The 58,148-nt window shown below is 45.1% G+C and overlaps 3 protein-coding genes across 4 annotated transcripts; 2 read left to right on the top strand and 1 right to left on the bottom strand.

The window, feature by feature from the left end:
* Positions 1-7,036: 7,036 nt before the first annotated feature.
* On the bottom strand, positions 7,037-30,571 carry NUDC (nuclear distribution C, dynein complex regulator). Of its 2 annotated transcripts, XM_033957470.1 has the most exons (9): positions 30,366-30,567; positions 26,363-26,440; positions 23,947-24,147; positions 23,630-23,713; positions 22,883-22,999; positions 21,927-22,121; positions 19,028-19,111; positions 18,313-18,431; positions 7,037-7,881 (listed from the first exon to the last, which is right to left on the bottom strand). In XM_033957470.1, the coding sequence occupies exons 1-9, from the start codon at positions 30,438-30,440 to the stop codon at positions 7,830-7,832; spliced, it is 1,005 nt and encodes a 334-aa protein (XP_033813361.1). In that variant the 5' UTR covers positions 30,441-30,567; the 3' UTR covers positions 7,037-7,829. The 2 variants fall into 2 exon arrangements, with proteins under 2 accessions (XP_033813361.1, XP_033813362.1); XM_033957471.1 differs by lacking the exon at positions 7,037-7,881 and having other exon boundaries at positions 18,309-18,431; positions 30,366-30,571.
* A 4,220-nt stretch (positions 30,572-34,791) lies between these two features.
* Positions 34,792-40,561, top strand: NR0B2 (nuclear receptor subfamily 0 group B member 2). The gene is made up of 2 exons (XM_033956437.1): positions 34,792-35,501; positions 39,680-40,561. Exons 1-2 carry the CDS (start codon positions 34,955-34,957, stop codon positions 39,919-39,921), a joined length of 789 nt encoding a protein of 262 aa, XP_033812328.1. The 5' UTR covers positions 34,792-34,954; the 3' UTR covers positions 39,922-40,561.
* Positions 40,562-44,888: 4,327 nt separating this feature from the next.
* GPATCH3 (G-patch domain containing 3) lies at positions 44,889-56,682 on the top strand. The gene is made up of 7 exons (XM_033953758.1): positions 44,889-45,263; positions 48,241-48,668; positions 51,781-51,955; positions 52,636-52,695; positions 52,937-53,058; positions 55,387-55,514; positions 56,316-56,682. Exons 1-7 carry the CDS (start codon positions 44,897-44,899, stop codon positions 56,533-56,535), a joined length of 1,500 nt encoding a protein of 499 aa, XP_033809649.1. The 5' UTR covers positions 44,889-44,896; the 3' UTR covers positions 56,536-56,682.
* Positions 56,683-58,148: the final 1,466 nt, after the last annotated feature.

Here is a 58,148-nt window from a genome sequence, read left to right as displayed (position 1 = left end):
TTTTATAGGGAAGATGTGGCATATAAGAACAATGCTTAGATTAGATCTAGCGCAACACAATGAAAATAAGCCCTAGTGTGTTTTTTGGACCCAAAATTAATATAAGACAATGGGCTCCTTTTACAAAGGTGTGCTAGGGCCTTAGCGCACGATAATTTTGTGCATGCGCTAAAAACCCTAGCGCACCTTCGTAAAAGGAGCCCAGTGTCTTATTTTCAGGGAAACACAGTATTTAATTCAAAATCAGACTTTTTGTAATAACAAAAGTTTTGTGACTTCCTGTATCAGTTATCACTGCCTCTTTGAGTGAGACCAGTTCTCAAAAGCTGAGCGCTAAAGCCCACAATGTAATAAATGCTGCCCAAAAAATAGCTCAGGAATGAAGGAATCTGTATGCAAATATATGCATGCTTAATTTGTGCTAGAAAACTGAAAATAGAAACATGACGGCAGATAAAGGTCAAATGGCCCATCTAGTCTGAGGAATGTGCCTGGCACATGTGCACAGAAGTTTTGTGGGGCCTGAGATGTACAAATGTTTTTCTCATGTGAGCAACAAGTTCTAAAAAAACCAATAATTTTCCAGATTTGCAAGTACTTTTGTGAGCGACACTCCTAGAATGTCTAAACAATTGCTCACATGCTTATCCTAGAAGGAACGTAGCCTTTGTGTACATGCCCAGACAAAACCAGACATGCAAGCACACATTGGCACTCTTCTGCACCTTTTAAATAAGTCTTTCCAAAATTTTGAAAGGCTCATATTGACTAGGTACTAGAGAATGACACGGTGGCGGTTTACCCGCGGCCACCGCATTTTAGCCGCGGGTCACCCGCCGAAAACGGGGAAGAAAACTAGCAGTCGCTGCGGCGACGGGGACAAGGCCATTCACCGCCCGTGGGGCGGTGAATGGTCTTGTCCCCCGCAGTGAGGCATGAAGGATCGCGCGGTCCCCGCAGCTCACACCCGCCCGCCCAATCGATTCCAGTGTCCAGCCAGCTCTCTCCCCTCTCCTCACCCCAGTCCGCAGATCCTCCTCCTCGGCGACCCGCACGCTACCAGAGAGCCGCGCACACCCGCCGCTGCTCAGCCTCGATCTTCTGCTCTGACGCAACCGGAAACAGGAAGTTGCAGCAGAGCAGAAGATCGAACACTGAGCAGCCGCGCGTGTGCGGCTCCCTGGGAAAGCGCGCAGGTTGCCGAAAAAGAAAACCCACAAACCAAGGTGAGGAGAAGGGAGAGAGCCGGCCAAACACCAGGATTGACCGGGCAGGCAGGTAGTGGCCGCGGGGACCGTGCGATCGCTAGTGTTCCCGGCTCAAATTGGAAGGAGGGAGTGAAAGGAAAAAGGCTTATATGGATGCAGCGGGGACGGTGACGGGGCGGTGAATGGGATGGCAGTGGCGGTGATGGGGCGGTGAAAGGGGTGACGGTGACGGGGCGGTGAAGGGATCGGCGGTGACGGGGCGGTGCAGAGGATGGTGGGCCGGTGACGGGGACAGATTTTTTCCCCGTGTCATTCTCTACTAGGTACCATTCTTTCACTTTCCGTTCTGCTTGGACTTGAACACATACTTGTTTTTTCATTTTACATTACATTAGTGATTTCTATTCCGCCAATACCTTGCAGTTCAAGGCGGATTAGAAAAGAAGTTATCTGGCCATTTCCAGAGGAATTGAATAGTTGCCCGCTTTATGAAGGGTCTCTTCAATGTTCATACTCCACTCAAGCCCCCTCCGGTGGTTTGGGATCTTAATGTGGTTCTAGCTCAATTGATGAAACCTCCGTTTGAACCCATTGATAAGGCTCTAAGTTCCTCACCTGGAAGATGGATTTTCCTGGTTGCTCTCATGTCTGCTCGCAGAGTCAGCGAGTTGCAGGCTCTGGTTGCGGACCCGCCTCCATTGTTCTTCCGGTGTTTTTTCTGAAGCCCCACTCTCATCCTGGGAAGGTGGCACTTCACACTCTTGATTGTAAAAGGGCGTTGGCCTTTTACCTGCGATGCACAGAATCTCATCGGACGGCTCCTCAACTGTTCATCTCTTTTGATCCTAATCGGTTGGGCCATCCGGTTCCAAGCGCACCTTATCCAACTGGTTGGCCGCTTGTATTTCTTTCTGCTACGCTCAGGCTGGTCTCTTGCTGCAAGGTCAAGTCATGGGACATAAGGTCCGAGCGATAGCAGCTTCTGTCGCTTTCCTCCGAGCCACGCCTATAGAGGAGATCTGCAAGGCTGCCACTTGGTCTTCGGTTCATACCTTCACCTCTCACTACTGTCTGGACGCCTTTTCCAGGTGCGACGGCCAGTTTGGCCAATAGGTTTTATGTAATCTGTTTTCATAAATTGCCAACTTTCCCTCTGTCCCTTCTTGGTTAGCTTGGAGGTCACCCACATGTAGAGAATATGCTGCCTGCTTGTCCTGGGATAAAACACAGTTACTTACCGTAACAGGTGTTATCCAGGGACAGCAGGCAGATATTCTCACAACCCTCCCGCCTCCCCGAGGTTGGCTTCTTTGCTAGCTATCTGAACTGAAGACCACGAGGAGGGGATGCACACTTTATTGAAGTAGGAAGGCACGCATGCGTAGGCAGTGCTAGCAAACTTGAGATCTTCAATCAAGTTTGCTTGAAACGCTGTCTGCGACAGGGCTCTGTGGATGACGTCACCCACATGTAGAGAATATCTGCCTGCTGTCCCTTGATAACACCTGTTACAGTAAGTAACTGTGCTTTCATGCACACTGTTCCAACCATGTCCACCCCTGAAACAATATCACTGGCTTCCAATGCTTTTCTGAATCCAGTATAAGAAACTGTGATACATAAGATGCTGCACTCTGCAATCCCACCTTATCTTTCAAATTTCTTTGTCCCATACCAACCTTTGTATACTCGCCATTCTTCCACTAGTAGCCAATTATCCATTCCTTCCATTCACTATCCTCACTTTGAATCAACCAGATGCAGCACCCAGCCCTCCATACCTTTTTATTTAAATGCCGGTGGTCCAGCGCGGTCTTGCCAGGAGCTTTCCATGAGAATTAACAGCAGCCATTCACAGAGTGGAACGGGACCAGGCAGGAAGCAAAAAGCTTGCGCTCCTGCCTTATTCGCCACTGCAGCAACAAAGGAGGCAACCATCCAGCAGGAGCGCAGAAAGCTCATGGCGAGACCAAGCTGCACCAAAAAAAGGTGCAGAAAAAGTGCATCTTATGGAGCGAAAAATACGGTACTTAAATATAAACTGGAGGTGGGTTATTCAATTGCCCTGCCTTCCACCCAGCCCTCCTTGCCTCCTATGCCCACTGCAAGCATCCCTTAAACCCTGGTGATCTGGCTGTGAGCCGGGACAGGAATGATCCTTCCCACATCCTGTCCCGGCCAACTGTTAACCACTCCACTTCCTTCTACAATATACCTTTGAACCCTGGTGGTCTAGCGGTTGAAGCAGGGCAGGAGCTATCTTTGTTCGCTCCTGCCCCATGCATTGCCACAATCAGAAATTGCTGCTGGGAGTTCCTGCAGCAGTCTTTTGAGAATGCCCTGAGAACTTACGGCAGCCTTTTCAGATCGCAGCTCTGCACAGGCCAGGACCAAACAAAGATAGCTCCTGCCCCACTTCACCGCTAGACCACCAGGGTTCAAAGGTATGTTATAAAGGGGAGAGGGAGGGTGGTTAACAGTTGGCCAGGACACAGGAAGGATCGCGCCTGTCTCAGCTCAGCACTGGTCCACCAGGGCTTAAGGCAGGCCCACAGGAGGCCTGCAATGGGTCCATGTGGGGGAGGGGCAGGGGAACATGCAGACCCCATTTTTTTTGCCCCCAAATCTCAGTTTATATTCAAGTACTTCACTCTCATGGTAAGAGTCAATCTAGGGCTGGCTGTAATCAATGAGCTGAATCTAATTATCAATTAAATTTGGACAATTGTTTATTAATTAAGAGGGCGGTTACTTTGTCAAATAAGTGAATAATTTTGTTCCTTAATTGTGTTTACTCAGGTTCCCTTTGTTTAATATTACATTTTGTTTAAAGATCAGAAACCATTCAGTGTGATATATAGGCAATTGAAGAAATCCAGGGGGAGGGGGGAATTTTTCATATCACGACAGGAGTGGTATGCACAGGTAAATTTTTTTATTTGCACCCCCCCCCCCCCAGCTTTTTGTTTTGGTTTATTTTATACATGTATTAAATTCATAGGCTAGTGCATATTAACCAAACCAAATGTGTGCTCGTTGATACACTCCTTGAAAATCTCTTTTGGAGTTTCAGATATGAGGTAAGGAACAGGTTCCAAGTAATCTAAATTCCACCCAATGAGAGGAGTTTAGAAATAAAGTAGCAGAGGATAAGGACTTTTCAGGAAAGAAAAAGTGGTAAAAAAAAAAAAAAAAGCACTGTTCTCCAAGTAAGAAACTGGGAGCAGTACGTTTTATTTTTCTATTTAGAGAGCTTCTAGTCTTTGTTATCGTAAAAATTTGTACTATTTTTCAACTCCTCTCCACCACGAGCTATAGTAAAAACAGCCAGTATGATATTCAGTGTTTGTTTGAATCTCTATGCTATCCTTTTTATTTTGGGTTTATGGCAGTTGGTATTTGCCCCTTTACTGTTAATAATTCTTTTGTAATCCGCCTTGAACTGCAAGGTAATGGCGGAATAGAAATCCCTAATGTAATGCAATATGCATTGAAAAAGCATGTGGAAATACCAGCCTATAAAATTATTTAAAGGTACAATGCTAGGTCAGTGTTGGATTTAGTAAGGAAAAAAAAAAAAATAGGGTTACTGACAGAGAGGTAACGGAACAGGACGAGGCCAAAGAGGAAAAACAATTTCCAGGCCCTGCAAGGGCTGAAGTTCAGGTTAGCGGCCCTGCAGGAAGAGAGAGCTCTGTCACTTTGCCCAGGAACTCTGTTCCAAACACCGTTGGTACCAAGTCAGGGCCATGTTCATGGGAATGAAAAGAAACTTGTTCAAAGTTAAAAGCCTTTTAAGATATTTATGAATAAACAAACAAACATCTGGATCCTGCCATTCACCGTAAAAAGGGAGAAGCAGGTTAAGAGCTACTACTACTACCTTTATAGTACTGTACATTTTGATATAGATCCCTGCTCAGAAGAGCTTACCCTCTAACTTGGACAGAAAGACATGACATATGGGGTTGTGGATGCAGAACCCAAGGTGCAAGGAGTTAGGTGTCAACAGTACTCTCAAAGAGGTGGGCCTTGAACACTGCCAGAGACTGAGCCCATCGTAAAGATTTCAGTAGCTTGTTCCAAGCATATAGCGCAGCAAGACAGAAGGGATGGAGTCTGGAGTTGGCAGCCGAAGAGAAGTGACGGAAATTTTTTTTTTTTTTGGGGGGGGGAAAGAAAGAACCATTTAACCAAAAGCACACTAAAGTGATCAGTTGTTTAAAATAGTTCTAGTTCACTCCAGTTGAGAGATTTGATATTAAGCCCTAGCTAGCCTAGGGGGGGGGGGCAGGAAAAACTGCTTAAGTGATGCCTTAAAGCAATTAAAATGTCACACTTAAAAAATTTTAAGCACTCTTTTCTGTGTCAAGGACAGGGAGAACAGCCTGTTCTTGGCATGTTTAAACCCCCCCCCCCCACACACACAAATACAGCTGGCTCTAGAAAAACAAACAGAAAAGGGCTAAGCAGCAGCCTTACTGCCAGCCTAGATCTATGCTATTCAGCAAGATATTCCCAAGGCTACAGTAAGATGAGCTCTTTATTCCACCACACTTATACGCATGCTAGAAATGTTTAAATCTCTTCCTGGCATAAATGCACAGAAGGCAGTCCCTTTCATGTGAAAGACGGCAGACTCAAAACTACTTCTTCATGGAAAGGGTAGAGGAATGGCCTCCCAATGGAGCAAAAACTGTAACCAAATTCAAGAAAGCTTGGGACAGGTCCATAGGATCTCTCGGAGAGACAAAGGGCGGACTGGTTGGGCCATGGTGTTTTAATCTGCCTTCACTTTCCTCTGTTTCTATGTCTTTCTTACTTCAGTACTTAATGCTCTGCAATAGTGGCATGTACGCTGGATGCAATGGATAACATAAGGAGGGATCTAAAATTTGGCACTTAAGATTTACTGAGTCCCGGTATATAAGGTTTAGTTTAGTGTAGTGTAAGGAGTGAAGTTCTAATAGTGGCCAAACAAAGTACATAATAGCCTCACTGGGTCAGACCAATGGTCTATCAAGCCCAGTAGCCCGTTCTCACGGTGGCCAATCCAGCTCCCTAGTACCTGGCCAAAACCCAAAGAGTAGCAACATTCCATGCTACCAAAAACCAGCTACGCTATCCGCTCTTACCACTTGTACCGTTCTATACCACTCAGGATTTTGTAGACTTCAATCATATCTCCCCCTCAACCGTCTCTTTTCCAAACAGAAGAGCCCTAATTGTTTTAGTCTTTCCTTATACGAGAGGAGTTCCATCCCCTTTATCATCCTGGTTATTCTTCTTTGAACCTTTTCTAGTGCTGCTGTATCTTTCTTGAGATAAGGAGACCAGAATTGAACGCAGTACTCCAGCTGAGGTCACACCATGGAGCGATACAGGTAAGGCAACAGGAAAACTAGAGTGATGCTTGTTAGTGCATTAGGAGAGGAAATGACCTGTAGGATGAGGTGATGGGGTGTCTGGTGAAACCTCACATGTAGTGCTATATCCATTGCTGAGAACTTACCTTCAAAAAGTATATACACTGGTAGCGTCAGTTCCAGAAGGTGGCTACAACGGTCAACAGTCACAAAGCAAAGAGACGGACTTAAAAACATCCAAACAAGTTTACACTCAAGGAGAAAAGGAAAAGCTGGACTTAGAACTTGGTCAATAAATGTAGACTGGGTGAAAGAGGGGGATAGATGCAGGAGTAATTTAAGACTATTTCTTTACCGAAAGAGAGTGATGGAGGCAGTAGAAACAAGAACAGTGCTAGAAATTCATGGGACAAACACCAAGAAACTCAGAGGGAGAAGGGGAAGCAGAGACTGGGCTGCTGGTTAGATGGACAAGTTACCAATGTTTAATTTTCTTAACATACAGTACACACAAAGTTTCTTTTGTAACAATATTCTCAGCATGCAGAATACAGCATATGAATAAAGGGGTATGATGGGGTCCCAATATAAAGGGAGCTAGGCTCTGTTGCCAGCTCAGAGGTAGCCATTAACCAACACTGACTCCTACTGGCTGGACTTCTTAAGGTGCTCTAGTACATGGTCCCCAGCTAAAGACTGTCTAGAGCAAAGTTGGGAAAGATGATAGAACAGAGGAAAAAAATCCTGCTCATGTGCCTTGTTCTGATTTAGCTGCAGCCAAATATAGGAAGAAACTATTGGGTGAGGAAGAAACTATTGGGTGGGGGGCAATAAAAATAAAAGGGTTGGGAGACACAGCTTTAAGCAAACAGGCATGAAGAAAGAGCAGGCGGCTAGCAACTCTTGTCTTGTGGCACTAGAAGAAGGTTCATACCACACTTTGGTTGAGAATTTGCATTAAACAAGCCACTTTCTAGAGATGGCCTGAGGAAAGCAGCAGAATTCCAAACTGTGTTGACATGACAAACACTGCCGTGGCTTGATAAATCTTGCTTCTGTTAAAACAGTGGTAAGCTCACTGCTCTCAACAGGAAAGCAGTAGAGGTCAGGCTGAGAAAAGTACAGGCAACTTTCATTCACTGGGTTTCCCACGTCCTTCCAAAAGGCAGAAGTCCTTCCCCAAGTCTTTGTTCCTGGTGGGATGGCAGGGGATTTTCCTGGGTTTTTGTTTGCATGGTTAAAGCAGCATGGATTTTTAGTTAAATTTGGCTTTGGAAAAGTCCATTTCTGGGTGCTGTTCCATAAACCTAAATGAGAGAAGAAAAGAACCATAGATAAAGGCAAGTTAATCAGTCTCAATAATTAATCTTGCAGGTAAAAGCACTAAAGAGAGAGAATCTGGACTAGCACTAGAACTTTTACTTATTGTTTCAAGTGAAAACTACAATTCTTTCTATTTAAAGATGCCTTTGAAATCTAAAACTTTTCTCTAATGGACTATTCTAGATAAGACCCCCCACTTCCTATTGTTCTATCCTTAACCGTCTTACTGTCCTATTGATTTAATGGAGTTTGCCCTCTACCCTCTTGTTTGTCAGTTAGTCTTTTGTACGTCCACGGTTTTTAATTGTATGTATTACCTCATTTTTATGAAGCCTGTACACCACTTAGAATTATGATAAGCGGTATAGCATTTTTAAATAAACTTGAAACACATCAACAGAAAAATGGAGACTAATGTTTAGGAATATGATTAAAAATTTAACTTTGTTTTTCTCATCAATTCTTATACAAGAGAGATCTTGCTTAGGACACTGGAATGGATTCCTGGGGGGGGGGGGAGGTAGGGTTCCCGATAACAGCTGCAATCCATCCCCTAGTCAGACAGTAGTAAGGAGAAATTAGGTTCTTACCTGCTAATTTACTTTCTTTTAGCTTCTCCAGACCAGTAGAGGTTAACTTTACGAATGGGTATATATCTAATCATGACCAGCAGGTGGAGACTGAAAACAAAACTTTGGGACAGTATATACTATCCTCCCTTCTCTATTTCCCTCAGTCTGCCGAATAGCCAAGCAGAACCAAGAACTGGAAAACAGGAAGAAAACAATACTCCGAACAGGAGTAACAAATAACATACCCAAATGCTGTTGGAAAATGCAGAGGAGAAATACCCGAAGGAAAATGTCCCCACAGCTCGCCAGCTAAGCCAGCCGAGCCACAGCCGCTGTTCTTTAATTCTCCCCGGCCCTAGAAAAATACTAGAACCCGCAGCAAAAAACAAAAACTGCCCGCGAAAACAGCCCCAACAACAACAACAACAACAGACAGGGTGGGGACCTCTACTGGTCTGGAGAAGCTAAAAGAAAGTAAATTAGCAGGTAAGAACCTAATTTCTCCTTCTTTAGCACTCTCCAGACCAGTAGAGGTTAACTTTACGAATGGGACGTACCAAAGCAGTCCCTCTCACGGGCGGGACCCCCGAAGGGCCGATACCAGAACACGCTCACCGAACACCGCGTCCCGACGCGCCTGAACATCTACCCGATAATGTCTAACAAAAGAATACAAGGAGGACCAAACCGCAGCCTTACAAATATCCACCGGAAGCACGAGCGACGACTCAGCCCAAGAAGCCGCCTGACCCCGAGTGGAATGAGCCTTGAGAAACTCCGGAACAGGCTGCTGTTTCAGAAGATAAGCGGAAGCAATCGTCTCCTTGATCCAGCGCGCAATAGTAGCCTTAGAAGCGCCAGCTCCCCGACGAGGACCAGCCAGGAGGACAAAGAGATGATCGGACTTCCGGAATTCCTGGGTCCGCTGCACATCAGAGCGAAGGACCCGACCGACATCCAACTTGCGCAGCTGCCGTTGCTCAGAAGAGCCCTCCCGACCACCCAAGACCGGGAGAACCACCGATTGATTGACATGAAAAGGAGAAACAACCTTCGGCAGAAAGGAAGGAACAGGCCGCAAGACGACCCGCTCCCTAGACAACTCCAAGAAGGGAGCCCTACAAGAGAAAGCCTGCAGCTCAGAAATACGCCTAGCAGAAGTAATGGCCACCAAAAAGACCGCCTTCAAAGTAAGGTCCTTCAAAGAACAGTCGTCCAAGGGCTCGAAAGGCGGGCGCACCAAAACAGAGAGAACCAGATTAAGATCCCAAGAGGGAACCGAGGGCCGTAGGGGAGGCCTAAGCAACTTGGCCGCCCGCAGAAACCGAATCACATCAGGAAGAGCCGATAAACGCTGACCTGACACCAACCCTCGAAAGGTCGACAGGGCCGCAAGATGAACCCGGAGAGAAGACCAAGCCAGGCCTCTATCCAGGCCATCCTGCAAGAACTCTAGAATGTTAGGCAGAGAAGCGCGAAAAGAGGTCACTTCCCGCGCCCGACACCATTCCTCAAAGAGACGCCAAACCCGCACATAAGCCCGAGAGGTAGAAAGCCTCCGGGACCCCAACAGTGTAGCGATCACCTTGTCTGAATATCCCTTCTTGCTAAGGCGACCCCTTTCAAGAGCCACGCCGTAAGACAGAAGAGAGACGGGTCGAACAAGGGAATGGGACCCTGCATCAGAAGGTCGTCCGAGAGAGGCAGAGGAAGAGGAACCGCCACCAGGTGCCTCACCAGATCCGCATACCACGGACGTCGAGGCCAATCCGGAGCCACCAGCACCACCAAACCCGGATGGTGAACAATGCGAAGAAGCACTCTGCCCACCAGCGGCCAAGGAGGGAACACATACAACAGCCCCTCCGTTGGCCACGGCTGGACCAGAGTATCCAGACCCTCGGCCAGCCCTTCCCTGCGACGACTGAAGAAGCGGGGCACTTTGGCGTTGCCACTCGTGGCCATCAGGTCCATCAGGGGCTGCCCCCAATCTTGCACTATCAACCGAAACGCTCCGGCGCCGAGAAACCACTCTCCTGGATCCAGGAAGTGACGACTGAGGAAGTCTGCCTGAACATTTTCTACCCCGGCTATATGAGAAGCCGAGAGGTCTAGAAGATGGGACTCCGCCCAAACCATGAGCCGAGCCGCCTCCTGCGCCACAGGAGTGCTCTTGGTGCCCCCCTGACGAATGACATAAGCCACCGCCGTGGCATTGTCCGACAGGACTCTGACCGACTTGCCCAGCAAAAGGGAGTGGAAAGCTAACAGCGCCAGCCTGACCGCTCTGGTCTCCAACTCGTTGATCGACCAGGAGGCCTCCTCCGCGGACCAGGTGCCCCGAGCTGAGTGGCCCATAAACTGAGCCCCCCAACCGAGGAGACTCGCATCCGTAAGGAGCACCGTCCACTGCGGGAGATCCAGACCCACCCCCTGAACCAGGTGAGGGGTCCGGAGCCACCAGCGCAGACTGCAGCGCGCCAAGCCTCGCAGGGGAACCGGAACATCCAAATCTTGCCTCCGGGGAGACCACCTCCGGAGCAGAGCATACTGAAGAGGACGCATGTGGGCCCGCGCCCACCTCACCACGTCCAGGGACGCCGCCATTGACCCCAGGACTTGGAGGAAATCTCGCGCCCGAGGACCCCGGGACGCCAAAAGCAGGCGAATCTGAGATTGCAATTTGCTCACCCGGGCCTCTGGAAGGAAGACCTTCCCCAAGGAGATGTCGAACATAACCCCAAGGCACTCCAGACGCTGAGCCGGGACCAACCGACTCTTGGAAAGGTTGACCACCCAGCCCAGCGACCGGAGAAACTCCACCACCCGAGCCGTAACCCGGGAGCTCTCCTGCAACGACTTTGCCCGAATCAACCAGTCGTCCAGGTAGGGGTGAACCAGGATGCCCACCGACCGCAAGGCTGCCGCGACGACCACCATTACCGTGGTGAACGTCCGAGGAGCCGTGGCCAGACCAAAGGGAAGCGCACAGAACTGAAAGTGCCGCCCCAAGATCGCAAAGCGAAGGAAGTGCTGATGAGAGGCCCGAATTGGAACCTGCAAGTAGGCCTCCGTCAGATCGAGAGACGTAAGAAACTCCCCCGGCTGAACCTCCAGAATGACCGACCGCAGCGTTTCCATGCGGAAAGACGGAATCTTGAGAGCTCTGTTGACCCCTTTCAAATCCAGGATGGGCCGAAAGGTCCCCTCCTTTATGGCCACCACAAAGTAAATGGAGTACCTGCCGGTGCCCCACTCCGTAGGGGACACCGGCACCACTGCCTCGAGATCTAGCAAACGCTGAAGGGTCTGACGAAAAGCCTGCGTCTTCCATGGAGTCTGACATGGAGAAGCGAGGAAAAGGTCCGGCAGAGAGCGGGTGAACTCCAGAGCGTAACCGTCCCGCACCACCTCAAGGACCCACTGATCGGACGCGATCTCGGCCCATTTGGGGAAAAATTTGCGCAGCCGGGCCCCCACCGGAACCAAAGGGGGCGCCGGCAAGGAGTCATTGCGCAGGACGGGAAGCGGGGGAACCGGCGGAGGGATTCCCTGCCCCCCGACGGGCCCCCCGAAAGGGCTGCATGCGCTGGAAGAACCGACCCCGGGAAAAAACCCTGAGCCGGGAAAGAAGCAGCCCCACGCCCCGGGCGATACTTGCGAAATTCCCGCAAACGCCCCCGGGCAGCCCCACACCTAGACGCAGGGCGGGCACGGTCCTCAGGCAGACGGGGCACCTTCGAGTCCGTCAGAGTCTGAATCAACTCATCTAATTCCTCTCCAAACAAAAAGACCCCCTAAAGGGAACTTTAGTAAACTTAGCTTTGGACGCAGAATCCGCCGCCCAAGCGCGCAGCCACAAAATACGCCGCGCGGCCATGCCATAGACTTAGCCGAAATCCGCACCAAGTCATAAAGAGCATCTGAGAGGAACGAGGCAGCCATCGCAATCTTCGCTACCTCCTGATCCACTAGAGACCAGTCATCAGACTCCCGATCCAGGACACGCTCAGCCCACCGAAACACGGCGCGAGCGACTAGCTCCCCACAAACAGCCGCCTGGACCCCAAAGGCAGAGACATCAAAATCATACTTAAGAAGAGTCTCTAACGCACGCGCCTCCGAGACCCTAAGAGCAGAACTGTCCATAACAGGCACGGTATGCCGCTTAGGAAGTGCCGAGACCACCGCGTTCCCCATTGGCGAAATTAAGGTAGCCCTACCTCCCTCCGGGACGGGATACCCAAGAGCCAAGGCGCACACCAAACGAAACTGCGCCCATAGGCCACTGCGCCAACACAAAATCCCGCAAATCCTGACGCACAGGAAAAGAGCGGGAACCAGGACAGACCCCCTGAAGCAGAGGGGCCCCCATACGCGGGGTCTCCGGCGGCGCCACTGCAAAAATGCAGCACCAAGGAGACCTGCTACACAGGTCTAAAAGCTCATCCCTCTGAATAAAAAAGCGCACCACGGACGCATCTGCTCTGGAAGACGGGAAACCCGCCGCCCCGCTGCCAACAGGCGTCCCCTCTAGAGGATCCTGGAAGCCCGCCAAAGCAGCCAGGTCCTCAACCAGGCCAACACGCTCCTCCGCCCACCAATTCGCAATCCAAGCCCCCCCGCGGGCGCTTGGATGAGGGAGGAGGAAGAGGGGACGCCAAACGAAAAGAGGGAGGCAAAGCCATAGGGGGCGCGGAGGGAAACCCCCCCCGAAACCCCCCAGGCGCACGTGGGACCCCCAAAAGTCCGCACAAAGAAAGAAAATAAATTGGGGGCAAAAAACCCCTGGGGGTCCCCAGGGACTCCCTGCCCCAGCAGGGGTCCATGCTGAAACCTGCCCCTGTGTTCGCCATACAGGGGGAAGGTCACCTGAGGTTGCAGACAAAATGGAGGGGCCAGACAAAGAAAATGGCGAAGTTCCCGCCAAAAATGCTCCCTCCATGGCCTGTAGCGGCTGAGAAGACTGAACAGTCCCAGCCGCTTAAAACAGTGGCAAGTCGGCATCAGCTGTCAAAAAATCAGCTGAGAGGGAATCCTTCGGGGAATCCCTCCGTGGGGCGGTTTGTGGAAGACCGGGCTTCCCCACTGCTCCCAAGCCGACTCGCGAGGCACCATCGGCGGGGAGCTCTGGGCGCCTATGCAGCCGCTGCCGACGGAGCTCCACCACCTCACCGACCCAAACCGCCGAGTGTCAGGCCGGCCGCGAGTGCCTCGCGGCTGGACTAAAATTGTGGCCTACTCCCCCGGAGAAGGGCACAATTGCTCCAGACGCGACCTAGCTATAAAAAAGTGCTGGTTACATGAAAAATATACAGTAAATACAGTTTTTCTTAAAGGGAAACAACCCTTCAGACCAGCACTACCTCAGGATTTTTTTTTTTTTTTTTTTTTTTACAGAACAGACTCCACAGGCTCCTCGAAGCATTATGCCTTGCTTGACTTAGGGGCAATTTACCTTATCATTTAGGAGGGAGGGACTCAGTGGCTGCATTGTACTGCTGTCTATGTAAGCCGTGCCACTTTCTCTGTTGCCAAGAACATGCACTGGTAGGGCTAGTCTCAGTTAGGGCGCTGATCATGATGGACCACTGGTCTGACCCAGCAGTGGCAATTCTTATGTTCTTATACATGCCATTGCAATGGAGGGTTGCAAGCAACCTAGAGAAGTGGAAGCACTGGGATAAAAAACACCAAGCAGAGATGGTTTGGAGTACTATTTGTCCAAAAGATGGTCCTGCTTTGGCTTTGCATAGATTCACCACATTGATCATCCTAGGCTGGAAATGGCTGTAGACTTTGAGCAGAGATGCAAAAAGGATAACAGGCTGTGGCTGCCATGTGTCCCAGGACTTATGTGCGCTATGTTCAAACACTTGCTGTTACCGTTGGAGTGGTGGAACCCCTCCCCCCAGTAAACTGACAAGTGTTCACAGTTCGGTTGGGGGGGGCGGCAAACACCCCCCCCACACACTACATTGAAAACTGTTGAATACCCAAAAAACTAAGGAAAACGTCTGTTTTCAGTGTAGGGGGGGTTTCCGCCCAACGGAAGCGCAAACACTCAGAGCGGTAACAGCAAGTGGTTGAATACGGCACGCATAAGTCCTGTGCGGTTTTGACACGTCACCATCCCATGCGAACAGCAGGATGCCTGAGAGGTCATGGTGTTTTCAAGTTAAACATACGTGATTTTCTTATTCTTTTCCTATATCAAGATTTTTAGTTTTATGCTTTTAGTATTGTACCCGCCTTGGCATGTATTGATTTAACAATATATCATGTCTCAATAAATGATAAACAAATACAAGGCTGCGGTGTGCCAAGATGGAGTAAGTACTAGACATCAAAACATAGAAGAGGCAGTCCCTGCTCAAAAGACTAAGGGCTTCTTTTGCTAAGGTGCGCTAGGGCCAACGCACGGAATAGCGCGCGCTAGACCTTAACGCCAGCACTAAGCTGACTTTAGTTCTAGAAGTGTAGCACGCGGTAATTTCCTGTATGCGCTAAAAACGCTAGCGCATCTTCGTAAAAGGATCCATAAGTGGCTGTTGGTTTGTGTGACATGAGGCAAGACTATTCTCCACTGAGAATCAGGGCTGTGGAGTCGGAGTCGAGGAGTCTGAGTCGGAGGAAATTTCGGGTACCTGGAGTCGGAGTCAGAAGTTCAAAAAACTGAGGAGTCGGAACATTTATCTACCGTCTCCATTTTTGAACTTGGCATACCAATCACGAGCGATTCTTTCAGCTATAGCACCCACTATATACACAGCACAAATGTTGCGAGCAGCTTCTGCGGCCTTAGAACCTTGATTAAAAGCAAAAAGAAGGTGGTGTCGAAAATGCTCATTTCTCTCAACTTGACATTCCATTTTAACGATCTGAAAATTAACCAGTGCTGTGGAGTCGGGGGAAATTTTGGGTACCTGGAGTCGGAGTCACCCAAGGTTTGGGTGGGGACAAAGGTCAACTTTTCCAGGTTGATGAGAAACTGAAGAAGCTATTGGTGGTTTTCTTCTGATCCTTCTGTTATCCATGAATTGGAAGGTCTTTTCTTTTTCCTTACCTAGATTAACACAGGTGGGCCACTTCAATAATACTGACGAGACCAAAATGAAGAAGCCTGCTGCTCCAGGAAAGTGTAGCAGATCAATTTCCAAGGCAGGGGAAAGATGAGAATATAGGTAGAGGCATTATTCAAATGGACGAAGGGCCATTGAGTTGCTACCAAGCTGATACTCAAACGAGGCCCTGAAAGGGTTTAACAAAAAGCCGCATTCCTTCTTGTTCTGCTCTAAGCCGTAGCACACCAAAGCTAGTTCCTTGCAGAAATTAGTTCCCAGCAGAAATTAGGTGCCTCCTTTCATAAGGATTCTGCAATATTATGGCTGAAGGCGCAGAGCAACTGACAATACTTGTAACGCTGTTGTACTTACCATTATACATCAAAAGAAAAGGAAGACCCAATTTCTCCACAGTAAGATAAAGTCCAAGAGAACGAAAACAAAAGACACTGCGGAAGATGATGTTCTTGATGCTTATTTATTGGTTTATTTCCACAGTAAATGATTTGCAAATGATAGTCCACATATGCTTAGTACAGGTCTCTGTGTTACCTGGCTATATATTTACTTTTGAAAGAGGGGAAGGGTTTAATGGGAGGGTTTATGATCTTATAATGAATAATGGGCTTACAGGGAGGGTTGCATTTATATTTATAAGATACAATGATAAGATGTTCAAGTGATCTAATTAATAGTGTTTATTATGATTTCTGTACACTTGAAAGTTTGAAAACAAATAAAGAATTAAAAAAAAAAAAGAATCCATATTTGTCTTCTGACATTTTAACACCAAATTAGAACCCCCCCCCCCTCCAGGAAGACGTGTCCGCCGAAATTCAGACCGTGTTGAATCCTGTCTCACCTAAGCATATGTGGATTATCATTTGCAAATCATTTATTGTGGAAATAAATAAGCATCAAAGACATCTTCCTCCAGTCTCTTTTGTTTTCATACCTACAATTACAGTCAGCAGAGGGACAAATGGGGATGGGACTTCATATAAAGTTTTGCTGTGGTTACAATCAAAACAGTTTACATATTATATACAGGTACCTATTTTGTACTTGGGGCACTGGAGGATTGAGTGACTTGCCCAGAGTCAAATCTAGGGCCACAGGTTCTTAGGCCACTGCATTAACCACTAGGCTACTCCTCCACGAGCACTGCCGCATTACAAGCAGTTAATAAAGCAAAAAAGTGTCCAGAATCATATCAATTCATGAAGCTGCAGCACCTCAAGGTTTTGTTACCGTATGGATCTTCTTATCTTTGAGAACTTGGATTCTGAGCTCTGACAGAAATTAAATCGAAAGAAAGAAAATGAATGCAGATGGTGGAGGATAAAATGCGTGTTTGCTTGTCGATTATTGAGTTACATTTTGAGTTAATTTGCACATCCATCACGCTGATTAGCAATTCTATTCTCTCTACTTTAGTTTCACTATTGTTACAATTACCCATACACAACTTAAAGAACTTTAAATAAATAACTCCCAAATTTAATTTTGTTGTTCTTTTTTTTTAATTTCTATTACAATGTGCCGTGAAAAACATTAGCTCCATTTGAGACACGTACACATCGCTTGAAACTAGCACTGCCCCTTAGCTGTACAGACAAAGCTCAAATCCAGCAGCTGTTCCAGGCTCTAATCCTTCTTCCTTCCTAGCAATGAGATAACAAATAGCTCCAGATATAAAACAGTTATTCTACTGCCTCTACACTAGCAACACTTATCAGTGCCTTAAGATTAACTGCATTGAACACAAACAAGAGGTTAGTACATAATAAACCTGTAACTACTGTTGAGAGATCTTGATGGGGCAAGGTCGGCTTATCTCCATTTACAGGTAAAAAGAGTTTATTGAACTTTTATACTTAGGTCAGATTTTAACAGGCGCTACCTGTACTCATATTGCTCATCCTTCGGAAGTGAGAGGCATGACCTCACAATTCAGAATAAAGACAGAGATTTGGTATAGAACAAGACTGCCAAGAAGAGTTTTTGACATCCTTTATCTCAGAGCTTATCAATCTGCAGGTCAGCACCTCAAACTGGGGTCACAATTTGGGTGAGCTCTCCACAGATGCATCACTATTTTGCACCTCAGGTAGGGTCACAGCCACAAAAAGCTTCACAAGAACTGCTCTGTCTGAATGCTGAGATTTAGTGAATAGTACTGAAAAAGGGGAGAACACCCTCCAGGGATTCAAGACAAAGTTAGACAAGTTCCTGCTGAACCAGAACATACGCAGGTGGGGCTAGTCTCGGTTAGGGCGCTAGTCTTTGACCAGAGGACCGCCGTGTGAGCGGACTGCTGGGCACGATGGACCACCGGTCTGACCCAGCAGCGACAATTCTTATGTTAAATGGACTGAAGGGTTGATTTAAGTATTAATCCTGTAAGAAGCAAAGCCTGTGGGCATCGTTGTATCACACAAGACAGACAGTAGTAGGAAGATAATTTTTAGATTGGGTAAATGACATGGGGGTTGGGGGATCTGTTCTCTAGGTACCTAGGAAAACATATATACTCATATTTACCCAAAGTGATACAATCGCAAATTGGGAAGACTAGATGGACCTTCTATCTTTTATTATGCTGTTATATTTTGGCTTGCCAGTCAAGTAGATCTGCTGCATTTTTTTTCTTGAGAGGGAGGAATTGGAGAATTCTTTTTGAGAAGAAACCGTGCCCCAGAGCTAGAATGGTTTTTAAAATGTTCTGCAGAGAATATCCCAAGACAAGCCACATGAGCAGAGCTTGGTCAATACTCACTTTTTTAAGATGTCCTGCTTCTTCTGTTCCTCCGAGGTGGGGAGGCCCATGGATTTCTGCCGCTGATCGTACATCATCTTCTCTACCATGCTGCGCGTCTCGCTATCCAGATCTGATAACTACAGAAAACCATCACTGTGTACACACAATACAAATTCCCATCCCAGCAAGATCCCTTCTATCAATTTCTTTCTTGTTCATTTTTCCATGTAATTCCCTCTCCCCTTTATTCCTTCAGTTAAGAACATAAGTCAGGGATTTTTTTTTTCTTCAATATTTTTTCCTTTTGGATTGTAATAAATGTTACAATTGTTACTCCTATCACTGATACGATTTATGCTCTGGTTGATTTTGGGGGGTTTTGACAGCTAATAAGCAGCATTTAAAAAATTTAAGACTAATTGTATATTCCATACAGGTATTCCTAATGAAAAGATTTAGAGAATAACACAGGAACTCATTTTCCCGTACCTGTGAGTTCTTCTCCTGTCCCTTTCCTGCAAGCTCCATCCTCATCTGCACAAGCCTCAAACACTTTAAAATCGTAAGTGTTCAAGGCTTGTGCAGTTAAGGCAGAGCTTAAAGGAATGGGGCAGGGACAGCGACAAACCTTGCAGGGACGGGATGGGGAAATTGAGTTCCTTCAGGAACGGGGACAAATTTGTCCCTGTGTCATTCTCTAAAAAGATTATTAAAATAAGGAAAGCGTGCATACCTTTGAGTTTTCTGGGTTAATTTTTCTGGTGTTGATTTCTGGGTCTGTGGAAACAATCTTGCTCCACCATTCCATCTTATTAATCTGAGGAAAGGAGAAAATTAAAAGTTAAAATATTTAATAATAATAACTTTATTTTTATATACCGCAATATCACAAGCAGTTCAAAGCGGTTTACAGAGGAAGAGACTGTATACAGACAGCGATATTACAAAAAAAAAAAAAAAAAAAGGTGTGCATGCCTCAAACCAAATATCTGTCCCAATGAGAAAAATATTCTGCACACAACAAACCGAGACCGATAAGGAGATCAGTGCAGAAAGCCTTAAGACTCAGGTCAGTTGTACAACCGTTCTTTTGATTTCTCCACATAATTTGGTATTTAGAAAAGCAGTATTTCTCCACTAGCCTTTTCATCCACAGAGACAAAAGACTTTCCACTTCATGCTTTCATTTGCCTTTTACAGCTTCCCCTTTTCTTTTATGGCTGTAAATTGAAGGCCATCAAACTACGAAGTACAAACACATTGTGCAAACAGTTCCTACAGATTAATCCCATCATGCCAAGGACACCAGCCTCCCCCCACCCACTATGAACCTGGTGGACTGATGAAATCAAGGTTCACGAAGAGGTGTTTGTAATTCAGGTTTTCAGCATTCCCACATGAACAGAGGGATTTTTTTTGTTTCCGAGAAAGGAGATTATGACAAGTGTAGTCTTTAGCAGAAGGAAGCAGGTGATGCACAGGAAATCTGGACTATGAAATTAAACTAAGCGGCTAACAAAAAGAAAACTGTGGAGATGATGTACAAGATACCAAGTCTTTAATCAATAAACAGTACTTTGATCAATAAACAGTATGTATCCAAAATATGGTCCAATTGGGTTATAAACCGGGACCAGACACAGCCTATATTTTATGCCAAGGTATGTATTGGGTCCTCCCTGATCTCATTGAAAACACCCCAGATTGGTTATATTTGGAATGGCGGCTCATGTTTCCTTTACAACTTTGTCATGTCCTTAGTATCAAGATGCCTAGACTGTATAAAAATAGAACTTTAATGGACACATAGAAAACCTTACGATTTGTCAGCAATTTAAAAACTATTCCTATTAGTAAATCAACAAATCAAACCATATGGCTAAACCCCAAGATTCAAATTGGCGGATTTAAGATCATCTGCAAGCATTGGATGATTGCAGGAATTCGGACTTTAAATGATGTTATTTTAAATGGTAAACTGCTTGATTTTTCACAGTTGCAACATAAATATGGTTTTAATAAATCACAAAGTTTTAGGTGGTTGCAACTGAAGCAGGCCATTCAGGTAGGGTTCCCTGAATGGAAAAATCTTAGTACGCAATATAGTCTGGAATTTTTATGCTTTCAGGCGGACTTTCTGGGACACCAGGCCGCACAGTGGTATAAAATTATAAGGGAATCTGTTAAAAAAAAGCCAAAAAATGGTCTTAGGGATATTTGGAGCATTGAGATTAAGCATCAAATTTCAGCATCTCAATGGCCACAAATTTGGTCTTGGAGGATGAGATGTACAATGTCTGCATCTATGAGGCAAACTTGGTTTTTTCTTCTACATAGAGCGTTTTGGACCCCAGTTAGATTACAAAAGTTAAATAGCTCAAAGTCTAATAGATGCTGGCATTGTAATCTTGAAGTAGGGACTTTAGATCATCTTTTATTTTATTGTCCCTTTATCTTAACCTTTTGGAACTCAATTTGGGATCAAGTAAATTGTTTATTGGAAAAGCATGTGGCATTATCTTACGATACAGTAATATTTGGTATGTCAATGAGGAAAAAGAGCCAAATATCAGCAAATAACAATAAACGTTTATTGATAATAACAGGAGTCGCCATTCAGCATAACACAAGTAATTGGAAAAATTACAGTAGACTCAATTATAATTTTTGGTGGAACTCATGTCACATCTATAAAATGGAAAGAACAATAGCTATACAGCAAGGGAATTATAATAATTTTATTAAAATTTGGGAGCCATTAACTTCTTATTGTAATGAGTAGATACCACTTTCTAATGAAATACACACCGTCTAATGTTAGGAAGGGGCAGGGTTATATATTAGTATTCATATTGGGAAAATAATAGAGGGAATGATGGGAGGGGAGGGTGGTAATTTTATGTATTCTAAGATAAAATAGAAAGATTGTCAAGTGATATGTTTAATTTTATTGTTTTGATGTTTGTACACTTGATGTAAGATTGAAAATGAATAAAGATTTACAAAAAAACAAAACCCTCCTTCCTCAGGAGTCCTAAGGGTATAAAAGCCACATTCTGGGGAACGATTTACATAAGAACATAAGTATTGCCGCTGCTGGGTCAGACCAGTGGTCCATCCTGCCCAGCAGTCCGCTCACACGGCGGCCCCTAGGTAAAGACCAGTGCTCCAAATGAGTCAAGTCTCACCAGTTTAGCATGAACTTGTCCAACTTTGTCTTGAAACTCTGGAAGGTGTTTTCTCCTATAAGTCTCTGCACCACTTTGCACTGCAAAGGAGCTAACCTGACTCATTTTTCAGTCTACCAAATCGCTTTTTTTATCGAGTTGTATACCATATGGTTCCCCAGAATGTGGCTTTTATACCCTTACGATCCCTGAGGAAGGAGTGTTTTTTGAAACATGGACCATTTCGGGTCCCCTTCTATAACCCAACTGGACCATATTTTGGGTACAAACTGTTTATTGATCAAAGACTTGGTATCTTGTACATTATCTCCGCAGTTTTCTTTTTGTTTGCTGTTTGACTCATCACTGCGGTTCTGTTGGATTTTTTTTTTTGCTTGTGTTTGCATATCAAACTAAGCGGCATCAAGTAACCAGATCTAGCCTCATTGCACCTGCCCCTCCTACCTTCTCCAGATGGATAGTGACAACTTTGCCATCCTCAATTAACCAGGAGCTTTCCTCCACTTTCACTTCATTGTAGAACTCGCTATCGATCACGGGGGCATGGCCTTTCAGCCCCACCTTCAGGTGCCTTCTCTGGATATCCACTACCACATCTTTGCCTTTTAAGCGGAAGTTAACCTGAAAAGGGATAGCCAGCTATCCAAGAGAAAGAGAGCATAAGGGGAGGAGGGGGGTCTATATACAGGAAAAGGCCAATATATGGAATTACCATATTTTTGTAGGCATAAGCCAAGGCGTATACTCATTTTTACATTTTGACCAGTGGAGTGCTGCTAATATATCTTCCTGTTTACATACGTGTGCAGTACTATGCAACGTGAAGTTTATCAAATTTCATACGCAGTTAATATGCGTGAAAATATGGTGTTGCTCACTGCATAATGGCGACATCTAGGGATCCAGATTTAAGAGCCTATGATTGCAGGCTCCCAGAAGGCACCTAGATGCATGGTGCCCAGGACAGCTGCTGCAATAACAGAAGCATTTATTTACATTTTCTCCCAGCTTTTCAGTAGTAGTTCAAGGCAAAATACACTCAAGTGTTTCCCTATCCCTAGAGGTCTTACACTCTAAGTTTGTACCTGTGGCCAAGATCACAAGGAGCTACAGTGGGCTTGGATACAAATGGAGAGAAGAGGTCGACAAAAGAGCATAGCACAGTAGTAGCAGATCCTGGAAATTAAGACCCAAAAGGGAAGAAGACTGCCTGGTCAAAAAGATCCAGTTTGACAAATGTAGACAAGGTATGTGCCACGGACAAGAGCTCACACTAACACAGCTGTTTTCAGTGCTCTGCTATATACCACACCCAAGCATGGAAAACAGATGCGGCCTCTGACACCCTGACCAGGACCCACCTAATAGCAGTAGCAGCAGCAATGAAATGCAAAACTTACATCCACTTCAGAGAGGGTTTGTGTCCACCTGTAGTTTGGCAGGTCCCCACCATTACCAGAGTTTGGTTTCAACTTCCCTTTATCTTTTTCGTCCTCTTCTTCATCAGAGTTTTCTTCCTATTAGATGTACAAAGTACCACAGAAGTGAATGCTTCCACAGAACCTCAACCTCCATCTCCCATTCCTACATGACTAGATGTTAATGGCACGGATGCATCTGCACAAGTGTGTGGTGACATTTCGGATCTCTACTACACCTAGTCCAAAACATAGCTCCAGCATTCTACATCAATACAGAGTGCTCCCATAAATTTAAGAGTGGAACAACTGAATTTTGCAGCGTGTATGCTGTTTCACCGGGCGTTGATAACAGCGAAGGCTGACCCACTTTACAATTCATCTTTTTCAAGAAGAGATGCTAAGGTTAGGATCAGAAGCCACAAAACAAAGGGAGGGGGTGAGAGGTTCCTTATAAACGTTAAACAAAACAAAATACAAGGAGATAACATGGGAGGAATAAGGACAGAGAGACAATATTCGTTTTTGCTGCATTACAGTCCATCCAATCTGTATCAGCTACAATAATTGGACTGATAATGTGTGAAAGGTGTTTCTTAGTTATAGTATTTGTATTGTACAAGGCTGACAAGATTTGTCTGAAATCTAATTTAAAAGAATGGTCCCATAAACTGAGTCAAGAGAGATCAAAAGCAATGGAGACAAAATGCCAAAAAAAGCACATGCTACCTTTTTGTTTTCTGTTGGAGGGGAAGTGGTGCTGTTGGGGCTAGTGTTCTTAGATTCTTCATTCTTTCCTTCCTGCTCTTTCTTCTGCTCACAAAAAAAAAGTTTAAACAATGTATGGCTCACACTTACAGATCCGTTCTCTGTAATATAAGACTGCAGCATTAACTACTTTGCTTTGGCAATGATGGTTTGCTGGGATGACTTGGAACATAAAGGGCCTACAGTCTCCACAAACTCTTAAAGTGTTAAAACCAAATTAGAGAATTGGTTATCATAGGATCAGAAAGGCAGCAGCCATCTTGCAGTTAACAACTTACCTGGTTGATTTCTTGTTGAAGCCTCTCTGCTTCCTCGTCTGTTAGCTCTTTGATTTGGGGCTCGCTCTCAGCATCCTTTTCTTTAGCAAGTTTAGCAGAGCGTTCAGCTTGTTCAAAGTGCTTTGCTTTTTGCTGAGCTTCTGCCTCCTTCCGGGCCTTCTGAGCTAGCTGATTGTGGTGGTTAAATGTTTCCATAATTAACTGGAAAGAGAAACAGTAGCTAATATTTAATACTGCAGATGAGTTTTCCTGATAGTTCCATTAGGAACAAGAAACCACATCCCCCCTCCATCATTCACTATGAAAGAGTTCTTGCCTGTCTGATCTGTCCACTTTCATCCTATCTCACAAGCCTTCAGGGCAGATGACTTCATGCAGCATTGTGGAACCCTCCAAGAAGCTACTCCAGCCTTACGTGGAAAACAATGACTAGCTAATCTAACCAGGTGACAGACATTTTATAGTTTGGGAATGATAGATGGATTTATAACATCACTAGACTACCAAGCAGCTGTGGATACTGTACAAAGCATACACTTGTACTGCAGTACACCAGTTAAAACTATTTTATACCCCATTTCTAGGAAACAAGAGTGCTTGCCCGATAGGTACATGTTAGCCACATTTAGCAAGTTTGACAAGTCCTAAAATACCTTTAAGGAAAAGAGTGGAATTGTTTCCTAATTAGCCCAACTGAAAAGGCTAATAAAAAGTTTTAGGTGGAAGTTGCAACCTTGCATGTATCCAAAGACAGATGTGCTGTCTCAGTAGGTGTTCTTGATAAAGACCAAACATAGAAACATGACAGCAGATAGTGGATGCTGTGGATGGGCCATGACTTAATCCTCGAGGCGCACCTGACTTGTTATCAGGGAGAGACTTAGGACACCTGTCCATTACACTGGTCATAAGTTCATCTAGCCCTATGCCAAAAGGCATCTGTCCCTTAAAAGGGCAGCTTGCTCAATGTGACTTTAGAAGTTGAATCTCAAGGAAGCCCAGAAACTCCTCAAAACTCACAATTCAACTCCACCCTGATGCCTTACATAGCAGTATAGCCCATTATTGTCTATGTGCTGTGCCTGAATCAGCTTACATTGTAGCTGGATAGACGAAAAGATTTTTCTGCCTCAGACAAGCAAACAGGATATCCAGGGGCTTGTCTCATCAGGCTACCTTTTACACAGGCTGAACCAGCCTGAAAGCTTCTGCCACTGTAGTCTTTTCATGGTTCTTTAGAGGGGGGGCACATAGCTGGCACCCGCAAGGTCTTTCAACCAGCGTGGGGCCTGAAAACAGCCTACACTCATGCGCTTCAAATTAAACCAGGTGAATAGACTCCCAGGGACCAAACCCCAAGCCAATCCAAGTGTTAGGGCAAGCTAGCCAGACAGGTTCCCTGCAGCAAGGATGGCCAGCCCAGATAAGAGACTTCAGAACCCTGAGTCTGCACCTTTTCCCAGGCAGAGCTGACTCAGAAATACTGGGGAGTTCTAAAGCACCCAAAGCCTTGAAAAAACTTTGATTAATATTGAAAATAATAAATATTAAGCAGAGCAGATGAAAAAGACCTTCTCCTCACTTGTAGAAGGAGAAAACTGATGAGAGCAGGCAGTGCTCAGTGATGCAGGGAGGCAGAATTGAAAACATAAGATGATACATTCTGCATCCCTTGCAGGTGAAGATGCACTACCCACAGGTGCTTTTTGCACTGTAACTGTACAATATATAATGACAATAGCTGAAGTGTTCAATAAATTACTGCCTCACTGTATTCCCAATTGTCAAGAGTGTACTATCTGAATAAATTAATTTGACTGTATTTTCATATTGCCAGGGAAGAATGGTGTGCTAAAAACAGTCAAGCACTGCTGCTCTTCAATCTATTCAATGTCTCCTTACCATAATTCTAATATTTCAAAACAAATTTCTGAAAATAAAGGCCACTATAAGGCTCTCACAGCATGCAAGTCATTCTGTGAGCTTAAGCTGGAATGACTCAAGTGTTGACCTAGTAAACAATTGGAGTCAAAATATTCCTACACCCCACAAACATAGCTTCCAGTCGAAACATGTAGTATTCATACCCCAAGAATGCCAGCTCCATAGGTGCTTGAGTACCCCCAAATAATGGGCAAACTGTGACCAAGGGGTAATTTGTAACAGCATCCCAATTCATTTAGAAAAATTTACTTTGTCGGCCTAAAGGAATGAGCATTAAATACACATTCCTTTAGGCCAGGGATCAACAACCTGAGGCTCTTCTTGAATGTGGCTGCGGCTCTCCAAGCCCTTACCCTTTAATGTCCTTCACATTTTGGATAAATTAGCTCTTTTCTGTAAAAAAAAAAGGTTGCTGACCCCTGCTTTAGGCTGAGAAACATGAAAACAACATTCGAACAGCTTTTTTCCTTACCTTTTCTGCCACTCCTGTTTCTCCTCCCACAAAAAAGTCAGTTTTACGTCTAAGAAAGCTGAAGAAAGTATTCACAAGCTAGAAAGGGGAAGAAATTGATCCTTTTGAATATTCTTTACATCAAAAGTATTTTGCAGTAATAAAATAAATGCAGGAGCTGTGAACACTGACTGCCAGAAGCAGTTGAGTGTGGTTGTATACCACCTTTCTGTACGAAGTACCTGCCTATAATAATAGTCTGCACACTCCCCTTGTGATCTTGAGAAATCATTTATGGTCCATTGCCGCAAATACTCAGAGATTATAAGCTCTTTGGCATGAACATTTACCAATGTACAGCTCTGCATCCATTCAGTAGTGCTAGAAATCTGCATCAAAAATTGAATCTGTTTACAATAGACCTAAAGAAACTTTTTTTTCATAAACTGTATCTAATGTGTTTGACCCTCGTCTTATAGTTTGGCAGAAATAAGATGACCAATCTAAGACAAAAAGGCAAATTTGCTCACTAGTTTTCACCAACAGAACTATTTAACACACCAAGGGCTCCTTTTACAAAGGCGCACTAAACCGCCGGACGAACTAGCCGCTACCGCCTCCTCTTGAGCAGGCAGTAGTTTTTGGCCAGCTCGGGGGTTACATAGAAACATAGAAAATGATGGCAGAAAAGAGCCATAGCCCATCAAGTCTGCCCACCCTAATGACCCACCCCCTCGACTTTACACCCCTAGAGATCCCACATGCGTATCCCATTTACTTTTAAAATCTGGCACGCTACTGGCCACAATCACCTGCAGTGGAAGTTCGTTCCAATGATCAACCACCCTTTCGGTGAAGAAATACTTCCTGGCGTCGCCATGAAATTTCCCTCCTCTGATTTTTAGCGGATGCCCTCTTGTGGCTGAGGGTCCTTTAAGAAAGAAGATATCATCTTCCACCTCGATACGGCCTGTGATACATTTAAATGTCTCAATCATGTCTCCTCTCTCTCTACGTTCCTTGAGTGAGTACAGCTGCAATTTATTCAGCCTTTCCTCATATGGGAGATCCCTAAGCCCCGAGACCATCCTGGTGGCCATTCTTTGAACCAACTCGACTCTCAGCACATCTTTTTGGTAATGTGGCCTCCAGAATTGTACACAATCTTCCATGTGAGGTCTCACCATGGATCTGTACAACGGCATGATGACTTCGGGCTTCCAACTGGCAAAGCTTCTGCGGATACAACCCATCATTTGTCTAGCCTTGGATGAAGCCTTCTCCACCTGATTGGCAGTTTTCATGTCTTCACTGATTATCTCTCCTAAATCCCGTTCTGCTAGTCTTGGCTAAGGTCTCACCATTTAGGTGTGTAAGTTCTGCACGCCTTTGTAAAAGGAGCCCCAAGCTTCTGAAATACTGTACTAAAAATTCAGTCATCAATAATGACCAATAAAACCAATCTAGTCAGCATTTTTATTAGTGGATATAGGGCTAGGTGACTATGAAGATTCTTCATAGGAAAAGGAAGCAATTCCTCCAGCTAAAGACTAAGGTTTTGGCAGTTGGAGCTACTTTCTAAAATTTCCATGTAAGTGCCTTATCTCATATGGAAGTGATAAATATGTGTTTTTTGACCCAGCCCAGTTAGAAGATTTTATTAAAGAAAAACCTTTGCTGAAAGTTTAATTTTCAACACTGATATTGGGAGGATGATGTACGATATATAAAGTAAGCCACATCTAAGCCTGTCCATTATGGTAGATTATAGGTAGATAAAGTTGATTTTCTATTTAAAATGCTGGCGACCATTATAATGTGGACTAGATCATAGTTGATTAATTACCTTATATATGTTTCAATGTATTTAATATACAGATTTATTGTGGATATTCATGAATATTTGCTATTATTGTAATGAATAATCAAAATAAAGAATAAAATTAAAAAAAGGATTATTCATAGGATTTCTCCTCTCCTTCCCACACCAGTCCCCACAGTAATGAAATAATTTAAAGGTAGTTCAGTGCCTTTCAATAGAATCCTTGCGGGACACTCAGCCAATTGGATTTCAGGATGTCATGCATGAGAGAGACATGCTTGCATTGCCTCCTTTGTGTATACCTCTCTCAAGCATATTCTTTGTGGATATCCTGAAAATTCAGTTGGCTGGATGTCTCTGGAGAACAAGGTTGAGAACCACAGATGTAGGGAATACACACAACAACTCTAATATGAAAATTCAGCACAAGGCCTGCAACAACCTAACCCTTCCTCTCAAGTGGGCTCCTCATTACAAAGAGAAACGGTATGAAGGAACAGGGCCCATCACTGAAGTGCTCTCAAGACTCCTTCTCTCCCCCTACAGAATTTTGGGTACGAGTTGCTGCTGCTTATCTACCAAACAATGGCTCCATGGTTTGGATTTAGACAGGTCAGTAGCTCTCAAAATATGCTATCAGAGAGTTGTCTATGCCTAAATTAAGAGCCAAGATGGACAACTCTGGTCTTTACCTCTTAGTTTAATGGTTTTCTCGAGTAAATGTATCCCTTTGAGAGATGCCCTGCTGTTTTCTCAAGTAGAGTCCTTGGGCTTATCTAGCAGGCTTCTTTATTAGCTAGGAAATGTATTCTTTTGCACTGGAGCCAACCTGAAACTCCTCCTCTCACATTATGGAGAAATATATGAAATGTTTACATCGTTAAAACTGGAATAGTTGGATGCTAAATGAGGTGCCCCCCCCCCCCCAGATTATAGACAGTATAAGGAAATTTGGCCCCCGTTGGGGATGGATTGTCTCAGAGCCCGTAGTGTTTTTGAATTCTTTAAGCAGGAGCTCTCAGGGGAGGGGGGGGGGATGTTTGAATTTTCTGGGGAGTGTGTGGCGCAGTGGTTAAAGCCACAGCCTCGGCACCCTGGGGTTGTGGGTTCAAACCCCCGCTACTCCTTGTGACCCTGGGCAAATCACTTAATCCCTCCATTGCCCCAGGTACATTAGATAGATTGTGAGCCCACCAGGACAGAGAGGGAAAATTGCTTGAGTAGCTGAATAAATTCATGTAAACCTTTCTGAGCTCCCCTGGAATAGAAAATTGAAGAAATAAATAGTGTGAAGAGTTTCAGCCTCTGATAACCAGAGTTTGTATTGTGACGTCATAATTCCTCATGCCTCCAATAAGAGCCAACCTCATCAGTGATGTCACAATGGCTTGATTGTCCTCTACTTGGCTCACTTTTACTATATTTTGATTTCTAGAGTGGTGCAGTGGTTAAAGCTACAGCCTCAGCACCCTGCGGTTGTGGGTTCAAGCCCCACACTGCTCCCTGTGACCCTGGGCAAGTCACTTAATCCCCCCCCCCATTGTCCCAGGTTCATTAGATAGGTTGTGAGAGGGAAAAATGCTAGAGTACCTGAATAAATTCATGTAAACCGTTCTGAGCTCCCCAAATTGAAGAAATAGTGTGAAGAGTTTCAGCCTCTGATAACCAGAGCTGGCTATCAGAGGCTGAAACATCATGTTGTGACATCATAATGCCTCATTCCACCAGTAAGAGCCAACCTCATCAATGATGTCACAATGGCTTGATTGTCCTAGACTTGGTTCACTTTTACTATATTTTGATTTCTAGAGTGGTGCAGTGGTTAAAGCTACAGCCTCAGCACCCTGGGGTTGTGGGTTCAAACCCACGCTGCTCCTTGTGACTGGGAGAACAGTATAGAAAATTAAATCAATAAATTGTAAGCCTTCGTGAAGAACCAACGCGAATGGCTTTCTATTGCCTGGTTATCGATGTATTTATTCTAGTTGTATTATCGATACAAACGTAATAAAAATTTATTTTTGCAAAAAATGTCTTGAGAATGGGGGTAGTAGGACAGTGTTCTCTAGAATGGGAAACGAGTGAAAATTGCCTCCCTCCAAAGACCCGCTCCAGGCTGCTGGGCTAGTGGCATGGCTGAGCTACACGTGGGGGCCCATCTCCGGAGGAGACACGCGAGGTCCTTCTCCCCGCTGCTTTTACCTCTTGCACGCCCCCCTCGTGCTGCTGCGCCATGGCCAGCAACATCCCGTCAAAACGCTCGCCCTCGTCGCCCATGACTCCTCGTCGCTACACAAACAAAAGCCACCAACCGCGTCCTCGGCGATGCTGAAGCCACACAGGCCGGAAGCCGCCGGACTAATCGCTTCCGGGACGCAGGAGGAGAGGAACCAATCGGATGGAAAAGACGGGTCGTCGCGTGGCCCCACCACCCTCGACGCTCTGTGGTAACAGCCAATCGGCTGCCGGTCTAGGAGCGGCGCGAGACGCGGCTGCTTTGGCGGTGGTTGCTATGGTTACCGACTCTTCCCGGCTCCCGTAGTCTCACGTCTGCCATGCGGGGAAGGCGTGATTGAAGTTGTTTTGTTTCTCATGGCTTTTTTCAATGCAAGGCTTAGGGACCAATGTCAGCCCCCTGGAGACCATCGTTCAGAATTTTTTTCTGCTACAATGTGCTTTTCTATCTAAGCTCCCCACAAAAGAGAAAATTAGATGGGGAGACTCCCTCTTATCCAGAACATCTCACCAAAATTAATACATGCATGCTCACATTTGGTAGATGGTCACTTAACTCTCCATTCCCTCAGCTGCAAAAACATATAATAAAACTATCTATTATATCTATTCCTAACGAAAAGTTGAGCTAAATCTCAGTCCTACCTAGTCTGTACATCATGCTCTCACAGACCAAAGACCAACCTAGAAACATACTTCCAGAATTTGTGTTAGTTCAATGGCAATCATCAATTTTTTAGTTTAATGCAAGGAAATTTTAACTTCTAATCCGTCATCCTTTAAGTGTTAGGATGTCGGAGCAAGCTTCAAACAGCCTGTATAGGTGCAAAGTCAGTACCAGTGCACTTTCTGTTTGAACATTGCCAGTAGTACAAAGGACCCTACACACTGGTGTGTGGGTGAGTGTTTGGGGGGGTTTTTTCCCCTGTAAGTAGATTTTTGATGCACTTGGACCTAATATGGCACAGCTTATTATGTTCTTTTGGAACTCTACAAAACAAACTCAATGAAGAGGCGAAAAAATCAAAATAAAAATCAATTTTTATTCTTTTTCAATATGACATGACATAGTCTGTGTTTCAGCTATCAAGCCTGCATCAGGAGTCTTGAAATGCTGGAAAAACAAGAAAAGACCTTACAAAGTCCAAAGTTCTATGCGCTACAACTTCATAGTATACCAAATTTCTTCAAAGATATACAAGGGTAAATCAAAAAGTAAAGGCAAAATTTGTGAGCAATTGAATATATCAATTTTCACCTATGTCATTCTCTATGTCACCTATGTCATTTGTTGTATCGTTCAACTATCTTCTGCATTCCTGCAGAGAAGTTTTTCAGCTACTCCCGAAGCCAGGAGAACACTGCTTCCTGTACTTCATCATGCTTTGTTTTTTGCTCTCTGGGTCATAGTGATTCTCCCATGTCTCATCACCAGTGACAATTCTCTCCAGTAAACTCAGATATTCTTAATACCATCTCAGGAACTGGGTCACAACCTCCACATGCTGTTGCTTGTGCAGATCAGTAATCTGTTTGGGAACCCATCATGTGCAGACTTTCCCGGATCCCAAGTCATCATGCATTATGGCAAATGCAGATTCATAGCTGATGTCCAAATTTGTAGCCAATTGAGACACCGTTATCCATTGGTCTTCTCTAATCAAGGCATCCACCCTGTCAATGTGCTCTTGTGTGTGCGATGTTTGATGGGTGACCAGAACGACCTTCATCAGTTTTACCATTGGGTGGTCTGGCATTTCACTCTCTCCTCTCCCTTCCTCCCACTTCCATCAGCATCTTCCCCCTTTCTCTCTCTCCACCATGATTCCATACCACCCTGACCCCCCTTTCTCACCCTTCACCATGATTCCATACCACCCTGACCCCCTTTCTCACCCTTCACCATGATTCCATACCACCCTGACCCCTTTATCACCCTTCCATACCACCCTGACCCCCTTTATCACCCTTCACCATTCCTCCATACCATCCTGACCCCCTTTTTCTCCTTCCTCCACCCAAATCAGCAAGGTCCCGTGATGACTGCTTCTGCTGAATGAAGATAAATCATCATTTTAAAAAAGTGGATTAAGCAACCCCTTAATCACCAGTGTCCCTGCGGCGCTCCACATCCAATGCTTACAGTCCACCTAATAACAACAAAAAGTGTTTCCGAAACCACGTGGTACTGCGCGACTCCTACCTGCCAATCGGCAGAACAAAGCGGCACAGCGTCCCACACCCCTTTCACCGGCAATCCACAGCGCCGCAATTCCGTCAATTCTCCAGCATGAAGAAGAAATAACCATTCCGGCCACTTCGCGTCTTTGTAGAGATCCAACCAAGAAGCTGCTCCTCTGCTCTTAGTCCCGCGATAACTACGGCTGCCAGTCCCCCCCCCCCCCCCCCCCTTGTCACTTACCACTTCCGGAGCAGAGGCAGCAGCGCAGGACCTTCCTGCACTTCAGCGAGGTTGCCCACATAAGTATGACAGCCGCTCTGAGGTGCAGTTCAGAGCAGTGCAGGAGGCTCCGGAGTGTGGACCCGGCCGGCTGTGACCCCCTTGGAGCGTGCACCCGGGGCGGACAGCCCTCCCCCCCCTTGATACGCCACTGCTATTCGTTCCAAAAATTTGGCACCAGCTCGCTAAAAATGCTGCAAAGTTTCACCTTACCCATGTTTATGCGGTATAATGTGTATTTTCTTCATATTGACATACACAGTGTTGTTGTATTATATCTTTATTTTGGTTGTATTGTTTATATTGAAAAATAATAAAAAAAATTTTGAACAAAAAAAAAAATGCTGCAAAGTCAACTTGGAAGTGTCCACTCAATGTCATTTCTCATCAGCATTCAAACATTTGGGCACCCACTTGGCTGACAGCTTCTGTATACCCAGCTGCTTGTGGATTATACACCCAACACATTCCCTGGATATCTGTAGTATCTCAGCAATTGTTTTAGCTGATATTCGCCGATCTGCCAAAACCAGGTCATGGACATGGTCAACAATTTCAGGAGCTGACACCGTTTGAGGCCTCCCAGACCTTGCTGTATCTTTGGTCTCAAAATCTCCACGCTGAAAATTTGCACACCACTTCTTCATTGTGGAGTATGATGGGCATTTGTCACTCAATGTTTTTCATCATGCATTCATTGATTTCCTTTGGAATTTTCTTCTTTGAGAATAGGAATTTCATGACGGCTTGGAGTTCCACACTTGAAAATTCCACACTTTTTGTTGACATAGTTCAATCAATGATGTGAAACAATGTCAAAATATAACATTACGATTCTGCAAATTGGCACTTTGCAATATAAAATAATACTCTTTTCAGCCACAGTGGCAAATAACACTGAGAATTTAGGAAGTTGATTGGGCTGAGAACTTTTGAGCACCCTCTCGTAGGTGTTGATAAGCCAGATGGAAACCCTTTTTTCGATGATTGCAGGCATCTGCCTTTTACAATAGCTTCTGAGTCATTTGACCCAGAACTCTTTTTCCTCCTACATCAGTAAAATCTGGACGTGACCCCGCCCCTCATCCCTGCCCTGTTCCACCCGAGCCACGCCCCATTCCACCCCAGCCCCTAAACCTCTTCTCCTCGAGCTCAAACCTGCGTTTGGAGGACTTCTGAGCATGTGTGTGATGCAATGACATCACATGCATGCATGTGACATCACCGCATTTCATGCGCACATGCACAGATGCGGCCCCGAGCTCAAAACTTTTCAAAACCCGGACAAAGTACCAAGTTTTGAAAAGCTGCCCGGACAGTCCTCTAAAAAGAGGGCATGTCCAGGTTATCTTACTCCTACACCCATTTTAACTGACCCCTAAACAAACATATACAGTACTTTAATTGTTGATCTGTTTTTTTCTCCACCAGGTGATTATAGAGATACATGAGCACTGTGTTCTTTCTTTCTTTTTTTCATCTGAACCAGCAGCCTCCTGCCAACAAGGTTAAACAAACAACCTGCAAATAAAGACACTTCCAGGTTCCGATTTCCAAGGACAGACTTTTATCCCAGATTGCAAGCTGCTTCTGTCTGCTCTAGCGCAGTGCATTACCTAGCAAGGCCACCTGTCACACAGAGCAGGTTGATTGCTCATCTGGTCCTTGGTGCCCTGGTACAGGTTGAGTTAATGACTTTGTTTATACAGTTTGGGTAATCACCCTGATAAGACAACCCTAACACTCCCCCTCCCCCATCTCTCCCCTTCTGTGATTAAATCCTGTTGGCTTAAAGCTGGCACCTTCATTGAGAAAAGCCTTATCGATGCCACGTGGAGCCAGCCTTCCCAACCAATCCATCCAGGGTCGTTTTGTTTTTCAATGAATGCAGCTTAGTCAGTGAGGTCAAGGTTACTTCCCTGCTTTCAGCTCTATAAATAGAGCTGAGATCAACAACCAGACTTACCAGAATAAGCCAGACAGGAGTGATCTAAGAGCTACAGCATTGGAGAGAGGTCTTTTTTTCCACTATTCTTCATAGCAAGGCAAGAGCTTGTCCATCAGGCTACTGAAGGCGTCACTGAGGCAAACAATCATGACAAGCCTAGAACTGGGATGTGAAAATTGCCAATGCAATTCGGTCAATGCAGAAAGGCAGAATGCTATCTTATACACCATCTTGAGCCAAAACGACCCTGCTGGGGCCTGTTACAGCCTAGCACAACACCACTGCCTTTGTGAAAACCGCAGGACAGTATGCCTTAAGACTCCACACCTCACTTGCCAAGCAGCCTCCAACGTCCTGGTCAAGACCATTAGCTTTGTGAAGAATCTGCCATCTTTTCAGCTGCTGCCTCAGGAAGACCAGCTCCTTCTCCTAGAAAGCTGCTGGGCTCCGTTATTCATTATAGGGCTTGCTCAAGAGATGGTCAGCTTTGAAGTCACAGAGACGCTGGCACCCAGCATGCTTAAGAGAATCCTCTTGGATGGTCAACCCTGCAGCCGAAGCCCAGAGTATGGTAGGACACAACCCACCCTAGCGGGAGTGCAGAGGCTACAGTGCTGTCTGAACAAGTTTTGGAGCTTGGACCTAAGCCAGAAAGAGTATGCGTATCTGAAAGGAGCCATTCTTTTTAACCCTGGTAAGTGGGCTACCTAGCAGTGCCAACAGGCTTATGTATAACATATTCAGAGGATAACATCTAGGCATCGAGTTGGATTACCCAAGCAATCTTTCCAACACAATATTCTTCCTCTAGATTCCCAAGCCTGTCCTGGGTGCTATAACCAATCAGGTTTCCCGGATCTCCTCAAATTATGCATGCGACAGATTTGCATGCATTGTATGGAAATTTATGTCAAGCCTAATCATTGCAGATATTATGTAAATCCCATTGGCTGGGTGAGTCGAAGGACTAGATATAGAACTACTGTGGAAAAAAAATGAAATTGATAAGGCTCAGTTTCTATAATATTGTAAGTTTCTGTTTAATCCTTTTCCCTTGATGCAGCTTAACACATGTCTTTAATGTAAATGACAAGACGTATGTTACTTGACCCCGAGACCTTCAGGAAAAGACAACATAGTAGGGCATTCGTATATTGAACCGTTACCAATTTGATAGAGTTTATCGCAAAAATATAAACCATATGTAGAAGTTATTAGTAGACTGATCTATGCTCTCATGCTAATAAATCTTTTATGCAATTATGTGAGCCCTCTGTATTTAAGATGCCAAATTTCCTATATAAAGGACAGGCTTTTGTCCAGAAATTAGAACATACCTTGTCTACATTTAAGACTTGCATGCCCTCATATATCGATATATTAATAAACAACTGTTAATTCAGAACACAAGCTAGTGCTTATTTATTTATGCTTCCACACTACTACCTTAAATGATAGGGAGGAAGCTTGGGATATACACCTAGCCAGTCTAGTTTTCAGGATATCCTCAACTCATGCATATTCATTGGGGATATCCTGAAAAAACAGACTGGCATTAACTCATGCGATTTTAACACAGGTCCCATTTTATACAACGAGACCTAGTTCATAATAACCAGGGTAAACAGTAGAATAAATGGTCTTAACGGTAGCCCACAGTGATAAATTCCCCCCTTAATCTCTTTGCCAATGCTTCTAAGCCCTCTCCCAGAGGCACGCCAAGGCAGTCGTGTTTTCAGGATTACCACAATGCGTATGCATGGCGACTCGTTTTAAGAAAATCTATCTCATGTATAGGCTTTGTGGCAATCTGGAAAACCAGACCACTTACATATGCCTCGAAAGATTTGAGATGCACTGCTTTAAGATAACATGTTTGCAGTTGTCTTTGCTTAAATTTAATTTTTTATGTTATAACCAGATTAAATTCTGCCTCCTGGAAATATGGATACAAGGTGTACTACAGCAGTAAAATAGTTCATAGCAACAAGTATTCCCTTTTCAGAGCACAAACTTGGTCAAAACAGATTAGTGTTTCCCCTTTGGAAGACATCTCTCTAAATTGCCAAGGGGCTAACGTGGATTTTAGCAGTAAGGTTAGAATCCCTCATGATTAAACTCTAAAATCCCTTAAAATTTACATAAATATAATAATAACTAATAATAATAACTTTATTTTTGTATACCGCAGTACCAGAATAGTTTACATGACAAGAGACTGTACATCTACAGCGAAATTTACAAATAAGTCAATCAATCAATATAACTTAGCGAGTCGGGAGCAGAAGAGCAGTGCACTGCGGAGTATATTAATAAACTGCAAATATTTTGCTGGTTTTCTGTAACTCTTGCTTATTATAGCATTTATTCTCATTAAGAATTTGCTTATCCATTAACCATTTCCAGGTCAGCCTTGAAATGCTGAGTTGTAGGGTGTGTGGGCATTTGGCATGCACTGGCCTTGTCCTTGTTGCTGATTGTCAAAGGAAGTCTAGCTGTGAAAGGACATAAGAACAGCCTTACTGGGTCAGACCAATGGTCCATCTAGCCCAGGAGCCCATCCAGGTCACTAGTACCTGGCAAAAACCCAGGGAGTAGCAACATTCCATGCGAAATCAAAGAAAGCAAGATTCCGGAATCCCAAAGAGTAGCAACGTCCCATGCTACCGATCCAGGGTGAGCAGTGGCTTCCCCCATGTCTTTCTCAATAACAGACTATGGACTTTTTCTCCAGGAAATTGTCCAAACCTTTCTTAAAACCAGCTACGCTATCCGCTCTTACCACAACCTCTGGCAATGCGTTCCAGAGCTTAACTATTCACTGAGTGAAAAAATATTTCCTCCTATTGGTTTTAAAAGTATTTCCCTGTAACTTCATTGAGTGTCCCCTAGTCTTTGTAATTTTTAATGGAGTGAAAAATCGATCCATATCTACCCATTCTACTCCACTCAGGATTTTGTAGACTTCAATCATATTTCCCCTCATCCTTCTCTTTTCCACAAGAGAGGAGTTCCAACCCCTTTATCATCTTGGTCGCTCTTCTTTGAACCTTTTCTAGTGCGCTATATCTGTCTTGAGGTAAGGAGACCAGAATTGAACGTAATACTCCAGGTGAGGTGGCAGCATGGAGTGATACAGAGGCTTTATAACATTCTTAGTCTTGTTAACTATCCCTTTTTTAATAATTCCTAGCATCTTGTTTGCTTTTTGGATGCAGTCGCATATTGGACAGAAGGTTTTATCGTATTGTCTACAGTGACACGCAGATCTTTTTCTTGGGAACTAACCCCCAAGGTGGACCTTAGCATCTGGTAACTGTGATTTGGGTTATTCTTCCCAACGTGCATCACTTTGCATTTGTCCTCATTAAATTTCATCTGCCACTTGTATGCCCAGTCTTCCAATTTCCTAAGGTCCGCCTGCAATTTTTCACAATCTGCATGCATTTTAACAAATTTTAACAGTTTAGTGTTATCTGCAAATTTAATCACCTCACTCGTCGTTCCAATTTCCAGATCATTTATAAATAAGTTAAACAGCACTGGTCCAAGTACAGACCCCTGCGGCACTCCACTGTTTACTCTCCTCCATTAAGAATGACCATTTAACCCTACCCTCTGTTTTCTATCCGATAACCAATTTCTAAACCACAATTGAACTTTGCCACCTATCACATGACTCTTTAATTTTCTCAGGAGCCTTTCATGAGGAACTTTCTCAAAAGCTTTCTCAAATTCTAGATACACTACATCAACCGGCTCAGCTTTATCCACACCTTCAAAGAAGTCAAGCAAATTGGTGAGGCAAGATCTCCTTCGGCTGAACCCATGCTGACTCCGTTCCATTAAATCATGTTTGTCTACGTGTTCCACAATTTATTTATTTTTTTATAATTGTTTCCACCATTTTGCCTGGCCTACAAAATAAAGGCGTGCAAAAATGTCTGTGTATAGTGGCAACTGTTATTTGTGCAAATGGTGGATAGGGAGTGAAAAAAAGTATACATTTTAAATTAGCAAATTACATGTATGTGGTTAAACTATCACCTAATCACACCCAATGAGCATCTCTTTAATCCAACTAAAAGCAGGTCTGCGCATACTCTTAGCCACTTGAGGCTTTCAGTTTTCACCCAAGACAGTCTACTTAAGCATTTACCTATTTACCTGGCTAGATACCTTTGGAACATTGTTTTCCTAGAGGAGGGACTCTCAACCTAGTTCTCAGCACACACGCAACTAGTCAAGATTTTTAGGATATCCACAGTGAATATTCATAAGATTGATTTGCATATACTGTCTCCTTGCTATGCAAATCTATCTCATTCATATTCACTGTGGATATCCTAACAATCTAACTGGCTAGGTGTGCCCCGAGGAATTAACTGAAAGAAGTGTTACCAGACGTCTGGGGGGTCTGAAAAGATTCCGACATCAGGATGGCATCCGCGAACACACAAACAGGTTAAGGGAGGTGGGGCTGGGGGCGGGCAGAACTGGGCAGGCCTGGGGGCATGGCCATGGGCCTGGATTTTCAAATCTGGTAACCATGAGAGCCACTGTCCTAGAGTCTTATATATTAAAGGATGCGGGGGAGGGGGGCATACAGCCACCAACTGGCAGGCTGCTGGTGGAGGATATTTTCTGTTGGCAGGGCTTGGGAAATTTTGTCAGTTCAGATACGGAGGGGGGGGGGAGAGAAAGCAGGAGGCAGAGCCAGTTTTGTCTCCCCTTCAAATTTAAAGTTTGGCTATGTGACTAGATCTTAGCAGAAAGTGTAATTGTGTTTAGAATAGAAAATACATCTAAGCTTTTCATTTTATGTTCTTTGTTTTATTCCTCCTTCTTTCCCCCCTCCCTCCTCCACACCAGATGTCCGAGGACTAAGAGCTTCTTTGTACATAGAAAGCCTACAGCAGGAAGCCCAGAAGGCATTACGAGAGCTTCTAATGCCCCTCCACCCTGGAGATCCTGGCCGCTTTGCCCGTATCCTACTAACTGCGTCCACCCTGAAAACAATCCTCCCAGCACTGATCTCGGATCTTTTCTTTCGGTCAGTGATTGGAAATGCGGACATCGTGGAGCTGGTCATGGAAATGCTATACATGCAGTGATTAAGCAGAGGCAAACCCTTTCCCAGGTCCACAAAAACCTGCAAGCACTTCCAGATACAAAGACCTCCTAGGCAGGGAGGTTTTTAGATAACACCCACCTGGCTCTAGTTCACCAGAAACTGCAAGCCAAGAGCAACCCAGTACTGGAACAGCAGAGGGCACTGCAGGCCAGGCCAGAGGATGCATTAACAGAGCGATGTAACAAACTTCAACCCACAGATATGAACATAAACTGTACTGATTAATCGCCCCTTAATGTCACAATTACTAAAAGAAAAGAAAACAAACAATTTAAACTACAAAACAAAATGTTTACATGTGCCATATTATTTGTCCATATAAAATATGTCGATGAATGAATAATAATACATTTATCTTACTGGGAAAGCACCCATCATACTGATGCATTAGCTAATTCTGGGGCCCCTTTTACTAAAGCTTAGAGTGCAGTCCTTGAGGCTCACCTACTCCTGCCAGGTTTTCAGGATATCCTTAATGAGCATGCATGAGGCAGATCTGCATGTATTGACTCATTGTTATACAAATTTAGGGTTACCAGATTTCCTCTTTTTAAAAAAAAGGACACTTGGCCCCGCCCCACTCTCCCCAGCCACACCTCCACACAAACCACGTGTCTCCTTCCACCAGCTCAGGGCTTGTCTGGATGTCCTTTGCACATGCGCAGACATCTACATGATGACATCATCACATCGGTCTGAATATGCGCAGAGGACATTCAGACATGGCCCTGAGCTCTGGGCCTTCCGAAACCCAGACAAACTGCCAAGTTTTGGAAATCCCTCCAGGCACCTGGCCAATCCTCTTAAAAATCTCTCATATGCTTATTCACTGTGGATATCCTGAAAACCTGATGGGACTAGGTGTGCCCCAAGGACTGGTTTGGGAAGCACTGCACTAAACATAAGAATTGCCACTGCTGGATCAGACCAGTGGTCCAGCGTGCTGAGCAGTCGACTCCCACGGTGGCCCTTAGGTCAAAGACCAGTGCCCTAACTGAGACTAGCCTTATCAGAGAGTTGTGGAAAACTGGAATGCTCTTCTGGAGGCTGTCATAGGGGAAAACACCCTCCAGGGATTCAAGACAAAGTTAGACATGTTCCTGCTAGACCAGAACATATGCAGGTAAGGCTAGACTCAGTTAGGGCTCAGGTCCTTGACCTAGGAGCTGCTGCGGGAGCGGACTGCTGGGCACAATGGACCTCTGGTCTGACCCAGCAGCGGTAATTCATACCTGTGTATGTTCTGGTTCAGCAGGAACTTGTCTAACTTTGTCTTGAATCCCTGGAGGGTGTTTTCCCCTATAACAGACTCCGGAAGAGCGTTCCAGATTTCTACCACTCTCTGGGTGATGAACAACTTCCTTACGTTTGTACGGAATCTATCCCCTTTTATCTTTAGAGAGTGCCCTCTTGTTCTCTCCACCTTGGAGAGGGTGAACAACCTGTCTTTATCTACTAAGTCTGTTTCCTTCATTATCTTGAATGTTTCGATCATGTCCCCTCTCAGTCTCCTCTTTTCAAGGGAAAAGAGGCCCAGTTTCTCTAATCTCTCACTGTACACCTAAGAGCCATGTGATATTTAAAGCACTGTTTCCCAAGTGGATCCTGGATTTTAGGATATTCACAATGAGTATGCAAGAGATTGATTTGCATACACTGCCGCCATTGTATGCAAATCCATTTCATACATATCCTGAAGACCTGGCTGACAAGGGTAGCAGCGTAGCGAAAGTGAGTGATGCTCCTCCCCGCCCCTTACTGCCCGGGTTGGCTTCAGTGCTCTTTCTGACATCACTTCCTAGGTGTGGGTCCCGGAAGTGAAGTCAGAGTGCCGAAGCCGAGCGGGCAGTAAGTTGGTGGCCGCTCACGCAGAAGTTAAAAAGGTACAGGGAAGGGGCGTGCGCACGGCAGGGGGAGGAATGGGAAGGGGGGGCATCGCCCCGAGGGAGATGGCACCCGGGGCAGACCGCACCCCTCCCAGCCCCCTTACTATGCCACTGGGCAAGGGGGTATTGCAGACCAACTTGGTAAACACTGATTTAATGCATGCTGTCTGTTAGTAGGCACAAAGCTTTAATAAAAGGGCCCCTCTGTTACTTGGAATAAGAAGAGCTGAATATTAGGCTCCAAATGATGCCCTTGAATCTTTCACTGACAAAGTGCAGAAGACAGATGAGTGTGTGTCCTTTTAAGGGCTGTGGGGCTGAAACGGCCATGCTGAATCATCCTCTCCACGTCTCTGTCCTCCTCTGAATTGTCCCTAGACCCATGCACCGGCCTTATCTCTGTTCTGACATGACGCCCCCGTCTTGCAACCAGGAAGTGATGTCAGAAGAAAGACAAGGCTGGCCCAAAGGGTGGAAGATGCTCACACCAGCAAACATTTCAAGAGGTATCTGGGGTGGGGGGAGGTGGAGAGGCAATAATTCCCTTGCAAGACAGCATCTTGGGGAGGCAATCCACCCCCCCCCTCCGCTCCCCACGACACCTGGAGGGGTATTCCACATCCCCATTTGCCACTGGGGTGGAGAGAATGATTTAGTGTGGCCACGATGAAATGTCCTGTGCTGAAATGACCGCACTGCGAGCAGGAGGTAGAAGTTGCTGCTTGTGCCACCAATATTTCAAGAGGTTTGCGGAAGCGGAAGCAGGGAGGGCACTCGAGTGTTGGGGAAGGTATGAGGGCATCCTTAGTTTGAGGGGCTGTGGGGGGAGCATCTCCACACTCCCCAAACAAGGTCAGGTGCTGCTATGATTCGCCCGAGCTGACAGCTGGGTGTAGGAAGATTCAACATGGTTAATTCGGCGCTGAAACAGCCATACTGAAATGGCCATACTGAATTGTCCCAGACCCTAAACACATATGGCAAAGCTGACTGTTTCCTCTGGTACCATTTTTGGTGCTAATCTACTGCAGGAAAGGAGCCCTTGCCCACATCATTTGGATGTCAGTATTTAAGGTTAGGTGTTTCTCTGCATTTTTGTACATAGAGGTTTTAAGTTATTATTTTGTTAAGACAATGTTTTTGCATCTTTGAAAATATTCTTTGTTTTGCCAGAATAAATATTTTAGCAACACAGGTTTTCTAGTTATTCTTCCATAAGTGTGGGTGAAGCAGTGGCTAGAATATTAGAAGCATGAAGACAGTGTTAAGCCTAAATGTTCCCTCCTCACCTTTGAGTATTTTTACGCATCAAAAGTCACTATATGTTAATATAACCCATCCCTATTGTCTCTGAGAAGGCCTCAATATCAGGAGTTATATAGGATAAACATACCCCTCCTCATTTTTTTTTTTTTACAAAACCGTTAGTGTTTTTAGCACTGGATGTAGCAGTAACAGCTCCAACACTCATAAAATTCTGAGCATTGGAGCCGTTACTGCCGTGGCCAGCGCTAAAAATGCTAGCGCAGTTTTGTAAAAATGGGATGGGGATAGTCTCCCAAGCATAGTTTCTCTGTAGGATCAGGCATGAGTGTTCCAAAAGAGGGGGGGGGGGGGGCGAAATTATCCTTCAAGACTTAAGATATATATGCAATATCTCAATAAATCTCCTCCATTCCAAATCTTTATTGTTCAACCACTGACCATACTTTATTTAAGAACTTAGGATGAGATACTTTAGTCAGGGTACAAGACTTTTCCAGTTCCAAATTTTTATACAAAACAGAATCTGTGTCTGTGATTCCTTTGTGCAAATCTCTCCTCTGTATTTCCCTCACTAATTTCCAAGTATAGGGTAATCTACGGCTCCAGTAGAAATGGAAAAACTGTGCTCCATACCTGGGATTCAATGTTTACTCCTTGCCTTCTCTCAGCAGAGCCTATAAAGATTCTGTTCTTGTAAACTACACAGAAAAAGCAGTACAAGGGGATGCTGGAAAGTTCTCAGCCCAACCAACTTCCTAAATTCTGAGCATTATTTTGCTGAAAAAGTGTTATTTTATTTTGCAACGTGCCAATTGATAGAACCATGTCAATGAAAAGTGCGGAACTCTGAGCCATCATGAAGTTTCTATTCCTGCAGAAGAAAACTCCAAAGGAAATCCACGAATATCTGATGCAAACAATGAGTGACAAATGCCCATCATATTGCACAGCGAAGAAGTGGTGTGCAAATTTTCAGCATGGAGATTTCAAGACAGAAGAATCTCATGCAAAGGCATTGTGGTGATCCTGAAAACCTAACTGGCTAGGTGTGCCCCACTTGGTTAAGAAGCAATGGCATAAAATATTCTAATGCAGTGGCGAGAGGCACATCCTGTAGGCAATCAGCAGGAGCCAGCACCTCTCCTTCTTTACAGCCCTCTTCCCTGCTGGCACCCCCCCCCCCCCCCCACATCTCAGGACCCGCAATTCCGAGTGCCCTCGAGCCGCAGCCACTACCTTTAGTGTGCCGCAGTTTGAGAAAGTTGGTGGGTCACTGTCCTAATGTCTTCAATTAGATGTCATTTAAGCCACCTTAGACTATTCTTTCCCATAGTAACCTACCTTTCTGCCCTCCCCATCCACCACCACTCTCCTATTTACATTTTCAGTTTAGGCAGATTAGCTTGTAAACTCTAAGGCGGTGTTTCCAAAGTCAGTCCTGGTGTACCTCCTTGCCAGTCAGGTTTTCAGGATATCCCACATGCATGAAGAAATTTGCATTTAATGGAGGCAGTGGATGCAAATCAATCTCATGCATTTTCATGGTGGATCTCCTGAAAACCTGACTGGCAAGGGGACTCACTTGGGAGAAGGGAATGGTGCTGTCTTTTAGGGCACACATATTCAGAGCCAGGAAGGCCAGACTGGATGATCTGAGCAACTCTATCCTCTTACTAGACACTAGGGGACCTCCAGAATTCGGGGCCACCAACGCCAAATGGCTTTTTAACCACGTACGTCGCAGCTCTACGACGTAGCACGAGTACAAAAAACCCGGCGCCAGCGGAATGCGCATGCGGGTCGATGACGACACGACGCGTCTTGATCCCGCGCGGGTCACGTGAGCGTGCCAAGATGGCGGTGCCCAGTGAGGCCGTCTACTGCGCCGTCGGCAACGTCCCCGCCGGCTTCCGCTCGGCCCAGCTGCGCAATTACTTCAGTCAGTTCACGGAGAGCGACGGGTTCGCCTGCTTCCACTACCGGCACCGGCCCGAGCGGCGGCCAGGCTCCCCGGAGGCGGGCGGGGCCTGCTGTTGTGTGGTGGCCGTGCGGCCGGGACGAGAGCGGCAGTTCTTCCGCATGTACGCAGGGAGGCAGTGGGTGGACGAGAAGGGCAACGGGCTGCCGAGCCGCTGCGTGATTCTCCGGGTGCGGGTCTCCCTGGACGCAGGTACTTTTTGGATCTGGGGAAGGGAGAGGCCTCTGAAACGAAATTTCCTGGTGTTTTTGGGTGGTAAAAGGATTGTCGTCGCCCCCCCCCCCCAAACTTTTAGTATTTTTAATTATTGTGATGTATTAACCACTCTTTCATGAAGAGATAAACCCAAAGAGGAGAGACTGGAAGCCCTGAATATGTATACCCTAGAGCAGGGGTATCAAAGTCCCTCCTCGAGGGCCGGAATCCAGTCGGGTTTTCTGGATTTCCCCAATGAATATGCATTGAAAGCAGTGCATGCAAATAGATCTTATGCAGATTCATTGGGGAAATCCTGAAAACCCGACTGGATTCTGGCCCTCGAGGACCGACTTTGACACCTGTGCCCTAGAGGAAAGGAGAGACAGGGGAGATATGATTCAGACGTTCAAATACTTGAAGGGTATTAACGTAGAACAAAATCTTTTCCAGAGAAAGGAAAATGGTAAAAACCAGAGGACATAATTTGAGGTTGAGGGGTGGTAGATTCAGGGGCAATGTTAGGAAATTCTACTTTACGGAGAGGGTAGTGGATGCCTGGAATGCGCTCCCGAGAGAGGTGGTGGAGAGTAAAACTGTGACTGAGTTCAAAGAAGCGTGGGATGAACACAGAAGATTTAGAATCAGAAAATAATATTAAAGATTGAACTAGGCCAGTTACTGGGCAGACTTGTACGGTCTGTGTCTGTGCATGGCCGTTTGGAGGAGGATGGGCAGGGGAGGGCTTCAATGGCTGGGTGGGTGTAGATGGGCTGGAGTAAGTCTTAACAGAGATTTTGGCAGTTGGAACCCAAGCACAGTACCTATCTTCTCCCTAAATTTCAGTACAGTCGTCTCTTAGTCTATCCTCTGACAAACTGTACCTAAGCTCACATAACTGTACTTAAACTACACAACTACCTAATCTCACATAACTGTACTTAAACTAAACTACTTATATTTGAACTCTACTCCTAAATTGCTGTATTGCCTGTATTTAAATCACATCTCAGTCTTGTAAATCCAATCATTCAAACCTGTTGCACTTCTTATATGTCTAATTACCCTCCATTGTGTATGTTCACTTGTAGACCGTTCTGAGCTACTGGGAGGACGGGATAAAAATCTAAATAAATAAATAAAATAAATAAATAAAATAGAGCTTTGGATTCTTGCCCAGAAATAGCTAAGAAGAAAAAATTTAAAAATTTAAATTGAATCAGGTTGGGCAGACTGGATGGAGCATTCGGGTCTTTATCTGCCGTCATCTACTATGTTATGTTACAATACACTGAATAGTAATCAGGTACTCTTAAGTATTTTCTCTATCTGTCCCAGCAGGCTCACAGTCTTAACTGTGCTACCCGGGGCACTGGAGGATTAAGAGCTAGATTCATTCAACATAGCGACTCAATCGCCGTTGGCTGATTTTCCAACAGCGATTGATTCACTATCAAGTTTGCATGCAAACAGTTTGCACGCAAACTCACCGACTCAATTGCGCAGTGAGCGATTGACACAATGCAGAGCCCTAGCAGTGGTGACAGGGGAAGCGGCCTTCTGTCATTGCTGTCGTGGCTTCTGCTTTTAATAAAACAGATGTTCTGCCAATCTTGGCTCCTTCCTTGATGGCACTGGGCCTTAGGCCCCTTGCTGTTGCATCATGTGATGCACAGGGAGGGGACTAAGGCCTTGATTGACTCGGACGCCTCAGGCTCCTCCCGTGGGCAGGGTCTGAAGCATCTGAGCCAATCAGGGACTTCCTTAGGAAGGAGCCTAAGGAAGTCCCTGTCTGGCTATCCCTCCTGCTGTATGTTTTAGGGCAGTGGTCTCAAACCCTTTGCAGGGCCACATTTTGGATTTGTAGGTACTTGGAGGGCCACAGAAAAAATAGTTAATGTCTTATTAAAGAAATGACAATTTTGCATGAGGTAAAACTTTTTATAGTTTATAAATCTTTCCTTTTGGCTAAGTCTTAATAATAATATTGTCATTTATAGCTAAAGAGACATATGATCAAGAAACTATTTTATTTTACTTTTGTGATTATGATAAACATACTGAGGGCCTCAAAATGGTACCTGGTGGGCCGCATGTGGTCCCCGGGCCGCAAGTTTGAGACCACTGTTTTAGGGTTACCACGATTGTTGGGGGAGGGCCGTGAGAGTGGTAGTTTTTCTTTTTTTTAAATGGGCAGATATTTTGCTTGTGTAATGCACACAAAATATCTGTGCCATTGAAAAAAGAACCCAGGCAGACCTGTTGATAACACAGTTACCGACAGGTCTACAGCAATCAGATTTTAGGATCGGTAAAACCCGATGCTAAATAGCCAAGCAATGTAAGTGAATCAATCGCTTGGCTAATTTGCACAGGGTTTTACTAATTTGCAGAACTGAATCAGAAAATGGGCAATTGAGGGAAAAAACACACGGTGGGCCGTTTTGTGAATCGGGTCGGTTAGCAGCAATCGTTGCTAAACCTGTGAAAACAGGTTTAGCAGCAATTGATGACTTTAGTGAATCTAGCCCTTAGTTTGTTATATGAAAATTTGATGTGTAAATCTTTTGTCTGATGTTGACAATGATGTTCTCTTGTATTGGCTGTAGCGTTGTCATCAATAAAGTTGTTGAAACATAAAAGTCCATGATTGCAGGGTACTGGAAGGTGGCCATGGATTTATTTCTGTTGTAAACTGGGAGGGATTAAAACTAGAAGGGGAGTTCCCAGGTAGTTAACAAAAGCTCCTGGTGCTCTAAGCTCAGCACTGGTTGCTTTGGATTAAGCTGGAAGCTCAAAGGAGCAGGAGGACACTGCTGAGCCATCCAAACAAGCCAGAGAAAAAACAGACTTAACACTGAAGCAGTCTTATTAGTCATGTTATAGACTATGATGATATGAGCCATTAAACCAGAATTATATAAATAAACTATTTGGTTGGGGTTTTTTTGGGTTGTTGTTGGGTTTTTTTTAGATTCATGCGCCTTTCCCTATAAAACCAAAAAGCAACTGCGAAGTAAGAAAGCCGACAGTGAAACATTTACACAGGCGGACCTGGAGAGTATGCCAGAACTGAACCCTCCAGCACTGATGCCCCAGGGCAATGTTGGGACTCCTATGAAAGTCTTCCTGGAACTAATCCAGGCCTGCAGACTGCCCCCAAGAATCATCAAGAGACTGGCACTCAAGTTCCCCAAGACAGGTTCCGGCAGGCGCTATTGCAATGTGCCATTCAGTTACCAGGACTCTGAGACTGTGGAGCAGGAGGACCTGGTGTACACAGCCACAGGAGAGGAAATTTCAGGAGGGAAGGAGCCTCCCTTTGAGTTTAAAGAATGGAAACAAACTGATACCTTGAGACAGGAAGAGCAAGATAACCCAGGCAATGAGTTGCACTTTGATGTAAGTACTGTGGTTTTTTTTTTGGGGGGGGGGGGGGGCAGAAGCTCTGCTGAGAGCCCTCTTAGTCCATAGCATGAGTCATAGCTGTGTATTTGCTACAGCTGGACTGTATTTATCATTGTTGTAAAAGTAACATAGTTTTCATTCAGGGCTTTGGAGTCAGAATCAGAAGCAATTTTAGGTTGCATCTGAGTCAGTAAAAGTGTACTTACTCTGACAACATTATAATGTAAGGTAAATTTATTATTTTATATCTTTGACCTGGATCTAAAATACTGGTTTATACTTTATATTTACCAGAATTTTAGACCCAGAACAAAAAAAATTTAAGCCTAATATCAGACAGACAGTAGAAAATAAAGGAGTCGAAGTTGAAGGTTTGGTGTATCAACTCCATAGCTCTGGTTTTGTTGGACTGTCTCTATTAATTCTGGAGCAGCAAGTTCTCTGCATGCCTGCTATTCCCCTTTCCAACTTCTTTTTAGGGTTAAAAAAGTTAGCGAGTAATATTGCAGCAAAAACAGACTGTGGCATAGTTTAAATCACTTGAATCTTAAAGCAATGCAGCTGATTATGTTGATGCATTTGGTAAGCCAGGAGACAGGACGACAATCAGAATTCTGCACAGAACAAATGGAGTTTATATTCTGTGATGCATGTGCATCTGTGGATTAAATGACGCTCTGATACCCCTCAATGATCCTCTTGCATACTTATGTGTCCAAGTCACATCATCTCAGAAACCATAAGAATAGCCTTACTGAGTCAGCCAGCCCAATGATCCATCAAGCCCAGTAGCCTGTTCTCACAGTGGCCAATCCAGGTCACTAGTACCTGGCAAAAGCCCAAAGAGTAGCAACATTCTTTTATCTCAGAGTAAGCAAGATTATCCCAGGACAAGCAGGCAGCATATTCTTAACGCATGGGTGAAGTCACCGACGGAGCCCCGGTACGGACACTTTTACTAGAAAGTTCTAGTTGGCCGCACCGCACATGCGCGAGTGCCTTCCCGCCCGACGGAGGAGTGCGTGGTCCCCAGTTTCTTCGTTTCCGCGGAGTGAAGAAGTCGCATGTGGTTTCAACGGCCGTTGAAAACATCCTTTTTGCCTTCCCGCTCGCATTTTTTTCTCGTTTTTTCTCTTTTTCCCACGCAGTCCTCTTACCAGCGCAGGTTCTCGGCCAGACCTCTCAACCCGCCCCAGCAGCAGCCTCGGAGACCTCGTCAGCAACAACACACTCAAGCTCGCTCTCAATCTCACCAACCTGCCAAGCCTCTTCCTCCGTCAAAACCATCTCAGCCCTTTTGACTCCTTTCTCCAGGGCATAGCCAGTCTCCCACCATCATTATCTCTCCCTCAACCCATCGGAGGACGCCTTCAACTCTTCCTCAACCGTTGGGAGGTCATCACATCAGACCTGTGGGTCCTCAACATCATTCGCCACGGCTACTCTCTCAACTTCCAGACTCTTCCACCAGACAATCCTCCAATAGAGTCTGCTTCTCACTCCTCCCACACACCCCTCCTCCTGAGGGAGGTCCAATCCCTCCTTCTTCTCAATGCCATCGAAGAGGTGCCTCCAGACCAAAGGGGTCAGGGATTTTACTCCCGCTACTTCCTGGTTCCCAAAAAGACAGGAGACCTTCGTCCCATCCTCGATCTCCGGGACCTCAACAAGTGCCTGGTCAAGGAAAAGTTCAGAATGCTCTCCCTGGCCACGCTTTATCCTCTTCTCTCTCAACACGACTGGCTATGTTCCCTGGACCTCAAAGAGGCCTACACTCACATTCCAATCCATCTCTGATTTCAGATACAGCACCGCCACTATCAGTACAAAGTGCTACCCTTTGGCCTCGCATCATCGCCCAGGGTGTTCACCAAGTGCATTATTGTGGTGGCGGCCTTTCTCAGGTCTCACAACCTCCAGGTGTTCCCCTACTTGGACGATTGGTTAGTAAAAGCAACTACGTCTCCGCTTGTGCTACAAGCCACTCAGCACACCATCTCCTTCCTCCATCTCCTGGGGTTCGAGATCAACTACCCCAAGTCGCATCTACTTCCCACACAGCGACTTCAGTTCATTGGAGCTGTTCTCGACACCACTCTGATGAGGGCGTTTCTCCCCTCCAACCGCCAACGGACCCTGCTCCACCTCTGCCGTCAGGTGCTCCTTCATCGCTCCATTCCAGCTCGGCAGATGATGATCCTCCTGGGCCACATGGCCTCGACGGTCCATGTACTTCCTCTGGCGCGACTCCACCTCAGGACACCTCAATGGACTCTAACCAACCAATGGTCACAGACCGCGGATCCTCTTTCTCATCCCATCTCTGTGACATCGTCTCTTCAGCAATCTCTTCAATGGTGGTTGAACTCCTCCAATCTTTCCAGGGGTCTACTTTTTCATCTGCCCCCTCACTCCATGCTCATAACCACAGATGCCTCCCTCTCTGTTTGCTTGGAGGTCACCCATGCGTTAAGAATATGCTGCCTGCTTGTCCTGGGATAAAGCACAGTTACTTACCGTAACAGGTGTTATCCAGGGACAGCAGGCAGATATTCTTACGACCCACCCACCTCTCCGGGTTGGCTTCTTAGCTGGCTTATCTTAACTGGGGACCACGCACTCCTCCGTCGGGCGGGAAGGCACTCGTGCATGCGCGGTGCGGCCAACTAGAACTTTCTAGTAAAAGTGTCCATACCGGGGCTCCGTCGGTGACGTCACCCATGCGTTAAGAATATCTGCCTGCTGTCCCTGGATAACACCTGTTACGGTAAGTAACTGTGCTTTCCGGAATCCCCAAAGAGTGCAATATTCCATGTGGAATTCCCAAAGAATAGAAACATTCCATACTACCAATCCAGGGCAAGCAGAGACTTCCCCCATGTCTTAATAACAGACTATGGACTTTTCCTCCAGGAATTTGTCCAAATCTTTTACCACAACCTCTGGCAATGATCTTCTCTTTGAAGTACAAGCAGAAAAATACTGAAATCTCTGCATGTTTGTCTTCATTGAGAAGTCCAAGGTGGTTGGTTGTCGGTGCTAGCTAGCCTTTGGCTACAGCTGGCTTGATATTCACACTCTCTCTCTCCTTTGTTTCCTTGGGTAGGATGATGATAGATGTGAAGAATGGGAGCGGCACGAGGCTCTGCATGAGGACGTGACAGATCAAGAGCGCACCAAAGAGCGTCTGTTTGAGGAGGAGATTGAGCTGAAATGGGAGAAGGGCGGCTCGGGGCTGGTTTTTTATACCGATGCTCAGTTTTGGCAGGAGGAGCAAGGAGGTAAAGCTTAGAGCCAGAGAACAGAAGCAGTACCACATTCTTTTTCAAACTAGGTCGACTTTCCTGGGAGTGATTCCAGTATTGTGGAACATCTGTCCCTCTCCAATCGGATCCTGATTTCTCATTCCTTTGCTGTATTTGAGTCAAGGTTCTATTGCATCGAGGGTGTTCCAGAAATTCTTTACAGCTGCTGGGAAATATATCTTTTTTTTTTTTTAGAACAGAAATTATAGGTTTGACCATTCAGTTATAGGTAAGATTTGGGTCTATTTTGCTGAAATTTGACTTTTTAAATCATGACATTTTGATATGTTCAAGGTGAGGTACATCCATGTACATTATGAGTAAGTTATCTTTCTGCTTCAGTATTAATTTTATTTTTCTTGTTGCATTGTAATTTACTTTGAATAGGCTTTCTCCTGAAAAGGCAGAATATGCACATTTTTATGAAGAGCAAATGAGGAGGAAAGCAGAAGAGGGCACTCTAAAACCTGAGTCAGCTCTTTGCAACAATTTTCAGTCTTAAGAAGTTGGTGCCAGTGAGCAGTTAGACTGACATGAAGCACTGCATGGATGTCACCCATATCTGCTCTTAAAAAAAACATTTTTGTTACAAAATATTGCTCCATTGTTTATTTGTCTTATCTGAGTCCTTTTTTTTTTTTCCATTCTTTGGACAGATTTTGATGAACAAACAGCGGATGACTGGGATGTGGATATGAGCATTTACTATGACCAAGGTAACATGTTGCCATGTCTTGCACTGATCATTTTCATCACTGCTGGGGAGGCCCCTTCTGCTGCTGCTTCCTTGGAATCCTTCACATAAAACCCAGAGGCTGATACCCCCCAACCCCCTCTCATTTATTATAATGAGAAATCTTGTACCCAGGTTCTGGGAATGTTAGTTGCTTTCCCTCTGAGGAACAACATAACACTGGGAATGTATCTCTTAAGTGTTCCTCTCTTCTCTCTCCACAGATGCAGGTGATAAGGACTCCAGAGATTTTCTGCAGATGCGGCTGGAACAGAAACGCCGGGAAGGACAGGATAGCGTGTCTGTTCTTGAGCAGCCAGTTGGGACCTTTGAGCAGTACACTAAGGTACAGAGAGAGAGCTTGAGCCAGGAAGCCAAGGATAGCTCAGCTTTCTAACCTTTAAGCCAGTGGTCTGAAAATCCAACCCTTTGCAGGGCCACATTTTGGATTTGTAGGTACTTGGAGGGCCTCAGAAAAAATAGTTAATGTCTTATTACAGAAATTAGATAGTTCCAAGTCTAATAGGTGTTGGCATTGTCATCTCGAACCTGGGACCTTAAATCATTTATTATTTTATTGTCCCTTGATATTTCAATTTTGGAGATCCATTTGGTATCAGGTAAACAAAGTAATGGAAAATTCAGTGGCACTAACATATGACACTGTGCTATTTGGCATTATGATGAGAGCTAAAAGCCAAATATCATCCCATAATAATAAACTTCTATTTATTATGACAGGGGTTGCCATACAGCTTATTCTAAGGAATTGGAAAAACTGGGATAGACTGAACTATTCCTTTTGGTGGGAGTCTCTGTCACGTTTTTAAGATGGAACATACTATGGCCATACATCAGGGACATTATAAGAAGTTTCTTAAGATTTGGGAGCCATTGACAAAATTTTGCAGAGTGATTGCTGATTATGCCCTTTGGTCATACACGTCCAGGGTGGGTGGGAGGGCGGGAATGTATTTTTCAATTCTCAATTAGAGCGTAGTTCTTAGATACAATTATGGGGGAGGGGATGATATATCTATTTGTCATAGATTACAATTGTAATTATATTTAAGTGCTTTTATAGAATTATATGATTATTTTATTTTGCACTTACTTAATGGCTTTAAAATGAATAAAGAAATTAAAAAAAAAAAAAGAAATGACAATTTTGCATGAGGTAAAACTCTTTATAGTTTATAAATCTTTCCTTTTGGCTAAGTCTTAATAATAATATTGTCATTTATAGCTAAATAGACAGATGATCAAGAAACTGTTTTATTTTACTTTTGTGATTATGATAAACATACCGAAGGCCTCAAAATAGTACCTGGTGGGCCGCATGTGGCCCCCGGGCCATGAGTTTGAGGCCACTGCTTTAAACCAATAGGAGGAAATATTTTTTCACTCAATTAATAGTTAAGCGCTGGAACTCATTGCCAAAGGATGTGGTAGCAGCAGTTAGCGTTTGGACAAGTTCCTGAAGGAAAAGTCTATACATGGTCTGCTTTTGAGACAGATAATGCCCTGGGATCAGTAGCATGGAATCTTGTGACTTTTTGGGGTTCTAGAATCTTTATGCTATTGGGATTTTGTCAAGTACTCTAGTAACCTGGATTGGCAACTGTGGAAACAGGATACTGGGCTAGATGGACCATTAGTCTCATCTAGTATGGCTATTCTTATGTTTTTATGTGCGCCAAGTATAGAACAATTGAGCCATAGGTTGGCTCTTAGGCATTGGTGGAATGAGGCATTATGACATCACAATTAGAGAATAACACGGTGACAAAATTCATCACCATTCCCGTCCCCGCGGATAACCGCGGTGGTCTCAGCCTCCTCAGTCTGCTCGGTACTTCCGCAAGGTCGCTCTCCCTCGGCGCCTGGTGGATTCAGTCCTCCATCGGTTGGTTCCTGTCTGTATTGCTGGTGATCCTGTACCTCCACCATCCTGTAGGCCTCCTCGATGAATTTCTCGAGCTCCCTAACTTGCTCTTGGATGTGGTTCCTCAGTTGCCCAGCGTGATTCTTCTGAGGCGCGCAGGCCCTCCAGCTCCTGGACCTTGATCTGCAGTCTCCCGACCTCCTTCAGGCTCTCCAGTTCCCGACACCGGCCGCATATGTACGTCTGCCTTCCGGACGGGAGGTAGTCGTACATATAAGAACATAAGCAATGCCTCCACTGGGTCAGACCCGAGGTCCATCATGCCCAGCAGTCCGCTCATGCGGCGGCCCAACAGGTCCAGGACCTGCGCAGTAGCTCCCTATCTATACCCCTCTATCCCTTTTTTCAGCAGGAATTTGTCCAATGCTTTCTTGAAATTTCCTCTTATGGAATCTAGGAAGTTAATATACATAAGCTCTGAAGGGAAAAAGGACTTTGTTTACATTTAGCATTCCTTGTGACCACGCAAGGAATGACCTTTTATAGTCATCTGCTTAGTATGAAGCAGAAGAATGTGAAGACAAAATTGCTGTTCTGGAGGAAGAAGGGGAATTGTTTTCTTGATAAGAACCTTGTCCCTTTAATCAAATGCGGAGGTCATCAGCAAAAGTCCTGCTGTACTGCGCACAGCTCTGTCTGCCCCTTTTCTACAAGGGCTGAATAGCTGAAGTCTCACTGCTGTGCCCTGGAAAACCTGCCTAACCTCTGACTTATCTTTTCCCCTTCCAGGGTATTGGACGGAAGCTGATGGAACGGCAGGGCTGGACCGAGGGGCTTGGCCTGGGGAGCAAAGGCTCTGGAATGGCCGAGGCGCTTGATAATGAGGGGCAGAACCCAAGGTGCAGGCATGGATTAGGGTGAGTCCAGACTGGGACTTGAGCCCCTGTGACTTTAAGGCATATGCAATACTGAGGAGAGGGGCTCATATATAGGTAGATTCCTTCCCTTTTTGGAACAACTCCCAGTAGGAAATTGCCTCATTAAACTTAATCAACCTATTACAGTGAGATTTTAGAGATCTATTTGAGCGCATGTTTCACTATTAAACAAAAAACAAACAAACCACACAACCCCTCTCAAAGTATATTATAACTGAACAATTTGATAATTCATGTAGTCATATATAAAACATTTAAATCCATCCCACGCCACCCCAATCTGGAAACAGGACAGAAAACCCCACTAATGACAAGTCATCATGATGTGATAATTAGCAGTGTCTCTTGGGCTCTCCATGGAGTACCCCTAATCGATCATGTTTTCAGGGTATCCACAATGAATATGCACTAGAGAAATTTGTTTACAATGGAGGCACTGCATGCAGCTATTTCTCTTGCAAGTCAGACTGGCTGGGTGTGTCCCAAGGACCAGGATGAAGCATTCCTGCACTCCAGAAAAATGTGACAGTCAAGGACTAGAGAGACTGCCTTTTGTGGGGTTTGGCTAGAACTGAGGCAGCTTTAGATCATATACTAGCAGGATGAAGAAATGAGAGGGAACATGAAAGCACAGAAAACACCTGGAAGTCTGAAAAGTTGTCACTGGTCCAGGTTCACACAGCGAGTGCAAGGGAAAAGGGTCTTTAGTCTCAGGATCCAGTAATGTAGGTATTGAGTAAATCAAAGGCCAAGTATTCACCTTGTCCCTTTACTCCACAGGTACCATGGAGAACGGCTGCAGACATTTCATACAGCGAAAAAGCTCCGCAAAGCCAACAATATCCTCATCTCCACCATTTACGATGATCCTCATGATGTAGACGGAGGGGACACACTGTTTCGGCGCCAGCAACCTTTCAGCATGAAATATCGACGGGAACTTCCATTTGTTCAGAGCTCAGACACAGACAAGAAGACCAGCAGCCGCTCTGATACGTAACAGAAAGTTCAGTTTTCTAACGCAGTACAATGCAGCCGGCAGTACACACTACGGAATATTTGACTTGGACCCGCTACACTGCGTGATGTAATGGACTGTGCATGAATACTGTAGCAGAAAAACAAATTATATAAACCAGTGCTCCAAGACTGGGGGTATTCTTCCTACTGCTTGCACAGGGTGCAACATTCACAGTATTTTATAACCCAAGCACTTTTTTTTATTGGTCAAAATGTTTTGTGATAATGACCATGTAAATACCATGCGCACTCTTAATGCCGTGTTTCCTGATCTGTAGTTCCGTGGCCAGCAGAGTGCGCATGCGCACTTACCGCGCATCTCTCGGGCTTGTCGGCTCCGGCCAGACAAAGTTCATTTTTTTGTTCAAAGTCCCCGCCGCGGCTCCTCTATCGAACCTCACCAGAGTTGGAGAAGACTTCTGACTCTGGCAGGGATCGAGAGAGGAGACGCAGCGTTGGCTTTGAACTAAAAAATGAACTTTTGCTGGCCGGAGCCGGCAAGCCCGCTGCGAGACCGAGACATGGCTCCATTACTGCCCCCCCTTCCCTTCCCGCGGTCCCGACTATAAACCTGCCAATTCCAGCAGCGTGTGCAGCACTCTACACACGCTGCTTGGGGGCCTTCTACTGCCCTGATTTGCTCTGCCGCGTCTCTGATGATGTCATCAGGGACGTGCCAGCGTAAATCAGGGCAGTAGGAGTACTGCACACGCTGCTGGAATCGGCAGGTTTGTCGGGACGCGGGAAGGGAGGGCAGTAAGGGAGCCGGCCAGACCATGGGAAGAGAAAGGGGAGGTAGGGGAAACGCTGCTGCTGCTGCACAGGGAAGTGGTGTGGAGGGAGGGAAATAAAGGGGTAGGGAATGCTGCTGCTGTGGCTGCTGCACAGGGAAGTGGGGGAGAGAAATGCTGCTGCATAGGAGACAGGGAGAAAGACAAAGAGATAGACAGACAGCGGGAGGAAGGGAGACAGAAAGAAAAGAAGAAAGACACAGGGGCAGGGAGAGACACAGAAAGACAGACAGACAAAGGGGGCCAGGGAGAGAGACAGCGGGAGGGAAAGAGAGAGACAGAAATAAAGACAGACAGACATATATTCTAGCACCCGTTAATGTAACGGGCTAAAATACTAGTATTTTATAATTTATTTAAAATGTTTTCTTTTTTCAAGCATTAAAATGCTCAAAGGAAAATCACAAAAATCTAATAAGTTCTCTCTCTCGGTTAATTTTAGTATCAGACAGTATCCAAGTCAGGTAGTGTAGCTTAGTGTGTAATTTGGGTAGTTGTCCCATGCGGTAGATAGTACTTCGCGTGGGTTTTCTGGGTGCTGGTGCTAGTATTCTCATTTTACAGAAACTATTTTAGCCAGTCTGCTAGATATCATTAAAGTATTTTCCTTTTTAGAGCTTAGAGAGAGAAATGGGAAGAGAGAGTCACTTTTGCTGCTGCTGTTTCAGCTTCTTATCCCTAATAAAAGATGAGAATAAGCTGATTGTATATCAAGGCTGCAGATAAATCCCAGGGAGCTGGAACGTCATGCAGCGTTCCGGTAGAGACTGAAACCACTTTAAACCGAAGTTTTGTTTAAAAC

The sequence above is a fragment of the Geotrypetes seraphini genome, chromosome 8 (genome assembly GCF_902459505.1).
Source record: "Geotrypetes seraphini chromosome 8, aGeoSer1.1, whole genome shotgun sequence".
NCBI classification, from domain to species: domain Eukaryota; kingdom Metazoa; phylum Chordata; class Amphibia; order Gymnophiona; family Dermophiidae; genus Geotrypetes; species Geotrypetes seraphini.
Note: the sequence above shows the minus strand (reverse complement) of the source record. Positions and strands in the feature narration are given on the sequence as shown.

Bases quoted from the DNA above. Each gene is read 5' to 3' on its own strand.
- GPATCH3 (XM_033953758.1), top strand. From the start codon at position 44,897: ATGACGACACGACGCGTCTTGATCCCGCGCGGGTCACGTGAGCGTGCC. The intron at 48,669-51,780 runs GTAAGTACTGTG...TTCCTTGGGTAG, and splicing joins GCAATGAGTTGCACTTTGAT to GATGATGATAGATGTGAAGA. The intron at 51,956-52,635 runs GTAAAGCTTAGA...TTCTTTGGACAG, and splicing joins TTGGCAGGAGGAGCAAGGAG to ATTTTGATGAACAAACAGCG.
- NR0B2 (XM_033956437.1), top strand. From the start codon at position 34,955: ATGACAAGCCTAGAACTGGGATGTGAAAATTGCCAATGCAATTCGGTC. The intron at 35,502-39,679 runs GTAAGTGGGCTA...CCTCCACACCAG, and splicing joins AGCCATTCTTTTTAACCCTG to ATGTCCGAGGACTAAGAGCT.
- NUDC (XM_033957470.1), bottom strand. From the start codon at position 30,440: ATGGGCGACGAGGGCGAGCGTTTTGACGGGATGTTGCTGGCCATGGCG. The intron at 26,441-30,365 runs GTAAAAGCAGCG...TCCCCTTTCTAG, and splicing joins ACGAGGGGGGCGTGCAAGAG to CTTGTGAATACTTTCTTCAG. The intron at 23,000-23,629 runs GTAGCATGTGCT...TACATCTAATAG, and splicing joins CTCCAACAGAAAACAAAAAG to GAAGAAAACTCTGATGAAGA.